General features: G+C 42.1%; 1 pseudogene; it reads right to left on the minus strand.

Moving 5' to 3' along the window:
- Positions 1–13,458: 13,458 nt before the first annotated feature.
- Positions 13,459–13,853, minus strand: LOC136875957 (histone H2A-like; annotated as a pseudogene).
- Between the last annotated feature and the right edge of the window lie 58,236 nt (positions 13,854–72,089).

Below are 72,089 nucleotides of genomic sequence, written 5' to 3' on the forward strand. Positions count from 1 at the left end.
GGTCGGTAGATGCAGAGTGGGTCTCGACCCTCAAGTGGCCACGGTTGGTTCGTGGTCCAACAGCTCTGCACTCTGACCGGCCAACCGAGCAGAGGAGGGGTGGCCACGGCTCTACCGTGGCTCTACGCCTCTGCATTCGGGAGACGGGACAGGGGTGGACCTAACGGCAGGCCCCAACCGTCGGCTGTCCTGAGAATGGTTTTCCATTCTCCTGCACTAAGGGGAATGCCGGGACAGTTCATAGTATAGGCCACAGCCTCCAACCCCCTCACCTTCTACGAACATCTCCTTCACCGAACAAATCTCCCGGCCTGAGAGGCGGTGTCACCGTCTAAGAGGCCGCCTCCCCTTTAAGGGGAGGAATGAAAACAATTTTAGTAGTGGTAGTTGCATTCTCCTCCAGATCCACATTTCAATTTCCTCCAGTATTTTCTTTTCCTGCTCTCCTAATGTCCAGCTTTCGCAACCGTACAGAAACACTCTATACAAAGGTTTATTTATATTTATGAATTTTGACTTTTCACGACCGCATTGTAATCGGAACCGACTTTCAACCTATTAGGTCGTGTTACGTACATTTAGTACGTGTTGAAGAGATGTTAAGTACAGAACAAAAATGGCCAACGAGACACCTATGGGATCCGAACCCACAACCTCCCGATTTCGCGTCGGTTGCTCTACCAGTTGAGCTATGGTGGCCTAGGCCATTTTTGTTCTGTTGGAAAGGATCTAAGCTACAGGTCTGGTACTTAACATCTCTTCAACACGTAGTAAATGTACGTAACACGACCTAATGGGTTGAAAGTCGGTTCCGATTACAATGCAGTCGTGAAAATTCAATATTCATTGACTTGGCCCTCAACGGGAAACTTAAACGAACTCTACAGTGTGATGGCAGTAGTACCAGTAAAGAATACATGCTTAAATTTTAAAAAATCATTTAAAAGTTATCCATACATTCTTCAAAATGCTTTTTTTGGGACCTAAAACCTTCTTGAAAGATGAAATAATGACAAATCATCACAAATGGACAAAAAGTGCAAAGTAATAATAATAACAATGTTATTTGTTTTACGTCCCACTAACTGCTCTTTTACGGTTTTCGGAGACGCCGAGGTGCCGGAATTTAGTCCCACAGGAGTTCTTTTACGTGCCAGTAAATCTACCGACACGAGGCTGACGTATTTGAGCACCTTCAAATACCACCGGACTGAGCCAGGATCGAACCTGCCACGTTGGGGTCAGAAGGCCAGCGCCTTAACCGTCTGAGCCACTCAGCCCGGCATAAGTGCAAAGTAATGCAAAATAAAAACGCGTTATTATCCTCCGCTATACACTAGAATGAATCCCCTTACTACTAAGCAACGTTCTAATGCAAAGTTTAAAAATATGACATTTCAACAACACCCGCCCCCTAATAATAAATTACTCCATAACTTTATTACAGGGTTTGGCTCGGGATATTGTTATTTTATTCGAGACTGCAGAAGATCTCGAGAAGCTGCTGAATGGTATAGACGGAATACAAGATGAAACAAAACAAAAGTAATGGAGTGCAGTCGAAACAAGTTAGGTGATGCAGGAAATATTAAATTAGGAAATGAAGTCTTAAAGGAAGTAGATGGATATTGTTACTTGGGTAGCAAAATTACTAACGATGGCAGAAGTAAGGAGGACATAAAATGCAGACTAGCACAAGCAAGGAAGGCTCTTTTTAAGAAATTTGCTCACTACGAACATTGATATAGGAATTAGAAAGATGTTTCGAAGACTTTTGTCTGGAACGTGGCAATGTATGGAAGTGAAACATGGACGATAACTAGTTCATAAAGAAAGAGAATAGAAGCTTTTGAAATGTGGTGTTACAGACGAATGCTGAAGGTGAGGTGGATAGATCGAATCACAAATTAAGAGATACTGAATCGAATTGGTGAGAGGGGATCGATTTGGCTAAATTTGACCAGAAGAAGAAATAGAATGTTAGGACATACCTTAAAACACTCAGGACTTGTTCAGCTGAGTTTTGAGGGAAGTGTAGGCGGTAAGAACGGTAAGGGTAGTCCAAGGGATGAATATGAGAAGCAGATTAGAGCAGATGTAGGATGCAACAGTACGTAGAAATGAAAAGGTTAGCACAGGATAGTGTGGCATGGAGGGCTGCATCAAACCAGCCTATGGACTGATGACTTCAACAACATTAGCTCGGAACTCGACATCCAACGCTGCCGCGTCCAGGGCACCATACTGAAGTTCCTTGTAGCGATCACAGAGCTGTTAACAAGTGTGTCCACAAGACTACTTGAGGCACTTGGCCTTCAAATGTTACGTTACTCCAAGCCGTGCATTGATCGCCAGGTAGCAGCCCCTTCTCCCCCCTCCACAATCGATACAGGTCGCGATTGCTCTGATCATGTGCTGTACCAGTTGACCGATGAGTCTCAGCAGTCTCTTCAAGGAGTCAAGCGCCTCATTGTTGCAGTCTGCCAGAGAACGAAGAGACAGTGAACATACTGCGTTCGACTTATATCGTCTTCTCTGTTTGCGATACCCGTATTATTACGGTAAAGTCAATAACTTAGGAAATACAGCAAAACCTCAGTTAACAAAATAATGGAGGTGGGGGTCACAGTTTCGAATAACGAAAAGTTCGAATAAAAAATAATGACATTGGTGTTAAAAGGTATAGAATGAGTCGTACAGCATTTTACATTGAAATAATTGTTTCGGTTGACTGCATTTAAATAATAAGGGTGATTCAAAAGTTGGTAACTATCAACATTTCACAAAGTGAATGAAATGTACTTTTTTGTGCTTCACAATTTTATTTAAGTCGCGCTGACAAAGGGTCTTATGGCGACGATGGGATAGGAAAGGGCTAGGAGTGGAAGCTTTCATTTTAATATTTTCCTTTACGTCACACCGATACAGATAGGTTTTATGGCGACGATGGGATAGGAAAGGGCTAGGAGTGTCGTGCTGACCACACGGTACCTCGCAATCAGGAGGCCTCCGATCTGAGCAGCGGTCGCTTTGTAGGCCATGGCCCTTCGGGGCTGTTGTGCCGTGGAGCTTGGTTTGGTCTAGCAATCATGATGTGTCGCCGTGTCGCACGCAGTAAATACAAGAACATAAGCGTTTTTAAATCATGATAATGTCTAGACAACACGTGCGCCAACAGTGTTCGGAATCTCATTTTAAGGAGGAAGGACCAATAGCAACTACTGTCACTTCGGTATGACGTTATCGAGGGATGTAATAATGCTCCCATCTTGAGGTACTAAACTCGCGGTGCCGCGCGGCTATCGATTAGTGTAGCACTGGACTCGGACTGCAAGCATGATGCGTGATTCGTCTCCATGAGTTCTACACGTAGCCTATAAAGTAAAAACCAATTCAAATAATGAGCATTTGAGCAAACTGTGGTTTGATAAAGTGCAAAAAAAGGTTTTTCTTTCATTACATGACGCAACGTATGGACAATAAATGGCTCCAAATGATTAAAAGCCCATTTTGGGATAATTTAATGGTTTATCAGAATTCCGAAATCGCCAATTGAATGCTTACAGGGAACATTTCAAAGTTGAGGCGGCCGAGATTCGTGAAGCGAATACCGGGCGAGTTGGCCGTGCTGTTAGGGGCGCGCAGCTGTGAGCTTGTATCCGGCAGATAGTGGGTTCGAATCCCACTGTCGGCAGCGCTGAAGATGGTTTTCCGTGGTTTCCCATTTTCACACCAGGCAAATGCTGGGGCTGTACCTTAATTAAGGGCACGGCCGCTTCCTTCCCACTCCTAGCCATTTCCTATCCCATCGTCGCTATAAGACCAATCTGTGTCGGTGCGACGTAAAGCCACTAGCGTGAAACGAATTCCATGCTACTGCCCCAATGGTAGAAAACGATTTGGAACTCATGGTCTAGAATATGTCTACATCTGTATACAATTAAGAAATAAAAACATGTTAGGAATAACTTTCAAATCTACATTCATTAGGACGGCATTATTTGGACAAATGCTTTCTTTCTTTCTTTCTTTCATCTAGAGCAGGGGTTTCCACTTTGTGAGGGCTCGTGTGCCACATTGGAAACCTCACACAAGATCGCGGACGACACTTTAATAATAGGCCAATTTTCGTAAAATTCTCCAAATAGTACAGATGTGCCAGTATGAAGGAATATGCTTAGTTCATTTGAAATGAAGGTTTGAGAATTTTAATTGCTTAATACTTTTTTACAGTTGCATAAAAGAGTTATAACCTATATGGATTTTATTTTTTTTAATTAGAAATTATATATTCAGATCAAGTGAATACATTAAAGAGGAAATAATATTAAAGAATGAAGTAGTTCTGTCTTGGGTCTGTAAGAGGTATAAAAATTAATACATTTTTAACGAGCTAAGAAATACTTTTTGTAAATTTTCTTCACATTCCTAATCCTCTTGCGGGCCACAAGCTATGGCTTCGCGGGCCGCATTTGGCCCACGGCCGCCATTTGGAAACCCGTGATCTAGAAGCTGCCCACTGGAGGCTGTAAAGTCGTGCTTACTTCACCCAGGAGGACGTTGGTTCTATTCCCTGTCAGGAAGTCGAAACATTTAACAAACGAGATCTCCAACCCCCCGACAGTTGCAGCGATTAGGCGGGGCGAGGGGAAGAAAACAAAGATTCCATTTTAGCCACTTGATTTTTTTAAAAGTTTCGGCAGACTGAAAAACCTAACAGTTACTTAAAAAATCGCCTGAAACTAGGACATATTCAAGAAAAAAGTAATTTTTAAGATCCCTATTGTTTCTTCTGCAGCCAGTCCCTGCTATGAATGGTGTGAAAATGTTGCTCATAGGGTCGGTTGGTACATGCATTTCAGAGGGCTTGGCAGACTGATATGTAATAGCAACTTCTGGCTCGGTGAGGAAAGCAACGGGAAACTACCTCACTCCTCGTTTCCCTAGTACGCCTCTTCAGTGATGCCTAGGCCATCTATGACAGCTGATGGCGGAGCTGTTGAGGATCCAACCAGCCTTAGGGTTGAAGACTGAACATAACATTGTTTCTTCAGCTAAGTCTTTCCTTTAATTTATTTAATTAATAAGGAAAATACACTGACTGTGCAAATGTCATGGGATAGCGGAGCATTGCTGGGCAGGTGTGTTGTCTGCGCACCACACGCCCCCTGTGCCAGCGGCAGTTGTATAGGAGACCTTGTGAGCAGTGGCTGCGCATGTGACAGGTGTAACATGGAACGTCGTCGTGAGCTGACACCGTTCGAACGGGGTATGGTGGTCGGTGCCCGACGGATGTGAAGTGCAATTTTGGAAGTGGTGCGGGAATTCGGCTTCACGCGATCAACCGTGTCCAGGGTGTATCGTGAATGGTTGAATACGGTGTGTCACCGTCCACAACAGACGAACGACCGGCCGTCCAGCCACCCACGATGACCGTGACCGGCGACATCTGAGACAGTGACAGACGGGCAACCGTGCAACAAATCACGGCTCAATTCAACACAGGCCGTGCTAGACACGTCTCCCAGTGGACAATCCGTAGGAACATGGGTTCTATGGGGTATGGGAGTCGGCGCCACATACGGGTGCCACTGTTAACCCAACGTCATCGGGCACAACGACGCGCATTTGTCGCCAGTCACCAGGGATGGATACTGGAACAATGGCGTAACGTGATATGGTCGGACGAATCACGATTTCAACTGCACCATGCCGATGGGAGGCACCGTGTATGGCGCAGACCGCATGAAGCGATGGATCCCGCCTGCCTCGAAGGTGTGGTTCAGGGCGCTGGTATCTCTGTTATGGTCTGGAGTGCATTTTCCTGGTATGGAATGAGCCCCCTAATTGTTCTGGAAGAGACTTTGAATGGTACGCGGTATGTTGAGCTGCTCGGAGACCATCTCCACCCATTTTTGGCCTTCCAGCGCCCAGACGGTTCTGCGGTGTTTCAAGATGATAACGTGCCGCCACATCGCCCGGGAATGGTTCCAGAAACATGCAGCCGAGGTCCAACGACTGCCATGGCCACCCACGAGCCCCGATATGAACCCTATCGAGCATATCTGGGATGTCCTGGAACGCAGGCTCCGTGTCATGGATCATGCACCCACGAACAGACCAGCATTGGCGGCCGCTCTCCAAACGATTTGGTGTCAGCTGCGTCCAGAGGACTACCAGGAACTTGTCGACTCACTTCCACGGCGTCTCACTGCAGTTCGCAGGGCCAGAGGAGGCGCCGGTTCCCATACCCCATAGAACCCATGTTCCTAAGGATTGTCCATTGGAAGACGTGTCTAGCACGGGCTGTGTTGAATTGAGCCGTGATTTGTTGCACGCTATTGGGTGACTATCCCATGACATTTGCTAAGTCAGTGTACTTACAGGAAATACGCGAAAAATGTCGTTCGTTGCACCTAACCGATTCGTACAGCGTCACAGTAGATAGCGGAGACTCGCGCAGCAGCTTATATCATGTGCTGTGAGGAAGGGTATCAGGGTTTTTTTTGCTAGGGGCTTTACGTCGCACCGACACAGATGGGTCTTATGGCGACGATGGGATAGGAAAGGCCTAGGAGTTGGAAGGAAGCGGCTGTGGCCTTTAATTAAGGTACAGCCCCAGCATTTGCCTGGTGTGAAAATGGGAAACCACGGAAAACCATTTTCAGGGCTGCCGTCAGTGGGATTCGAACCTACTATCTCCCGGATGCAAGCTCACAGCCGCGCGCCTCTACGCGCACGGCCAACTCGCCCGGTAGGGGTATATTTTTGCCAAGGTCATGGACACATAGGTATGATGTTGCACGCATTCGTCAGTCTGGCAGTCTCACTTAGTAAATGTGCCTGTGCAGTTCTGTGTAGTGCCTGTTACTTTGTTAGTGTGCAGTCAAATGCTAAATGACATTTTAATAGTATAATCACGCCGAACTTCTATTTAATTGTAATACATGCGTAATTACTGTTTCTTTAGTGAAAGTTTTATTGTATAGTACTATTATTACCGCACTAAAGTTGTTAGACTCGACCCTTACGTCTCCATCGAAATTCGCTCACCGGGCGAGTTGCCCGCGCGGTTAGAGGCGCGCGGCTGTGAGCTTGCATCCGAGAGATAGCGGGTTTGAATCCCACTGTCGGCAGCCCTGAAGATGGTTTTCCGTGGTTTCCCATTTTCCCACCAGGGAAATGCTGGGGCTTACCTTCATTATAAGGCCACTGCCGCTTCCTTCTCACTCCTAGGCCTTTCCTATCCCGTTGTCGCCATAAGACCTATTTGTGTCGGTGCGACGTAAAGTCACTAGCAAAAAAAAAAAAAAAAAAAAGAAATTCGCTCAGGGAGCATAAAAAATCCCACCATTTTGTAGCTATATTATTTTTCAATGTTGATGTCCTCGTCCCTAGTTCCCCCCCCCCCTCCACAGCCTTCAGACCCGGGTACTTTTTGTTATCTATAAAATTGCGTGCCCCCACCACTTCTAATTCCCAATCACCGCTACTGCCCCAGGAGGTGTACAGCGCCCTGGAGTTCACTCAGCCGACACCAGAAATGAGTAATAGGTTAATTCCTGGGGGCAAAGGCAGAACCACTCTACCCCTCCAAATGTGGAGATTATAGATAGTGAATGTCTTTACTTTCCACCCTTCCAAGGTCCTTCACGGCCTGTAAACAGATTACCGGTACTTTTATTTATTTACCTACAATACTCCCCCAAGTACTGAAACTGCCCTAAGGGACAGAGTATTCTGGTACATAAAATAAAATACTGTTTTAAAATCAATTAAACCTACAGCTTTATTAGAGGCTGCCTGGCCGAAGCGGTAATGTCGAACTCGGTCCACCCGGAAGGACGTGGTTCGAATCCCCGTCAGAAGTCGAAAAATTAAAGAAACAAGATTTGCACCCTCCCCCCCCCCCCCTCGGAGGTGCGCATGGCCCTGGGTTTCGCTCAGCCTACACCAAAAAATGAGTACCAGATTAATTCCTGCGGGCAAATTCGAAACCACTCTATTCAACCAAGAGCCGAGGATAAAGATACCGCAAACCTTTACCTTCCACCCCACCAAGAGCCTTCATGGACATGTCGCAGATTACTTTGCTACATCTTCTTCCCTGGCCGTATATGCACCATAAAACGGGCACTCCCGAGCTCACTCAAGGTGACTAGGAGAGATGTCCGACGTTCTGGTATCAGATCTAATAGCACTTCACTTCTCCTTAAAGCATCCTCAGCGATTCGTTTCCATGTTGGCTTAGGGCGCCCTGTTCCTCTCTTTGGCTCTTCGATGGCAAGAGACTTCTCTGTAATGAATGGTGTTCATTTCTTCTTCTGACGTGACCATACCAGCGAAGCTGTTTTTCCTCCATCTTGTCGCTTTGCTACATCATGCTTTTTACAAATATTTTTAAAATATGTAATAAAATGGTTACATGATAGCTGAATTATTCATGAACATTTGTCCAAACCAATACGAGAGCTAAAACGCAGTATGTATTTTACGTTTAAAACCTGCCGCCGTTACCATAGCACTTGTGTTGGTGATTATTCTTTTAAAAGGACGTACAACTGAGCAACCATCAACTGTTAACATTAATCAGAGGGAAATACGGAAGAGATCCGACACTTTGAAAAATGAAGGTATCGCGAAAGAAAGATAAGGGCCACGAAGGGCATGAAAATGGAAGACTCACTAGGTCTCGAATACCTAATATCTTTGGGGTCGGAAAAGAACAAGTGTTGACTAAGGAAGGTCGTATAGGAAAGTGGGGAGATTGGCACAAGTGGAAGCAATGTCAAGACTCAGCTAAGGGCCCCGTGGTTGTCAACCAACGATCCCAAATTAAGAGCCCTTGCGACCCCTTTTAGTCGTCTTTTACGACAGGCAGGGGATACCGTGGATGTTATTCTAAACCCCCTCCACAGAGTCCCCTTCGATTTCTTTTAAGTGTGAATGTTAAATTAAACTTTAATTTTAAGTATAAGCTGGGGATAGAGCTATGCTTTTCTAGCGGTAAGGAACGATGCGCAGAACCGGCACCTTTATTCCGCGTCATGAAGTCAAATATCAAGTTATCCAATAATAATAATAATAATAATAATAATAATAATAATAATAATAATAATAATAATAATAATATTCACGCCAGGATAAATTTGAGACGATAAATTATGTGTTCAGCAGTGATGTCAAGCGAGATTTGCGATTTATACCGAAATCCAGTGAAGTATGATAAAGTTGGCATTTATTTTGGAAAACTTAAATTTTGTGACACCGTGTATTTGTGATACAAAAAATCACGGTATGCTCTTTTGCTCTTGAGGTCAGGAAAATCTAAAAAAGTTAATTGTGAGATCCTTATAAAGTTGTTTGGTCATGGGATTGCTTGTATTTGAAAAAGTTTCAAACAAGAAGATATGGATTGTAATGGAAATGAAATATTATGAGAATAGTTAGGTAGATGTTAAAGGCACAGTAAGCCTGTTTTTATGACTGATGTATAATGAACAGGAGGCTGAGAATAACAGGCTCTGTTTTTCGACGGAGAGGAATTTTTGTGACAGGGTGTATGTTAAGACGTAATATTCCTGAGATAGGCTGTGTAAGATGACGAGGTTCTGTAAGCAATCCGGAACAGCTGACAAATTTAAAGGTGGTCAAAGCCAAGTGAGCGCGTTGTAACGCCTATTTTAAGTACGAGTTGATGTTTTCCCATAATTACTATTTTATGTGAGACCGTAGGTTTTGGTAATTAAGTCTAAGTGACGGTTATATGGGGTACTAGCAAAGTGCTTTTTGTGATAGCCGAACTCACTAACAAAGTACATTCTGACACACGGTCGAGGTAACACTTGATTATTGTAAATTGTATTCTATTCTGTATCTTTACGAGATGAAATTACCGCTGACTAGAAACACTGCGGGTGTGAAAAATTAATTTTATTGGAATGGTAATTTAGCTTGAGTATATTGACGAAAAGTTACTTCACTGGACAGTTCACGGTGATACATGTTTGGAACGCTGAGATAATAGGTCAATTGGAGCCTCACACTTGAGTTATGCCGTGGATATCGTGATGGTAGTGATTACTGTTTTCAATGATATTACGTAAAATCAAACGCGAGTTAAGTTTGTTTTTATTTAGCGAGCTTCACTATATGTGTTGAGATTATATTGATGAATAGATTCAACTATTTGGACATGTTGTTTAATTTCGATTTCACGCTTTATTTTAAGAAACGGGTGAGCCTCCGTGGCTCAGACGGCAGCGCGTCCGCAACTGCTAGTCGATTTGGTTCGATTAAGGGTCCATTCGGGGGATGTTCCAACATCCGATAGGATAGTAGACTGGTGGATAGCCTTAATTAAATCTAAATCTGGAAGTCTACTTGTTGAAGGTCAGATTTTCCACGGATCGTGTGGATAACTCTTAGTTATCGTTTGGATCAATGGTGCCCGATTCTCAGGTTTTATTCTTGTTGTCTGGATTTTTCTGTCCACGAATTTTACACTTCATTTTCATTCTTTGAAACATAATGTTAAACAATAATAAAAAAGATATAACTCACATGTATTGTGACTGCGTTAAAACGTTGTAAAAGTATAAAGTGATTTTTCTGGCTAATTTAATAAATATTTTTATCGTGATTTACTTTGAATAAATATTTTAGTAAGCATACTTTTTGCTCTTCATTTAAAGTAGTTAGGCTCTCTTCTGAACCCTATCGTTTGGTCGATGAAGTGACAGAAAAAAACTCGCAACGACCCCAAGATCTAAGAGTTCGATATTGCTCTACTGAAGCAACCGAGGCAGGCGACCAACGATGGAACGGTAAGTTGAATGGTTCAATACTACTTCCTCTAAAGCATAGTTGTTCAACCAGAAGTACGTGTACTTGGAGAGGGCAGAAGGGGAACAGTTATCCCTCTCTGCATACCCTGAAAACAACAAATGCATAGACGAGGCTGTACAAGTGTGCTCGGTTCGATTTCCCGTCAGGAAATAGGAAATTTTGACACGAAGTTTCGACTTCTGGAGAGGTATAGGGTCCTGTGGTTCACTCAGCCTACAACACAATGAGTTCCAGGTTAATTCCGGAAGAGAAAGGCGGCCAGTTATAGAGCTGACTACTCGTTCCCGTTAATACCGAGTTTAAAAATAGTAGAAGCCTTTATCTTCTACACTTCCCAGGACCTCCATGGCCTATTAGAAGAAGACTTTCCTTTATGTTGAAAATTTCCTTGCTCACGTGTGAATTAAATGCCGATTATATTCTCCGAACAACAATAGAGTGTACTTCTCAGAGCTTGGACGAACTCGGCAACTTGTACCTGCTCTGGTAAAATCAAACGCACGAATTCGGCAACTGGGTTATGTGAACGAATCTTATCCATCGAATTTTATCATTATTTTTGTCGTAAATGCAGGATAATAATTGGTTTCACGTAAATCATTAGTTAAATTAGTGCAGGATCGTCCGCCTCCGTAGCGTAACGGTCAGTGTTATTAACTGCCGTCCTCGGGGGCCCGGGTTCGATTCCCGGCACTGCCGGATATTCAAAAATTGCAGGAGGGCTGGTATGTGGTTGAAATGGTACATGCAGCTCATCTGAAATGGGGGTGTGCCTGAAAAGAGCTGCACCACCTCGTTATGAGGACACGAGTTTGCATTTGCAGTGCACCATTAATATATTCCATTACTCTTAGAGAAATATACGTACGTATGTATGTATGACGCTTATTTCGCTGTAGACAAGACTTTCTTCTGTGACACTGCACTTCATCCAGTACGTTTACATGGGGATTGAGATCGATTTGAGCACACTTACCGTATTGAATACGATCCCCGTTTACATGTAGTTGGCTATTTGCGTATTGTATTGAATCCGCCAGGCAACATCGACGTATACGAACGATCCAGAATTGTAGTAAAATTGATATCACCTCTTAGAATTTAAAAACGCCAAATGCAGTAGAAGCCCAGGAGATAACTTTCAGTTTTGAAAGCAGTGTGGTATTCCAAACGTAACAGGTCCAATAGATGGAACGCACGTTCCAATTTTACCCCGCAAAGAAGGTTATCGTGATTTTGTTAATCGCAAGGGCTGGCCGTCTTATTATATGATTGCAGTTGCTGATCATTTATACAGGTAAATATATTTACTAGCTTATTATATTTGTTATTTCGACAGAACTTTGATGATGATTTCGTCAGAACAAACATGGAGTGTGTGCGCAGTCGTTTTCAATACGATCCGCGTTTACATGGAACTCAATTTGAACTGAGTCCCCGTTTACATGGCGTTTTCAATACGGGAAGTGTACTCAGATCGATCTGAATCCTGCATGTAAACGTACTAATCGTGTCACCTATTGTTTCCTCTCTTGAGATCCGGGGATAGCACCGACGAATGGGAGTGCTATATCTGTCTTTAGCCATCATGACTAGCGCTGGTGGTTCAGGTCCGAAAATGGAGGTGAAATGTGTCGAGAATATAATAAGTAGACCCTGTATTTTTATGCAGTAATTACTAGGCTCGGAAGTTGAACACCTATAAATTCCCTAAAAAAAGACCTAAAAATATCAAAAAGAGGACCTAAAAGCTGGCAAAAAGGACATAATTTTAATTTTAATTACGTATTTGACGAAGGCTTCCTTCTTCCTTCCCTTCTGAAAATTAAAAATTAATTGCGGCCTGGAGCTGCATTACTCCTTTTCCACTTAATAAATAAATAAATAAATAAATAAATAAATAAATAAATAAATAAATAAATAAATAAATAAATAAATACTGTAAATAACTTGCTTTCTCCTCCCCTGTGGATGGGGGCGGTAGAATCACACCCACGGTATCCCCTGCCTGTCGTAAGAAGCGACTAAAAGGGGCCCCAGGGGATCTGAACTTTGGAGCGTGGGTTGGCGACCACGGGGCCCTTAGCTGAGTCCTGGCATTACTTCCACTTACTTGTGCCAGGCTCTTCACTTTCATATATAGTATTCGACCTCCCTTGGTCAACTCTTGTTCTTTTCCCATCCCGACGGTATTAGAGCACTCGAGGCCTAGGGAGTCCTTCATTTTCACGCCCTCTTGGCCCTTGTCTTTCTTTGGTCGATATCTTCATTTTTCGAAGTGTCGGATCCCTTCCATTTTTCTCTCAGATTAGTGTTATAGAGGATGGTTGCCTAGTCGTACTTCCTCTTCAAACAGTAATCACCACCACCACTATCCTGGCTAATGTTACAGAAACCCTCATATTTACAGTGTCTCTTATTATTATTATTATTATTATTATTATTATTATTATTATTATTATTATTATTATTATTATCAGAGAATTGTATGAACTGCTCTATTATTTAAAGATGTTTCCATACTTCTGCTAAGATAGCTATAGCAGCATAAAAGACAAACAGCTCTTGTCTTAAGGAGTTGGTGGCCCTGAAAAGGGCCGTTTATTTTATTTATTTTCTTTTCCAGGGAGCCAAAGCCTTCTTCTCGGTCTTCTGAGGCAGGAGCACTGCCTGGATGTTGGACAGAACACCACCCTGGGCATTGGTCATTCCGGACGGCAACTTGTTCAACTCCTCGTCGTTACGGGTGGCCAACTGCAAGTGACGAGGGATGATGTTGGTCTTGTTGTCACGGGCTGCATTGCCCGCCAACTCAAGAACTTCAGCTGCCAGGTATTCCACGACTACAGCCAGGTATACACTGGAGCCCCAGCACTCATTCGCTCAGCGTAGTTTCTCTTGCGGAGGAGACGGTGGATACGGCCAACAGGGAACTGCAGGCCTGCACGGCTGGAGCGATTCTTGGACTTGCCCTTCACTTTTCCTCCCTTTCTTCGTCCTGACATGATGCTCCGCTGGTCTAATTCGAAAATGGTTGCGGACTTTTTTTTTTAATGGCATCGAACAGATGGGAGCCCCAGGGTGAAAAATACCCTCCTATTCATCGGTGTCCTGAGAGTTACTGACAAATAAAAAAAAGCGCTTGGTGACTACACGGGTGGGGGAGAAATACAACGGTTAAAAGTGCAAAATTCTGGTGGTATGCAACATATAGCGCAAAAATGTCTGAGTCAAATGCTTCTTTCAGAGAGTATATATTTTCAGATTAACATCATCTAAAAAAAAGGAATTCCATGCTTGTTAAAAAATCACTTGAAGAATTTAGAATGAAATATTTTTTCCACCTAGAATGAATTCAGCGAACCAGCAGTGGACATCCTGGAGAAAGAAACTGACATCAGTATAACTGGTTGGAAACACACTAGCGTCACAGAAATTGGAATTTGGGAACCTTTCTTCAGCTGGCTTTGCAGGGGTTTTTTTTTTCCTAGTGGCTTTACGTCGCACCGACACAAATAAGTCTTATAGCGACGATAAGATAGCAAAGGCATAGGAGTTGGAAGGAAGCGGCCTTGGCCTTAATTAAGGTACAGCCCAGGCATTTGCCTGGTGTGAAAATGGTAAACCACGGAAAACCATCTTCAGGGCTGCCGACAGTGGGATTCGAACCCACTATCTCCCGGATGCAAGCGTGCGACTCTAACCGCACGGACAACTCACCCGGTGCTTTGCAGTATATCACAATAGTCATCTCCAGGTTCTTAGGTGTACAGATTCGTCGGTTTTCTAACAGCACGTTGCGAAATATCGAGAAACTTCTCTCCAAGTCAACCGATGTTAAAGGTTCGAGATCTTCCCCTTCAAAACCACTCACATCAAAATTATCTCTTTTCAATATTTCACTTGATACCCCTGGTTTTCTTCAAGCACTAGCTTCATTTTCATTTCTTTTTCTCTTTTTTCCGATTTGGTTCAAACATTATGTATCCAGTATTCGGGAGATAGTGGGTTCGAATCTCACTGTCGGCAGCCCTGAAGATCATTTTCTGTGGTTTCCTATTTTCACACCAGACAAAGGCTGTACCTTATTTAAGGCCACGACTGCTTCCTTCCCACTCCCAGCCCTTACTTGTCCTATCGTCGCCATTGTATCGGTGCGACGTAAAGCAACGTGTAAAAAAAAAAAGTATTTACTATAGAAAAGATGGATGACTTAATTATGATTCGAATTGAGAATGGGCAGTAAAAATGTAGTCGAAACGAGGTGAAGTTGCAACCAAAGCTGTTAACATCTTTAAAAAAGGCTAAAAAGGACCAATAAGCCAAGAAACGCCGAAAAAGGTCGACAAGGACAAATAAAACTCACCATTTTCTGGCCTACAATGACTCAGAATGAATATATATTATGTTGGGCCTCGTCTTCGGACATTCGAGAAAAAATATTTTTATGTTATTTATTTATTTATTTATTTATTTATTTATTTATTTATTTATTTATTTATTTATTTATTTATTTACTTGGCGTGACTCAGGCTATGAAGCCTGCTCTTCCGCCAGACCAACTTCCGAGCCTTAATTATTGCTAACCTTCTTTAGCGAGAGGGGCTGCCTGGCCGAGACGGTATAGGCGTGCTCGGTTCGCCCGGAAGGACGTGAGTTCGAATCCCCGTAAGGAAGTCGTAAAATTTAAGAAACGAGATTTCCACTTCCGGAGCCTACACCAAAAATGAGTACCAGGTTAATTCCTGGGGGCAAAGGCAGCCGGGCGTAGAGCTAACCACTCCATCCCATCATGTGCCGAGGTTACAAATGGTGGAACCCTTTACCTTCCACCCCTCCAAGGGCCTTCATGGCCTGTACGAAGATGACTTTGCTTAGCTTTGCTTTCTTTAGCGAGGACATTGAGCGTATTTTACGAAAACTGTATTTCACCAAAAATAGCATGACCCCTGGACCGATAATAATATTACGAAAACAGCAAGACCTAAGACTAAATCATGTATTTCCCCAAAAATAGAGTAGCATGACCCCTGGACCAATAATGTTAATTAATGAATAATACTGAAAAGTCAACAGATCGGCAAGGATTGGAAAACTTCAATAAATCATGATCAATCAAAGTAAAGAATTTCAATTGTGGAAAGACTTCACAAACAGAAGATATACTAAAGTGCAACTATTTTTGCTATTTGCTTTACGTCGCACCGGCACAGATAGGTCTTATGGCGACGATGGGATAGGAAAGGCCTTGGAAGTGGAATTTGAAAGCATTTTTAAGACTAGTAGGTTAACCGTGGATTTCAGTGTGGCATAGGAGACTTGTATACATCAGACCAAAGCAAAAGCAAACCCCATGGCGCAACACCCCCTAACGACCTTCACCTTTCAGCAACCGCTGCTCATCCCGAAGGTCTACAGGTTACGAGGTGTCGTGTGATTGGCACGACGAATGTTCTCGGCCGTTATTCTTAGCTTTCTAGACCACAGTCGCTAACTCACCGTCAGGTAGCTTCTGAACACGTAGTCTGAGTGAACCTCGGACCAACCCTCTAATCCAGGTAAAAATCCCTGACCTGGCGGGGAATCGAACCAAGGGCCTCAAGGTAAAAAGTCAGGCACGCTACTCCTACATCACGCGACCGGATTGTACAACAAACGACTGTCTAAGAATGTAATGTAGGCCTACCTTATCGTGGTTAAAGCTGCGCTGGATTAAATTTCCTCATACATACAAAATTTGATGTTAGAAAACAAGACTGGCTGCTCTTGACTATTCTCATTCTGAGCCTACCTATTAGCGTGGCGAGTTCATAAACAAGAAAGGCAATGAACGAACTTTCTTTCTGGGCCTTCATGGTCACCCGAAATGCCGGGCAGACGTTTCATTGAAATATATACCGGTATAGTTATATGTTTGATTCATTGTCATCTTCATATTATTTATCTCTTTCATTATCTTACTCGTTTCTGCCTTCTTCCTTTGCATGACTTGTAATTTGGTCTGAGTTAGGCCCATTTCCAAAGTCCCAGACATTTCTTTCCGAACCTTATTAAAGAGGACAGCTTACAAATTATGATGGCTATATAAACAAAGGAGGTTACGAAAGTATTAAAATGCTTGTTTAGTTAACGTCACACATTTGTCTTTAACTCATTTTGATATTACTTATCGTTTTTTATCGTCCATGTTTCTACATTCTTCCCGCACACGGCTTGCAGTATGGTGGTTTTTTTTTTGTCATAACGTGCTTTACGTCGCACCGACACAGATAAGTCTTATGGCGACCTAGGAGTAAGGAAAGGGCAAAGAGTGGGAAGTAAACACCCATGGCCTTTGGTTACAGCCCCAGCATTTGTCTGTTGTGAAAATGGAAAACCATCTTCAGGGCTGCCGACAGTGAATTTCGAACACACTATCTCCCGAATGCAAGCTCATAGCTGCTCGCCCCTAACCGCATGACCACTTGCTCGGTGCAATACAGTTTAAATTGATTTCAAATCTTCGGAGTATTTTTTCCGAAACTTACGAACAGAACAGATTATTCTCGTGAAATGTTTGTGAACGTTATTGACGGAATATTTGCCATTGCTACGAGCAAAACGCAACTCAATTAGCGAGCAAGCGGAACGGTAATCGGAACTCAGCAGTTGATGCCATGAACGAACAACGTCCGTGGTTGGCGGCAGAACCATTCTTCCGCGACGTCTCGGACTCACAACTGTTTGCGAGTGGCTAAAAATAAGTTTTGGAAAAAGGGTCAGTTAATCCCCTGCACGAACTGGGCAACTCTCCCCTCAGGAAACACAAGAAAGTGGGTGGAGGCATCTAAGGTCGATTCTTTGAGGCGACCTTGAGTTATCGCATTGCAGGCAGGAGACAATACCGTTCCAGAGATTACTAGAATCCTGTAGGCCGCTTCACGGCTGCCTGGGATTTAAAGGCCCCCCAGACGACATTTGTTTCCCCTCAGCCCAATGGTCTTGTCACTATCTAATACAGTCAGTGGTCTTGTCACTAGCCGGAGTAAGTTCTCAAGTTCATGTGGCACGCTGTGATGTGCGAGCCGCGCCATCTTGGATTCTAACTTGCAGAGTTCGTGAGTTTGCTCAGAAGAAGGTTTTGGGACAGTTGCCGGGTTATGTGAGCGAATCATATGCATCGAATTTCCTTCTGTCTTAAATTAAAGATAATAACTGTTTTAGGGTAAATCGGCTTTCTTTCTCCTTTCTTTCTTAATCTGTTTACCCTCCAGGGTCGGTTTTTCCCTCGGAGTCAGCGAGGGATCCCACCTCCACCGCCTCAAGGGCAGTGTCCTGGAGTTTCAGACTTTGGGTCTGCGGATACAACTGGGGAGAATGACCAGTACTCGCCCAGGCGGCCTCACCTGCTATGCTGAACAGGGGCCTTGGGGAGGGATGGGAAGATTGGAAGGGAGAGACAAGCAAGAGGGAAGGAAGCGTCCGTGGCCTTAAGTTATGTACTATCCCGGCATTTTCCTCGAGGAGAAGTGGGAAACCACGGAAAACCACTTCGAGGATGACTGAGGTGGGAATCGAACCCGCCTCTACTCAGTTGACCCCCCGAGGCTGAGTGAACCCTGTTCCAGCCCTTGTACTACCTTTCAAATTTCGTGGCAGAGCAGGGAATCGAACCCGGGCCTGTGGGATTGGCAGCTAATCGCACTACTACACCACTGAGGCGGACTTTAGGGTAAATCAAGAGTCAAATTAGCGGAGGATTAACAGTAATATAATACATACGTAAATTGCCGTGTACACTGGAAGTATCCATTGGAATTTACTACGTCACTGCACTTTTGTAGTACCGAGCTCGATAGCTGCAGTCGCTTAAGTGCGGCCAGTATCCAGTAATCGGGAGATATTGGATTCGAGCCCCACTGTCGGCAGCCCTGAAGATGGTTTTCTGTGGTTTCCCATTTTCACACCAGGCAAATGCAGGGGCTGTACCTTAATTAAGGCCACGGCCGCTTCCGTCCACTTCCTAGTACTTTCCTATCCCATCGTCGCCAAAAGACCTATCTGTGTCGGTGCGACGTAAAACAAATAGCAATAATAAATAATAATAATAATAATAATAATAATAATAATAATAATAATAATAATAATAATGTTATTGATTTTACGTCCTACTAACTACTTTTACGGGTTTCGGAGACGAGATGTCGGAATTGCATCCCGCGGGAGTTCTTTTACGTGCCGGACTGAGCCAGGATCGAACCTGCCAAGCCAGCGGCTACAACAAATGAGAAATTTACCTTGGGCGTTGGAAATGTGAGTAATACTACACCACCACTTCTATAGTATGAGTACATCGTCGTTGCGTGCCGCATCAAATTCTCACTTGTTCTACAACTAAAGCCTAGCTATACTATCAAAGACGGGTGTATCGCAAAAAACGATAACACGCTGCTTATTCAGAACCCACTAACATCTAAAAATGTATTCAAGCATAATTAGGGCCAAATATACGGCATCAGTACTTGCATCCTCAAAAGCAATATCCGGCATGTTTAGTACTTGGATGGGCAACCATCCAGGCCTGAGCACATGCCGTTTACCAAATAATTTCTGCGTCAGCCTGGTAAACTTAAGGCGACACTCCGGAGATATTTTGCTCATCTTGGTGAAAAAAAATTATGACTGAAATTGAAAGGATTGAGTTTCTTATCACGAAGTTATTCCGCTGAATTCAAACAATTTATCACAGTAATAATGCTTTCTTTACCAATTGCAATGTTACATTTAAATCCCATTTTTCTCTCATGTTATTCTGCCAAATGTAACAAAATTTTATGGTATATGTATCATAGCTATATTAAGAAACTTGCGTAAGGAAATTTTTATTGCAGAATTTTTTCAAGTAGTAGGGATTTTTAAGTCCAAAATTTTAGAACGTAAAAATTACACAAACTTTAGTAGGCCTACGCTGTATCTCCTTATATAAATTATGTACAGAAAAATCGAAACGTAGTGCTTTTAAAAGACTGAGCTCGATAGCTGCAGTCGCTTAAGTGCGGCCAGTATCCAGTAATCAGGAGATAGTGGGTTCGAGCCCCACTGTCGGCAGGCCTGAAAATGGCTTTCCGTGGTTTCTCATTTTCACACCAGACAAATGCCGGGGCTGTACCTTAATTAACGCCACGGCCGCTTTCTACCACTTCCTAGACCTTTCCTGTCCCATCGTCGCCATAAGACATATCTGTGTCGGTGCGACATTAAGCAAAATAGCTTTTAAAAGAAGTGTTATTTACCTAATTACGAATTTATATTAACATGTTAATTAAATTGCATTAAAAATGGAATTAAAAATTTCAAAAAATATTTTGGGAAAACTACTAATTCTATATGAAAGTAATGTTCGTGATATATTTACTTTTATGTAGGTGACATTCCCACAAAGTTTCGTGAAAATGCATGCATTAGGTAAAAATATATTTTTATCTCCAGAGTGTCGCCTTATCACTGTGTCAGCCATGTGACGTGCGAAACAAATTGTGACCTCCTCCTATTTCCAATAACATCTAAATATTCGCAAACTAAAATTTGTAGCATAAATGACCATTACCCATCAAATACCCTAAAAATTAAATCAAGCCTATACAGAAGCTAAAATATTAGAACGACAGAAGAGCGTAAGAACGCACCGGTATCGGTACACCTCAAACCATCTATCTCTTCGGAGATACACGGCTTACACGGATGATGGAGCGCCTCGAAATACTGTTATGTGAGGGGAGAAATACTGGTCCGCAGCGCATGTATCACTTACAAGGAAAATTCCTTGAGCTATAACGGTGAAATCTAACGGTCCTGTCTAAAACCTATATAAACACTGTATTTTAAAAAATCGCTTTTACCGAGCTCGATAGCTGCAGTCGCTTAAGTGCGGCCAGTACCCAGTATTCGGGAGATAGTAGGTTCGAACCCCACTGTCGGCAGCCTGAAAATGGTTTTCAGTGGTTTCCCATTTTCACACCAAGCAAATGCTGGGGCTGTACCTTAATTAAGGCCATGGTTTCTTCCTTCCCACTCCTAGCCCTTCCCTGTTCCATCGTCGCCATAAAACCTATCTGTGTCGGTGCGACGTAAAGCAACTAGCAAAAACAAAAAAAAAAAACAAAAAAAATCGCTTAGTACGACGTCGCTTATTACGAGATATCGTGTAAAACGGCGTATTTTGGTCACATTTTCGGATAAATGTATCGGTATTAACGTCCAATATTGATTTTGTTTGTTATATACTTGGGGATTGCTCACAACAATGTAACACTTATTATTGTAAACTTAAAATCAGTCTGTCAAATAGTCAAGGTGAACATCGCTGTGAAGACTTTGCAAAGTAAAAGGAAAGTGTTTAATATTGAAAAGTCACACATAATAGGAAAACAAACGTCAGCATAGCGAAGGAACGATTTCTAAAATTTGGAAGGGCAGTTTCTTTTCGTCGACAGTTCTTTAAAAATAATGCGGGCGAGATCATCTGAGCAGAAAGATATTGAAGAATCTTTACTTGGATGGTTTAAGCAACACAGAATAAATAATGTGCCGATCAGTGGACCTACTCTTCAAGCGAAAGCCAATTAAATTCTTCGCAGTCCCACTGCACAAATATTGTAGGCTACTGTAAATAGGCCTATAGTAGGCCTACGTATTTCAGTTACGTTTTTTTTTTGTTTTAACTTAATCCTCTTAATTAACCATGTACGTGTGCCGCCTAAAACTTACAGGTATGATATTTTTAACAAACAAACAGAGCCGGTTTGTGCGCCTATCGCCGATAACGGCTGTTGATTGGCGGTTCTTTCGGAGTCGTTGTAACAGATTTGGAATTTAAATGAAAAATATACAACGCATGTGCGCCATGTTTTCAACGGAGTAAAGTCATCGAGCAACAGGTACCAGTAGGAATGGCTGTAAATAACGTAGCAGTTATTTTTTCATGGTTACGTAATCGTAAGTGTTACAATTTGTAACGGATATACAAATAAGATGTTACTTTTACTTTTCGTAACGAAAAATAAAATTGTAACTGCCTCTCCACGTCGTGACTTCTAACTGTGAAATCATGAACAGTATATTTTTTCTCCCGCCTCACCGTCCATTGCCAGCTACATTCTAGGAGTAAAAACCCCCTTCTCATTCATAACCGTAATGTAACTTTAAAGCTTTTCAATCTGTCGAACACTAAATATAACACCTATAATACTATAACATACCTGTAACAAAATCACAAACTGATAATTTACATTAACTTAGTTGATGATGATAAGTAGGGTTCGGAAGTTTATGACCTAAAGACGCAGAAAATATGCAAGAAAATATGCCCTAAAACCTTTCAAAAAGGGGGTAAAATATGACTTAAAACATTTTAGGTATAGGTGGCAATTATTAGAGTATTACTTGCAGTTCTCATTCTGTTTTCCTAAAATGTAACCAAACATGACGTATTAGCATGCTTTTTCGCATCTATCGGCGTACGTATGTACATCATCTCTTTCTCGGAATCATATCTTCTAAACCTGCTGCCTATTTCTTTCAGTAAAAAAAAAAAAATCTACTAAAGTATTCTGAAATCCTGTGTTTGAAAGTCGACGCAGATAACATGTACCTCGTAAAAGAAACGGCGCCACAATTTGAACAAAAATTCTCAAAATATAACCTTATAACTTATCACTAAAATGAGCGAAATAAAAGAGGATGGAATATGCATTTACAGTGGAACCTTGTTATCTCGAATCACCTCGGGAACTACATTTTATATCGAGTTATCGAAATTTCGAGATATAGAGAATATCGTTTTTGAGCATGTGTAACACATAATTGAATCATGTGTATCCACAGGCTTATACTGACTACACTATTTTCAACAATATTTAAAAATATACAAACTCTATTTTACGGCATCTCTTTAATCATAACCCTTATTATAGTAAATTTTCAGAAGACAGGTTACATTGCATTCAGCAGTGAAACAAGAAACATACCTCCGTTAACACCTTTGGAAAAAAAATCCCTTAGTCTCTTCTCTTTGTTACTGTTAACCTTTCCTTCCGTCATGTTGAAACTTCTCGTCAATACCACGCAGCTGAGATTCGTAAATAGAGCTAGTCATCTGCGACTCCGGGGGTTGCTTTCGTTCGTGACCGTTAATGAATTCACACCCGAGAATCGGTGAGGCTTCGCCGATTTTCCGATCACTAGAAGTTTTAGTTTTTCGGTTCCCGAGACTTCGCCGATTTTCCGATCATTATTGTAATGGTGTTGCTTGCGTGATTGTAGTTAAATGTATGCATATATACGTGTGTGTAGATTAACACTAAAAACATGTACAGTAAGAGTTGCTGTATATCAGATGTGGATATGACATTGCTACATTGTGCAATACTGCTGGCGTTACTACCAAGTCATCGCTACGTCGTCGTGCTTATTTAGCGGTGAGCTCACGTTTTTGGAGATATCTACTAGGGTGCCGCGGGCGATTTCGTCACAGTGTGAAACATTTGACGCGAGGGGGGAGTAGAACATAGTTATTTCTGGAGATTGCGTAGGTGTGTCAACGAATGTCTATAAAAGGTGGCTGTATATTGTAGCGTCAGTCATTATTCAATTCGAAGCAGACGCCACAGTTGGTCGGAGAGTGAACGAGATTGAGAGGCCTCAGTCGGTCATTAAGTCAAAGGGAGTCTACGGGAAGGAGAGGACTCAGTGAATCATTAGTCATTGGTCATTGAGAGAGTGAGGCTACAGTTGGTCGTTCACTTAGTTGAAGATATACGGACGGGAAGGCTTACCACGAAGTCATAGAAGGATAGATTTTCCGAGAAGTCATCACATGGATACTTAGTCGTCAGTGAAACAAAAATGATACAACACCAAATTAGGCTTGATACATCTACAACAAATACCAATTCAAAGGAATACGTCGTAATTACACTCAAAGTGTTGAAGTTAAGTGAACCAGTGAGGGATAAATTTCGTGTATAATTGTTTAATGTCCGGTCAAGAAGAATTCAAATTCATGCCTAGTTTCTTTCAGTTGCAATGTCATAATTTTATATTCTCATCTGTTTTAATCGCAGCAGTTCTCACTATTTTTTATTGAAATTATTTCAAGAATATATTTTGTTCTATCGAATTAATTAATCGTTTTATTTAAACAGTAAAATTTCTTAACCTCAAATTTAATGGGGAAACCGAACGCCAATCTCCTTTTCCCAGAACTTATACGGTATGTTGTCACAAGTAAGCTTATTACCCCACACCCTAGAGACATTCAAGAATCTCATTCTCTTATTGCTGCACTGAGTTGTAGCTGGCGCTCTTCAAATAACGTATGTGTAAGTAAGCAGGTAAGATCTAAGTGTGAGTACAAGGTCCGACGATTGTGTATTTTATTCAATGAATATTAATTTTCATGGTTTTCAATTTAAATTCAGGTTAATATGTTTTCAAGTAAGCGAGTGCTATGTCTGTGGATTCTCATTATCTCTGTCCATTCGCTGCTGGTGTCGTCATTTGTTACTTTCTTCAGGTCCAGGGCTAACACCGTGGAAGGGGCGTGCTATGTCTGTGGATTCTCATTATCATTGTCCATATGACTCGAGCGGCCAGTTCAAACAGCAAAATGGAAGTCAACAGAAAAATAGCATGATCCATGGACCAATAAATATTTTTATTTCTGTTCGAACGAAAGTAGCTCGATCCCTGGACCAATAAATCACTAGTCCACTGATTTTTTCTCATGTACATTGGCCATACCATTTTGTCGCCTATTAAATATTGCATATCGCGATACAATTCAGGAAATGATGTCATTGACAAGTGAAGCAATGAAACGAAAGGACGAAATTGTTGAAAGTGTAAGATAAAAGATATACGTGTGTCACTGTGAGCGCAACACTAAATGTACTTGTAAAGTGGCAAAGTACGTATACATAATATTCTCCAAAAATCAAATATTTCTTAATTTGCCGCAGATTTTTCACTTGATATGTGTGAAAGCAATTATTATCTTCCATCGGTGACAAATTTTAGAGTGATATTTGGGTGATAACAATGCGCACTATAACCGTTTGTCAGATTTCGGCTAAAATGACCTGAGGAATGAATGACTTTTCCTTAACATCCCAACCTTACTGATAACGTTCATAAGTGATCATTTCTTTCTTTTCAACACTTCACATAATAACTCACATGCATAGGATTTGAAGTGGAGCTAGTAAGTATGAAACACTTGTACTTGTTTTGTGTTCTTGGCCGTACGGCGAATACCTGCGTAATTTGAGGCACCATGAAATGAGATCTACACCATTGCTGTCGCTGTCAAGAGGTAAAGGTTTTCTTGTTCACGAAGAAGTCCATGGAATCTCGGAAACAGGCAGCACAAGGCGTATCATAGTCATCAACCCTGAGATAAGAATAGCCACTAACTGTAAAAAAGTTATACCTCGAACAACCATCTGATGTGCACACCGAAAAATGTTCCATCTAACGATCATTTGCTACAAAATGTCTTAAGTATCAATTTGACAACTAACCTAACCCCATGGCACTACAGCCCTTGAAGGGCCTTGGCCTGCCAAGCGATCGCTGCTCAGTCCGAAGGCCTGCAGGTAACGAGGTATCGTGTAGTCAGCACGACGAATCCACTCGGCCGTTATTCTAGGCTTTCTAGATCGGGGCCTCCAGCTCACCGTCAGATAGCTCCTCAATTCTAATCACGTAAGCTGAGTGGACCTCGAATCAGCCATCAGATCCAGGTAAAAATCCCTGACCTGGGAGAAAATCGAACCCGGGGCCTCAGGGTAAGAGGCAGGCACGCTACATCTACACCACGGGGCCGATTCAACTTGACAACATCAAAGTCAATCAGTTCGTTGCGAAAGGTACGATCAGAGGCTTCTTCGCAAAGTTCTGCAAGCACTTCCATCTGGACAATGCCTTTGTTCTAATCCCTGTTGCCGAGCTCGATAGCTGCAGTCGCTTAAGTGCGGACAGTATCCAGTATTCAGGAGATAGTGTGTTCGAACCCCACTGTCAGCAGTCTTGAAGATGGTTTTCGTTGGTTTTCCATTTTCACACCAGGCAAATGCTGGGGTTGTACCTTAATTAACGCCACGGTCGCTTCCTTCCCACTCTTAGGCATTTCCTGTCCCATCGTCGCCATAAGACCTATCTGCTTCGGTGCGACGTAAAGCAACTTATAAAAATTTTTAAAAAAGCCTGTTGTACACCATCAAAGTTTTGTTTCATTTCAATACTTCACAAGAAAAATTGCCAAATCTTGTCGAAGACTGTACAACACTGCTGAAAGTTTGACAAGATTTCAAAAGATTTGGCAAGTTGTCGTAGCATTTTGTTTCAACATGGAGGAAAGGCAAGTGGTAGTGGTGGTGATTATTGTTTTAAGAGGAAGTGCAACTAGGCAGCCATCCTCTATATAAAAGAAAAATATCCTGAAGTTATCGGCCAAAGAAAGAAAGTGCCACGAAGGACGTGAAAATGCTCTAATAGCGTCGGGGTCGGAAAAAAACAAGTTGACCAAGGGAGGTCATATAGGAGAGATGCAAGTGAGGAGCCTGGCACATGTAAGTGGAAGAAATGCCAGGATTCAGCTAAGGGTCCCGTGGTCGTCCGCCCATGCTCCATGTTAAGATGGAACTACGAAGAAATGCAAACAGCAGTTGTGTTTCTTGGACTAGCAGTGGGATATATTCTTAAACAAGCGAAACGTGCAATAAACAATACTTTACAAGGGAAAAATATTAATGTGGCTCAGGTGGCAGCGCGTCGGCCTCTCACCGCTGGATACCACGGTTCAAATCCTGGTCACTCCATGTGAAATTTGTGCTAGACAAACAGGAGGCAAGACAGTTTTTTCTCCGGGTACTCCGGTTTTCCCTGTCATCCTTCATTCAAGCAACACTCTCCATTAACATTTCATCAGTCAGTCATTTATCACTGCTCCAGAGGAGTGCGACAGGCTTCGGCAGCCGGCACATTTCCTATCCTCGCCGCTAGATGGGTGCTTCATTCATTCCATTCCTGACCCGGTCGAATGACTGGAAACAGGCTGTGGATTTTCATTTAATCTTCAACAAAAATAATTTCAGTGTATTTACTGCCATAACATCATTTGCAGAGGTTGTGTTATTTTGCATTTACTAACATGAACTGAATAAAAATGACAACAAAGCAACGGGAATTCATATCCAATTATCTGAAAACATCTTAGGAATTCAATAATAATAATAATAATAATAATAATAATAATAATAATAATAATAATAATATACGAAGATCGTCATAAATTAAACATTGCTGATAGCGTTGTAGGTTACCATAATGTAATAAACACAAATACTGTCCACTTTTTTTTTTTAGATATCTCTTTTGCAATCTCCTCGTACGCTACCGTTTTATTCATTTGATTGTGGTTATCTACGTATTCCACTGAATATAGACAGGGATGTCCCCCGTGTTTAGCAGTTAATACTCACATAACATCCGTCGTTCATGAAGACGAAGCCATTTTTGTTGTTTTGATTCCCGCCCCAGCAATCCCAGCATGCCTAGCGGCATAGCGCGCACCGTTAATACTTGAATTACATTAATGAATTCTTTCAAAGACTTGGCAATTCTTTGATCGATTAGAACATGTTCAAATTCACTTACAAGACTTGTCAAGACTTGTCAAGTATTGCAAGTGATTTGACATGTAAACTTGTAAAGTACCGGTACTGAAAATTCTTGTGAAGTCTTGAATTTGACAAATATTTGATCATGTACAACAGGATTAACCTCCCGAAGGTATCACCACCTTGACGAAGGCAAAATACATTTTACCGGGTGTTTGGAGGCTTAACGTTCCTCTTCACCGCCACTAACTTTTTAGAAGCATATTTTTTCCAAATTATTGTAGCGAAGAGGGGGTTTTCTCCTCTGACTTGTAGGTACTCCACCTACAAGACAGATCGCTTTTACCCCCGCCAGTGCAATGATTGAGATCTTCCGGCTCATCGGCTATTCCTAGGAAAGAGATGAGTAAAAGGGCATAGTTCGCCCTGGGACTCTCCATTCTTCGCCCACAAAAAAAAAAAAAAAAAAAAAAAAGTTCAGCAGCAGCGTGTTCAAATGATCCTTAGAGCTATCCCGGCGGGAGCACATGCTCTTGGTAGAGCCACCCAAGCAGGATAGGTCTAAGGTCTAAGGTGATGGTCCAGACTAAGAGTGATACCCTGGTCCTCCAGGTTAGGGGCTGGGCGTAGGGTTAACTCCCCTACCTTGTAAAAAGACAAATGCTACGGATACCTTAAGACATTCTACAGGAAAAGCGGATAACTTGGTGACGACCCGGCGAGAAAAACGGCTTAAGAGAAGGAAAAATGATATAGTAGCAACGTGGAATATAAGATGGATTGATGATGTTGAGGATGACCTTAGAAAGATGGGAGTTAAATGCTGGAGAAGGAAAGCCGAGGACCGGGACGAATGAAGGCAGGTGATTAAGGAGGCCAAGGACCTACATGGACTGTAGCGCCGACCAGTAAGTACAACAAGATTAAGAATTGCAATTACTGCTCTCAAAGACTCTATTGCAATATTACGCAATCATTTCAATGGACCCTAAACGATAAAGTTTTTCCAAAGTCCCTCACTTTAAATTACGAAATCATAGTGTTCAGTGGCCTTGGCTGGCGAGACCAAGTGTTTACACCGCACTATGTCTTCTGGTATGGGCTAGAGTAATGTTGTTACTTTCATTGATCTGTCTCTGTCTTACCTTGGCTTTAACAGTATCAAAGTGACTGAGGTATGAGCGATGCTAGTAATGCCATTCCTTATGTAGCCAGTCCCTGTTACGATTGGTGTGAAAATGTTGCTCACAGGGTCGGTTGTTGCATGTATTTCAGTGGTTGGCAGACTGATATGTAATAGCAACGTCTGGCTCGGTGAGGAAAGCAACGGGAAACTACCTCACTCCTCATTTCCCTAGTACTCCTCTTCTGTGATGCCTAGACCATCTATGACAGCTTATGGCGGAGCTGTTGAGGATCCAACCAGCCTTCGGGCTGAGGAATGAACACACACACACACGCGCGCGCATTGTTCAGTAGGCTTTGTCTTATGGCAACCGCTGAATGGGGAAAACTTATTGTTTCTTCTCAACCAATAACAATAAAATACGTGAAAATTACGTAATGGACTTCTACATTTTAACAATCCTGATCAAGTCCCTGGTGAAAGGAATAATACATGATTAATTCATTACTCCAGACAGACTGCGCGCCAAAAGCCTGGATTCAATAACAAATCTCTACGCGGTGTTCGTATAGAATGAAGGCATATGTCATGTTGATGGTGATTCGTCCGTCGGATGGAAACATCAAGCCTTGAACAAACCCTTTGGTGATATTCGACAGGATTAGGCTATGTACCGACTTCGGGTTTCACCCTCTCCCTTTCTACATCATATACCACGTCATTCATTTTATTTCATTAATTCCTCTGATGAGGCTGATGTCAGGAAGAGCATCCGGTCATGAAAACAGAGAAACAGGACAAAGGATGAACACACATACTTGAATACTCCAGACCAAGAAAAGAGAAGAAAAAACCACGCATCCAATTTCGTGTAAGAAAATTTGTATATCTTCAAATGTAGATTTGTTTAGTAATTAAATATATGAAGGTAGTATTCCATAAATAATAATAATAATAATAATAATAATAATAATAATAATAATAATAATAATAATAATAATAATAATACATTTGGCCATGTCGTTAGGGGCGCGCAACTGTGAACTTGCATCCGAGGAATAGTGGTTTCCAGCCGGCAGCCCTGAAGACGTGTTTTTCCATTTTCACACCGGGCAAATGCTGGGGCTGTGCCTTAATTAACGCCATGGCCGCTTCCTTCGCACTCCTAGCCCTTTCCCATCCCATCGTCGCCATAACACCTACCTGCATCGGTGCTACGTAAACCAACTTGTAAAAATTATAATAATACTAACAGAAAGCAATTCGGTATTGATAATTTTACCAAAAGGCATTTACAACAGTAGGCCTACTCCTAACATTGTAAGATGTGTAATTAATTGTGGAACGTTATTTGTAACTGTTATTTATAATCGTTCATTTTTGTACCAGTGACACAGGTAACGGTTACATGAAAATAACGTTGTCGGCCATCACTAAAGAACAGGCGTTGTGATTCTTGCGATCCACCAGTGGCTAACGGGGGAGCTTCACTAGAGAAACATTTCTCCCTCCCGCCAGTGGCCGCCAATGGGGCGCTCAGAGCTCCCCTCATAACACAGCGTTTCTTCTTTACCGGGGAGAGGAGCAACCCAATGTACGGCTGTATTTTTTGTCGCACACAAGTGTAGTGCTAGCCTTCTCATAGACTCACACACTCAAACAGTGTCTCTCTTCCTTAAATTCCCCGTAGACTTTCGGAAAATGTGTCACGAGCATGGGACTACTACTGAACTACTTTCCTCTTGGGCGGATTTATTGTCTAGCGAGCCCATCCGACTGAATCTTTTGGTGGTCCCTTGTAAGATTCTAGCGGCGCATTTTCCTCCGAAGTGCACGGATGCTGGGATTATTGCTAAATGACCTCCACACACGTTTCTGTATAAATCTTATTTTCTCACAATGCATAAGTCTTATCGTTCTTTTGTAGATACAGTCATTTTTCTCTCAATTTATCGGATCTCTTTATCCGCCCTGTGAATGGAGACAAAGGTGCGGCAATTAAATAACGAGACTGATGTGAAAAATGTGATTTATTGCAAACAAAGTTACAATACACTTTTATCCCCTTCAACATACTCCCCTCCCCTATCGATACACCGGTGCATACGTGCCTTCCACTGTTCGAAGCAATGCCGTAGGTCATCCTTTGTCATCCTGCCCAACACCTCTGCCGTTTTTACCCTTACGTGTACTACAGAATGAAAATGTGTTCCCTTCAATACACTTTTCACTTTTGGGAAGAGATAAAAGTCACACGGACCAAGATCAGGCGAATACGGAAGATGTTCTAGCACAGGAATGCGCTTGTCAGCTAAAAAATGCGTCACAGACAGGGCGTTGTGCGCTGGTGCGTTGTCGTGGTGAAGATTATGTATTATCTGTATCCCTGCAGTTCGTAAGAGGCTACTAAGAGAAGAATAGTCAAAGAATCTGTACCCGCTCTCACGTCTTCTTAGCCCAAAAACATATCAATGATTCCACGCTTCTCCGTATAGCGGAGAAAATATACACCCCCACTCCCGCCAATGGCGCAACAGCCCCGAAGGGCCATGGTCTACCAAGCGACCGCTGTTCAGCCCGAAGGCCTGCAGATTACGAGATGTCGTGTGATCAGCACGACGAATCCTCTCGGCCTTTATTCTTGGCTTTCTAGACCGGGGCCGCCATCACACAGTCAGATAGCCCCTCAATTGTAATCATGTAGGTAGGCTGAGTAGATCTCGGACTAGCCCTTAGATTCGGGTAAAAATCCCTGACCTGGCCTGGAATCGAACCCGAGGCCTCCAGGTAAGAGGCAGGCACTCTACCTCTACATCACGGGGCCGGCGGAGAAAATATACAGATGCGAAGATATTTTCTACTTTTGCTTGCTGACTAATAATTTTCTTACACTGACTTCATCTTTAGGCATAATAGTAAGAACGAAAAAGCCGGGCTGAGTGGCTCAGACGGTTGAGGCGCTGGCCTTCTGACCCCAACTTGGCAGGTCCGATCCTGGCTCAGTCCAACGGTATTTGAAGGTGCTCAAATACGTCAGCCTCGTGTCAGTAGATTTACTGGCACGTAAAAGAACTCCTGCGGGACTAAATTTCGGCACCTCAGTATCTCCGAAAACCGAAGGAGTATTTAGTGGGACATAAACGAAAGAAATAATCAGTAGCCTAATTGTACTAGACTGTAATACTACTATTAACATAGTAAAGACAGTAATGTACAGTACCACAACATTAAGATCAAACACAAAAATGTAGCTGATGTTTAAGGTAGGGCTACCAGATCTCAGCTAGGAAATAAGAGGACACGTAGTAATTTATAAGGGAAAACTTTCCGTATTGAAACAAAGTGGTAAAACATAATGCATAAATACATACGCTATCTAATCAAAGGTATCCGGACATGGCATGACCTAGTGTTCGCTCTTCACTGTCTTCTAGTGTGGGCTAGAACAAATCTGTTACTTTCATTGATGTCTGTCTTATCCTTGGCTTTGACAATGTGAACATGACCGAGGTATGAGCGATGCAGTAATGCCATTCCTTTTGCAGCCCATCCCTGTTATGAATGTCGTGAAAATGTTGCTCTTAGGGTCGGTTGATGTGAGCATTTCAGTGGGCTTGGTAGACTGATTTGTAATAGCAACTTCTGGTTGAGCGAGGAAAGCAACGGGAAAACTACCTCCCTCTTGATTTCCCTAGTACGCCTCTTCAGTGACGCCTGGGCCACTTGTGACAGCTTATGACAGAGCTGTTGAGGTCCAAACCAGCCCCCAGGCTGAGCACTCAACATACATATAGACCTATATGTCACAAGAGTTGGACCCGCCAGTATAAAAGGAGACGAGTAGTATTTTGCTGTCAGTAGAAAAGCAGTAACAGCAGAGTGGATCGGTCAGGAGAGCTCAGTGATTTCGTACGTGGGGTAGTCATTGGATGTCACCTGAGTAACAAATCCATCAGGGACATTTCAACTCTTCTAAAGCTTCCCAAGTCGACTGTAGGTGATGTGATTGTGAAGCAGAAATGTGAAAGAATAACCGCAGGTAAACCAAGACCAGGCAGATCTCATTTAATGACGGACAGGGACCGTCGAGAATTGAGGAGGGTGGTTGGACCAGCAGTCCAGGAGTTCAAAAAGAATTGGGCGCAAGCCGAACATTTCTGTAGTCGACGCTAAGCGACACTTGAGGTGGTGTAAAGAGCGTCGCCACTGGGCAATGGATGCCTGGAAGCGAGTGATCTGGAGTGATGAATCACATCCGATGGAAGGGTTTGGGTATGGTGAATGCCTGGAGAACGTTACCTGCAATCATGTATAGTGCCAAGAGTGAAGTACGGAGGAGAGGTGTAAAGATATGGGGGTGTTTTTCGTGGTTAGGATGTGGTGCCCTTATTGCGCTTAAGAAAACTCTAAATGCGGAAGGATATGAACACATTTTAAACCATTCTGCACTGCGGCACTGCGTACGGTAGAGGAGCAGTTCGGAGACGATGAGTATTTGTGTCAGCACCCAGTCATAAAGGGTTCCGTCTCACGAGTTCCATTCCCGTGAGTTCCGAAAACAAATTGGTTAGGAAAAACGTCCCATGAGTTCCTACCGCGTATTCACGCCTGAGTAAATAAGCTAATGAGTCCCACTAGTTCCGAATGTCTGTGGAAAACCCAGCTGTCAGTTCTGAGTTTTGACCGGCTAATAACAATACGACGCGACTTTGAAAAGTTAATGGCCTTACCACCAGGTACCTAAGGGCTATTTTCAAGTAATTTGTGTTTGTGTCTTTGAGCGGAGCAGATAAACACGGAGTTCAAAATAGCATTAAAGGAAACCAAATTTTGATATTTAATGGTTACCGTTTTTATAAGAAACGCGATAACAAATCAAGCGAAGTGCGGATTTGTGCTGCAAAACCATGTGCCGGAAAAGTGATTTTAAAAAATTGGGAAATGACTAAAGAAGTGGACCATGATGTTCCTGATATGGCCAGCGTTGAAGTGTTCAAAGCAGCTTCCATGAGCAGGAAAAGAGCTTGCGAGGAGAATAACACTTCAATCTCACAGGTAAGGATGATTCATATTACTTTCTTATTGCTTCTCTTTATTTATTTTTATAAGATATTTTATTAATCAAATACAGAAAATGAATGTAATTTAATGTAATTTAACAATATTGTAATCATGAATTACATAATTACAAGCGGTAAAGTGAACCATTCTAACGTCATGTATTTTTTTCAGATATACGACGAAGAAAACGGACACTTGCATCAGACAGGATACGAGTTAGTGACTCGAATACCTCAGTTCCTAAGTTTAAAGAGTTAATTGTACAGACAGCGGAGTAAAGCACAAGGAGTGCTGAAAGAACTAATGCATCGAAATGAAGTAAATTTAGCTGAAGAAACTCTATGTAGGCTATGCCGGATGGCACAAACTTATTATTGGCTGACGTCTGTGAAGGCGACAGATTATTGATATTTGCGAGCACTAGAGGCAAAGAAATATTAAAAGAAAACAAAAACACTTCTTAACGGACGGGATATTTAAGAGTGTCAGTAGCAAAGTGTACACCATTCATGAAGACTTGGGAAGCAACAAGGACGAGATAAATGTAACGCCTGCTGTTTACGCACTGCTTCCAAACAAGTGCAAAGCCACTTATGTTCGCCTCTTCGCTTTCGAATATGTATAAAACTAGCCAGGAAATCAGAAACACCATCAAGCAGTGTGCTGCACTTGTATTCCTCAAACCAGAAAAAGTAGAACATGGTTGGCTACACATTCATAGCACGCTCCCGGACAATGAAAAGTTAATCGAGTTTTTTGATTACTTTGTCGAGCAATGGCTTAAAAACGTGCATATTCCGATTGAAATGTGGAATTGCCATGGGAAGAGGCATAGAACGAATAACTCTGTACAGTGTTGGAACTATAAGCTGAATTTGAAATTCGGAAAACCACATCCCCGTGTAAGAGACTTGGTGTTGTGTTTGAAGGAGTCTCACATTTCAGACGAAGAAATTATGCGGGCAGAGTTGAATTTGCAAACCACAAAATGGAAAAGAAAATGTGTTGCAATGGATGGCAGAATCCAAAGAGCAACTCAACAGTTTGAAGAGACCGGTGATTTAGCGGTATTTTTAAGAAATGTTTCTTTTGCTGTACATATTGATTAGAGTATAAAGAGAAGAATAATTCAGTTAAAAGATCAATTTGACGAAGCTACGTGCTGATTACTAAGTGACTTGTAAATAAGATAAACACTCAAACAGTGTCTCTCTTCCTTAAATTCCCCGTAGACTTGCGGAAAATGTGTCACGAGCATGGGACTACTACTGAACTACTTTCCTCTTGTCATCATGGGCGGATTTATTGTCTAGCGGGCCCATCGGACTGAATATTTTGGTGGTCCCTTGTAAGGTTCTAGCGGCGCATTTTCCTCCGAAGTGCACGGATGCTGGGATTATTGCTAAATGACCTCCACACACGTTTGACGAAGTTACTTGCTGATTACTAAGTGACTTGTAAATAAGATAAAAAAAAACAGTTCAAAGACGAAGCGACATGCTGATACTATTTTAAGAACTTCGTAAATATAACTCAAAACTGATTATTTTGACGAAGCCACATGCTGATACAGATACTGACAAGGGGAAAGCTGCTTATGGGAGCTACCGGTCCAGGGCGTTCGCGCCCCTCTGTTCGAAGAGCCAATTCATTAAAGAGGGCACGCACTCCCGGCTGGCGCTAACAATGGACCGTATTTGTTTCAGTTATAAACAAATTAATACAACTTTGCTGTAGAAAACAAAGCTGAAACTCGCTCAGGTAGTGTTCGGAACTGACGGGACTCGCTCAAGTAGTGTAATTGGCAGATAGCCCATTCGCGGAAGAATTCGGAACTGGTGGGAATCGGAACTCATGGGAATCAGAACTAATGGGAGGACACGGTCATAAAGCTGCATCTGTGAAGTAATAGTTTGTGGACAATAAAATTCCCGAAATGAACTGGCCTGCCCAGAGTCCCTACCTGAACCCAGTGGAACATGTTTGGGATGAGTTAGAACATCGGCTTCGCTCCAGACCCCAGCGTCCAATATCACTACCTTCTAAGGTTTCGACTCTTGAGGAAGAATGGGCTATCATTCCTCCACAGATATTCAGACACCTCATTGAACGTGACCCCAGCACAGTTAAAGCCATCATAAAGGTGAAGGGTGGACCCACCTCATACTAAGGTCCAGTAATAGGAAACGTGACACGGGTAAAATCTGAGTGCAGTTTCAGATAGGTGTGCGGATACTTTTGATCAGGTACAGTACTGTAGGCTAATATCGTAACTGCTGTGAGCTATTCATTCTTCATGTCCGCACAAATAGTGACTATCATTACAACTGTCTTTCAATAGCATACATACATACATTATCATTATAGACTGTTATGCCTTTCAGCGTTCAGTCCGCAAGCCTCTGTGAATTTACTAAACGTCGCCACAATCCTCGATTTGCAACTAGTGTTGTGGCCTCATTTAGTTCTATACCTCTTATCTTTAAATCGTTAGAAACCGAGTCTAACCATCGTCGTCTTGGTCTACCTCTACTTCTTTTACCCTCCATAGCAGAGTCCATTATTCTCCTAGGTAACCTATCCTCCTCCATTCGCCTCACATGACCCCACCACCGAAGCCGGTTTATGCGTACAGCTTCATCCATCGAGTTCATTCCTAAATTAGCCTTGGGTTACAGTAGTCACGTCCTAGTTCGTGGACCATGGGCAACGGCTGAGTGGCCTAGTAAGTGGTCCTGAGAGTCGGGATACCAGTTGCTATGGAATGGGAGTGGGCATCTCGGACATATTCTGAGTCATGGCCCTCCTTGTGCTCAGGCGGCTAGGACTATACAATCCACCGGTGGTCCATAACCCGTTAGAGGAGAGATCCTCACTTGGACTATGTGTAAGTAGGGTAGCATCCTGCTTCATGAATCTACCGAGCTCAGAACATTTTAATCTTTCAGTAGAATGCATTCAATTTACACTTTCATTTTGGCCTATCTACCACAAAGTTAAAAGCAATCATTGAGCACAAACACAACTTAATGAGCTTAGAATCATGGAAAGACACGTGCATGAAGTAATTTCTGCAATGGAGAGGTTATTCCAGAAAATAAAGAATATCAATAGGCCTATATGCGTAATATGATCTCTGTTTCAGTGCTGCCACCTTTTAAACGCTCGGAAATATTACCACCAACATTCCATTGTCTTTAAACTGATTTTTTTTACAAGTTGCTTTACGTCGCTACGTCGCACCGACACAGGCAGGTGTTATGGCGACGATGGGATAGGAAAGGGCTAGGAGTGAGAACGTAGCGGCCGTGGCGTAAATGAAGGTACAGCCCCAGCGTGTGCCTGGCTTGAAATTGGGAAACAATGGAAAACCATCGTCAGAGCAGCCAACAGTGGTGTTCGAACCCACTATCACCAGAATGCAATCTCACAGCTGCGCGCCCCTTACCGCACGGCCAACTCGCTCGGTCTCTTAGGCCCGTATACACCAACGTCAGTTATTTTTCCTGTTATCTTAGATTTCCAAAACTCGGATAATGTCATTATCACGGACAATCCCCACATCTGTATTCCCCACAGAATGTATTATGTCGGTTTACCAAATTTTTTTTTCGTTTTAATCTGAACTTGAACCTTAAATTTTTCATACACATGGAAAACAAATGACTTCGCGCTGCCGCCACTATTGAAATGTAAACAAGTTTGTGAATCCATTCAGGGTTTGCAAATAATGCATCAATAATTTTGGCCGCTATTGACCACAGACGAAAAAAGACGGCTAATATGGCATTCGAAGAGCAGGAATTGTTTTTGAATTTGGTGGCACAAAGCATTAACATAATAGAGAACAAGAAAACATATTATAGTCTACACATTATGCATTTCACTCAAAAGTTAAGGCAATATTCCTTGGTTCTTCATTAAAAACCGTATCCAACCGTGTACCATACACGACATAAGCTATAATCGAGAATTCATCTTACGCCTACCTATGTGTTGGAAATTTCAGGTTATGTTCGATCATGGATAAGACTGCATTGTCGAAGCTGTACATAACCTAATCAAATTTACAGTCACAGTGGTCCTCAAAATATGTAGCGCGATCCTTTTATTCAGCTAGGATGTTTTATTGCATAATCTTGGTCATATTCCTCGTCGCTGTGATTTTCTTTCAGTTAAAATGTTCCAGTCGTCCACGAACTGCCATCTTGGAACGCTATTATCTTACATTTCCTATTTTAACGGCCAACCTTTCTTCGGTACAATTTTAAACCGAGATAATGTTGTTGATTAATACAAAAGAGGACTAATGACACTGTTTTTGAAACACATTTTTGGTTATCTAAAGCTTCGCCACTGTCAATGATCAAACATAACCTGGAATTCCCAACACATACAGTAGGTAGGCCTAACAAGAATTCTGATTATAGCTTATATCTTGTACGGTACATGACTCGATGGTTTTTTTTAAAGAATAGGGAAAATGCCTTATACAGCGTGTAGGCTATAATTTGTTTTCGTATTCTCTACGATGTTAATGCTTTCTGCTACCAAATTCAATAACAATTTCTCCACTTGGAACGTCACATTAGGCTTCTTTCTTTGTTTCTGGTCAACAGTGGACATGATTTATCATAAATTATTCACAAACATTGAAGGTAATTAATACTGTTTGCATTTCGATAAGGGTGGCAACACGTAGTCATTTCGTTTCCTTGTGTCAGTATGAAACGTTTAAGGTTTGAAGTGATTGAAGTGAAAACCTAGTTTTGGTAAAAGGAAATAATAAGCACTGTGGTAAATACAGAAGTGAGCGTTATCCGGGATAATGACATCCGAGGTTTGGAAATCTAAGATAACATAAAATATCACTGATGGTGGTGAATACGGGTGTGAGAGAGTCAAACTAAACCCCATGGCCCAACAGCCCCGAAGAGCCATGGCCTACCAAGCGACCGCTGCTCAACCCAAAGGCCTGCAGTTTACGAGGTGTCGTGTTGTCAGCACGACGGATCCTCTGCCCGTTATTCTTGGCTTTCTAGGCCGGGTCTGAGAGAGCTCTTTTTTTCTTTTCTTTTTTTTTTTTTTTGCTAGTTGTTTTACGTCGCACCGACACAGATAGGTCTTACCGCGACGATGGGACAGGAAAGGGCTAGGAGTGGGAAGGAAGCGGCCGTGGCCTTAATTAAGGTACAGCCCCAGCATTTGCCTGGTGTGAAAATGGGAAACCACAGAAAACCATTTTCAGGGCTGCCGACAGTGGGGTTCGAACCTACTAGGCTATCTCCCGAATACTGGATACTGGCAGAGAACTCTTTAAAAATGCAGGGAGGAATGGTAACTATGAATAGAAGCCCAGGTAAAGTGAAAGTAAAGAAGATTAGCCTCCCTGGTCTCTATACATAGCTGACTCGGAGTACACTCAGAGTGGCGTGCACCATCTTAGGCCGGCCATACACGTTGCGGCGTACCGGTGAGGTTTACCTGTACAGTTGACCTGCGCAGTAAACCTGTACAAGCGACGACCTCATACACGGTACGGTTTACCCATCAGTTGACCTTATGGCATTGACACGACAATTCCTCGGATTCCTTCAACTTTGTCAATAATTCTGTATAAGCGACATCTCTCAGTGCACGATTATGATACTCCTTGCTCTTCGCACGCCACAGACAAGGTTCAGATTTGTACAACTCGATAAACTCGTCTAAACCTTGAGTTCGCTTACGGTCTGATATGTTTCGTACAGTATTCCATCAAAACAAAACAAAAACTCACCGGTAACCAGAAAGAAATTACAAAACAAAACAAACCGAGTGGTTTTGTTAAAACAAACAAACAGAACGCAAGACCCTCTTCCTACGCTTGTCCTGTTTCAACTGAGCTGAAACCTGTGCAGGTCTTGGGTGAATCACACAGACGTGCAGTTATGTTCAACTGCGCAGGTAACGGAATTGTTTTTCGATTCTTCCTGGCTCGCCTGTACAGGTCTGGCCACCTGTGCAGGTTCAACGAACGTAGGTGCCATCCACGCTCCGGTTTACCTGGGCAGGTCAACTGTACAGGTAAACCTCTCCGGTACGCCGCAACGTGTATGGCCGGCCTTAGAGTAAATTACTCCGGAAGTAGCGTCTACTAAAGAAGTCCATACTACAGAAGTAAACTACTATAGTAGTTATTTACTCCGGAAGTAACGTCGGAGAGCTGAAGTACAATTTACTCTTCTATTTACTACTATAATGCCTCCGTGGCTCAGACGGCAGCGCGTCGGCCTCTCACCGCTGGATACCGTGGTCACTCCATGTGAGATTTGTGCTGGACAAAGCGGAGGCGGGACAGGTTTTTCTCCGGGTACTCCGGTTTTCCCTGTCATCTTTCATTCCAGCAACACTCTCCATTCTCATTTCATAGCATCTATCAGTCATTAATAAATCACTTTGGGAGTGGCGACCCCATCGTACTAATAGCCTATATCTGGTTCATTCATTACATCCCTGACCCGGTCAATGAATGGAAAACAGGTTGTAGGTTTTCATTTTCAGTTACTACTATAGAAGTAGCGCTCGTTACTCGCGGAGTAGTGTTGTGTTCGTGTCTCTTCTTTAAAGAAATCTAAATGGATAAGGTTATGTGCGATAGGAAACGGGGGAAAAACGTAAGCGAAAAAGATAAATGCTTGTTAGTAGAGATAACGAAGAAGTATGCGAAGGATATAGAGCGAAGGCTAAGAATCAGAAAGCCACGGACACGCGGGAAAAAATTAAAACTGGTGGTGGTCCACAGACAACGCACGTTGATGATCTATCAAAAATAATTATTGAAATAATGCCCTCGGTTTTCGATGGTATTAATTCAGTTGATGACGATGATGCGATAGCAGCTAATCACATGGAAGACGACAACAACAATAAGAAGCCTATACACGGAGCTGATGACACTTACGCTGATGATCAGTATAGTGTTAATGAAGTAGGCCCAAGTCCAGACATTCCGGTGTATCATAACGTTGACATTTCTATCACTGATACTGCTGGGAGTCCGAAAGTTGGTAAGTGTAAAATTAACTCTTATTCGATAAGAAAATATTGTTGAAATTGTTTATAAACCTCTTAAGTGTATCTGCTGACATTCTTATGGCAATGCCGTGGTAAAGACAAATATTTTGTTGTATTTCAGATCTTGGAAGTACTGAGAGAATTAGAAGACGCCCTAGCAGACAGGACAATGAAATATATAAGCGGCATGAAGAGCTACATAAGATGCGTTTGGACTTCCTTCGCATAGAACACGAAGAGAAGATGTCGATAATGAACAGAGAGAGAGAGAGAAATGCAAGAGGAAGTACACAAAATGAAAATAAACGTTTTAGAACTATTAAAGAACAAAATATGTTCAATGGCCGCAGAAAACTCGGTCAACTTTGTGACTTATTTAGATCACGCGAGTGAAGAATGTGAAACTGTATCGGAAACGGTGGATTGAAATTTCGAACAATGTGTAAATATTTTCACCCTATATTGTTTACCAGTTTTATCAGAAATTTAATGTAAAGTATGTTTATTTACAGTTTAAATATTATCCTTTTATTCAGTTCACATTTTATTTAGCTTAATTTGGAACAACATTTTCTCATAAAACTGTATTTACAAGGGAACATGGAAAAACGCACTAGGCCTAACTGGTTTTCACGTTCAAGGAAATAATCATTTATAATAGCTCACCGAATGGCATTTCCTGCTATATTTTCTTCGCGATTCACAAATTGAATGTTTTCGTTGTTATTGAACAAGTCTCTTTCTTCATACATATCGCCTACATCGAGAGCGAAATTGTGAAGAACTGCCGTAGCTACTATTGCGTTGCCGCACGCTGTAGGCGTGAAGCGCAGTTCCTTTTCAAGGATTTGGAATCTTTTTTTTTCCACGCTCCACACGTGCGTTGCACAACATTGCGGGTTGTTTCATGAGCAGTGTTGTACCGGTGTTCAACGGATGCATTTGGTTGTAGGAGTGATGTCATGCGGAATTTTGTACAGGCATAACCCTTATCTCCCACCAACATTCCACTATATAAACCATGCTCAAAGTTCGCTGCAACAGCACTATTGTCCCCTATTCGTGCATCGTGCGTAGAACCAGGCCATCGGCGAACAATATTCATCTTCGTACTTGCATCACAAGTAACTTGTGTGTTTATAGAAAAATACCCCTTCCGATTTCTGAAAAGTTCGCCGTTGTCACCGGGAGGACACAAAATGGGAAAATGCGTACAGTCAGTTGCACCCACGATGTGTGGGAAACCTGCCAACGTGAAGAATTTCCTTTTATTTTCAGAACATTCATCATCATTTGCAGGCATATTTATGTACCTCCCTCTTAACCTCACTATTGCTCTAACAACGCAGCAGTCGTGCGGTGAACGTTTATTAGATCACCGGCAACCAACTGAAAAGTTCCAGTACGAAACACTCGCAGGGCACACAACAACTGTAATTTGGGAGATACAGCTGAATTTCTGTCTGAATTTTGTTGTAAATGATCTACAAGTAGATTTAGAAGGAAAGTAAAGGATTCCTTACTAAGGCCAAAACGTTCGTTAAACTCTCTCTCCGTGTACATATCATAAGGATCTCGCCTTTCACGCACTGTACGCACTATTACATTCCCGTCGTATTCCTCGTCGAGATCGTCAGTATAATCCAAGTAATCCATAACCACGTGTTAAACGTCTTCCTCTCGTATACGATACAGTATTCAATTAATCAACAAGTCTGATCCTAGCTTACTCCACGCACGACGTGAGAGTAAATTCCAACCTATATTCGAGCGTTATTTACTTCTTTAGTAATATACTACAAGATGGTGCTCTTCAACATTTTACTCTTGCAGTAATTTAGTCCAGGAGTATCTCAAAGGACTAAAATACTTCGGAAGTAATTTACTCTCGTATGGAAGTCGCCGAATGCTGAATTCAAGAATACTTACTACGGAAGTAGAACTTACTCTTAGTTGGTGCACGCCACCCTCACTTTCCTAATACTACAGACAGTACAAAGGATATTAATCATAAAATAAGTCAAAGTTTGCATTTCTAATTCAATTTATTTAAGTCTTCATTTCCATTAATTACCCAAATCTTCGAGCCTACACTCTTTTTCAGTCGTATGAGACCATAGTTTACCCACAAATACCTGTAGTTGTGCTCCGTCCTGAAACTGCAAGCGAGTGAGAACTGCTGGGCGGGTGAGCGTTAAGCCTGCTGTGCACTATCAAATTTTTCTTTCAGTTCAATTCTTCACAATAAAAAATCTCAAATCTTATCAAGGGTTGTTCACCATTGCTGAAGGTTTGACAAGATTTGAAAAGATTTGGCAAGGTTTGATAGTATTTTGTTTTTACATGGAGGAAAGGCAAACAGACAGCAGTTGTGGTTCGTGGACTAGCAGTGGGATACATTCTTAAAAAGAAGAGAAATGCGCAATTAACTATATTTTACACAGGGGGTATATTAATGAGGTTATCTTCAACATAATTTTTCCAATATATTTACTGCCATAAAGTCATTAGCAGAGGTTATGTTATATTGGAATTACTCACATTAATTAAATAACCGAAGGCAACGGAAATTAATATATTATTACATGAACACAAAATAATAATATGCGAAGATCGTCATAAACGCATCACTGCTGACAGTGTTCTGTACGGTGATAAACATAAAAGCTATCCACGTCCGTGAGATATTTCTCTTGCAGTCTCCTCGTACGCTGTCGTTTTATTGATTTTATTGTGTTACTCTACGGAGTCCGCTGAATATAGGCAGGAATGTGCCTCATGTTTAGCAGTTAGTACTCACACAACATCCTTCGGTCATGGAGACAGCCATTTTTGTTGTTTTGATTCCCGTCCCGGCAATCCCAGCATGCCTAGCGACATAGCGCGCACCGTTAATCCTCGAATTCCATTGGTCAATCAATTCTGTCAAAGACTTGACAATTCTCTGATCGATGAGAACATGTTCTTATTCTTTCAAGACTTTTGAAGGTTTCTCAAGACTTTTCAAGTATTGAGAGTTATTTGACAAGCAATCTTGTAAAGTCTTTAGAAGTCTTGAATTTGACAAAAGTTTGATCGTGTACAATAGGCTTTAGGTTTCCTATTTACCGGCCAACCTTTCTCCGGTAAAATTTTAAACTGAAATAATGCCAATTATCCGAGATAATGTTGTTGGTGAATACAAATTCAACCGTTGTCTCGGTTTTCTTAGCTTTAAATCAAGATAAAAGCTTTTACTCGCTTTAGTGAATACGGGCTTTACTGAGGGAAAACTCATTAAATAGAGCAGGGAGGAATGCTGGGGAAACTATGAAAAGAAGCCCAGGTAAAGTGAAAGTGAAGAAGATAACCTCGCTGATCTCTGAACATACCTGACTCGGAGTACACCCACTTTCCTAATACTACAGACAGTACAAAGAATATGAAACATAAAAGACGCCAAAGTAGGCATTTCTAATTCAAATTATTTAAGTCTTCAGTTTCATTTATTATCAGTGGCGGCTTGTAACGTTTCATATAGTAGTGATAAGTTATAGTTTAAATGCAGACACGAATAACATAAATCTAAAATACACACCCATATTTACAAATGCAACTATGAACATTAAAAGACAATATGTCAGAAGAGACATAGCTTACTTTATCATTAATACTTATGTCAGATCCAACCTTCTTTCTTTAAAAAACCAAATCAAACCTCATGGCGCAACAGCCCCGAAGGACCATGGCCTACCCAGCGACCGCTGCTCAGCCCAAAGGCCTGCAGAGTATGAGGTGTCGTGTGGTCAACACAACGGATCCTCTCGGCCGTTATTCTTGGCTTTCTGGACCGGGCCTGCTATCTCACCGTCAGATAGCTCCTCAATAGTAATCACGTAGGCCGAGTGGACCTCGAACCAACCCTCACATGCAGGTAAAAATCCCTGACGTGGCCGGGAATCGAACACGGGGCCTCCGAGTAAGAGACAGGCACGCTACACCTACACCGCGGAGCCGGCTTACCCTTCTTTCTTTTAGCAGTTGCAAATCTCTTGATCACATCCAGTGCTTTTTTTTACCTTTCAGCTGCCATTGAATTTCTCACGAATGTGTCGATTCTATTTAATTAGACAAACAAACACCTTTCTCTTTCCACAGCAGTCCTATGGTTACAGTGTTACTTCCAATAAGAGCACTTTCGGAAATACTAGTCGGTGAACTGTGTAGCTCTCTTTCTTCCAGACAATTACCTGCTGCCCTTCTCGGTCACAGTTTGCTTGTGACCGATGCTGTTTCAATACCGCACGCTTCTTACGCAAGGAACATAGCCAACGCCAACGGTAATGTTTGGAGACTATGTACTTTAAACGTCTGCTCTACGGTCACATGGTGGTTGTGACCGGGTGTTGATATAAACGATTTTACTCGCTATCCTGAAGCGAGATTTCACAGTTTAAAAGTAATAGTCACCTTCTTCATGAGCTTAAAACCTTAAAACCTGTATCCGCCTATGTATAATGTACTGAGAAGTAAAAATTAAAACAATGTTTATTGGGAGGGCACGAGACCCTGTGACATTACGTGTCGGCCGTCACTGTTAATTACCCACATCTTTGATCCTTCACCCATTCTCAGTCGTGTGATTCCATTTCTTACTCACAAATACCTGTAGTCTTGAAACTGCAAACGAGTGTGAAGAGCTGGGCGGGTGAACGTTACAACAATAATGAAGTTTAAAAATCGAATAATTTCTAGACAAGACGTGCGGCGACACTGTTGGAGATCTCATTGTAAAGAGGCCGTAACGTCCATACAGACCCGCCCGACTTTTTCTCTTCAACTGGCACATATATGTGGTCAGAAATGGTCATCTGTCGTTCTCTCAAAATTGGTCTTACGAGGGGGGATATTACAGAAGTATATAATAATAATAATAATAATAATAATAATAATAATAATAATAATAATAATAATAATAATAATAATAATAATAGGGGAGACCGGGGTATTGCCGAACACCTAAGTTTTGAAGCGAGATTTTACAAAAGTATAAAGACTGGTGAAAAAACAAAGTGGATTAGTAAAATCCATCGTATTTACCCCGTAAGCACTCACAATTATAACATTCATATGTAGATAGAAATATTTTAAAAATCAGTTCCAAAAAATTACTGCAACGTTCGGCATTACCCCACATTATGCTCGCCATTACCCCTCATGCAAATAATATGTTCAAAATGATGTGAAAGCTATATTTAGGCTACTAAAGCATAATTTACAATATTTTGAACAGTATAATTTAGGTTAAACTCTTATTGACACTTTCTGATGGAAAAATCACATAAGTAACGTTCAAATTTATTTTCCCAAGAAGTGCAGTCTTTGAGAGTCCAATGCTTGCAAGATGCATTTGAACATTTATACCATAACTCATTGCCACGTCCAAATTCCGCACAAACACAACATAACTCATCAGAATCCGTTTTGGATTCACCATCCATGTCCAACATATCGACAAGATCAAAATCTTCATCAGAGTCGTTACAAATATTTTTCCTTAGATCTTCTTCTTCTTCTGATGATCCAAAATTAATTGACTTACTGCATGAAGGCTTGTCAATGATATTCTTATTTTTCCTTCCAGCATCCTTTTTAGATACTGTGGGCACCACCGACTGTTTCTTCAGTGCATTCAACTTTCTTCTCTTCTCCTTTTCTTGAAGTCTTTCTTTCATTGGAGTTGCTGTTAGATGTTCTGAATGTTGTTTCTTTCGTCCACCTGCACCACGATATTTTTGTCCAGAATTTGATGTAGGGCCTGCGATTGGTGAAATATCTGCAAGAGAAATGTACCTTTTCCCACATGATCCGCTGAAATTGTATTTGGCCTGCTTTCAACTCCTTCACGAATTCTTCCTCTGGTTGTTCTCCTTTTTCAGGTGTCTCACTGTCATGAACAGTTCTCACTGTAGCACCAAGCAAGTCCGCCTCACTGAAAACACCTGGGTTCCTGTCGTTCTAAAGCCGGACACCCCTTTCTCAATGTTCGCTACTTTGATAAAGGCTCTCTTGAAAATGACCGCACATCTGACATGATGATCTTTGGGTTTTCTCTCTCATGTGCATATCACACTGTTTATTGACGCGGCTTTTAGAGGCCCATAGAAAGTAATGTCAAGGGGTTGCATGCGATGAGAAGGATGTGGGGTAATGATAGCATGCATATACCATTGTCCTTGCAGAAATTATATGAAGACAAAGAAATGTAGCTGGAGTGATTGTTTGATCTTGAGGCACCAACAAAAGAAGCAAAATGTAGCAACAAGGTGTTAAACAAATCTGTGATCCAACCCGATTTGGAGCAAGCATAGATTGTTCCTTCCGGTCCACCGCGACGAAATTCGGCTTTAAGGCGCAGTGCAGGAAAAATCATCATTGGGGGAACGTTTGGTGACTCCGTGTTACCAGATTTAAGTCTGTCATATAGAGTAGTAACAGGAATATTGAATAATCTAGCTACTTCTCATATAGGTCTGCTTTCTGCTCTAACTTTCTTGGCTCTTTCGAGGTCCTCCTCTGTCCAGCTCGCTTTTGCTGTCTTCCGCTTCGGATTCCTCATCTGAAACGTTTTTAAGATGTGTTAAGTAATAAACTGAATGAATAAACGAACAGATAAATAAATAAATACATGTCTGTAATACATAAAACGAGACATATTAGCCTAAATTGAATGTTTACACATTATTAAAATGAGTTTTATCAATCGTAAAATACATGGGGCAATGCCGAACAAGTTGTTCGCGATAGCCCCGTTGTACTCCATGATATTGCTTTGTCGTTAACTTACCAAATAAACGGTTTAAGAGAGTTATGTAGGGTTGAGGTATTGTATAAATGAAGGTAAATTTTACAGGTACTATCCATATAAATACAAAGTAACGAAATATATACTTACTTTTGCAATTAACAGCTGCAAAGTGTTACAAACAATCGCATAGTAAACACGTTTGAGCTTCTCACACTGGCGCCTTGCGGCCAACTGGAGTTTAGGCTGATGCGGAAGTCAGAGGAGCACTCGCACTAGGTAGCAGCACCAATCAAGACACAGGCATGCCAACCGTTGCCCGCAAAATACCCTGTTCGCCATTACCTCAGTGTTCGCCAATACCCCGGTCTCCCCTAATAATAATAATAATAATAATAATAATAATAATAATAATAATAATAATAATAATAATAATAATAATAATAATAATAATAATAATAATAATAATAATAATAATAATAATACCGAGCTCGATAGCTGCAGTCGCTTAAGTGCGGCCAGTATCCAGTATTCGGGAGATAGTAGGTTCGAACCCCACTGTCGGCAGCCCTGAAAATGGTTTTCCGTGGTTTCCCATTTTCACACCAGGCAAATGCTGGGGCTGTAACTTAATTGAGGCCACGGCCGCTTCCTTCCCACTCCCAGCCCTTCCCTGTCCCATCGTCCCCATAAGACCTATCTGTGTCGGTGCGACGTAAAGCAACTAGCAATAATAATAATAATAATAATAATAATAATAATAATAATAATAATAATAATAATAATAATAATAATAATAATAATAATTTGTATGTATATGAGATTCGCCCATTTCACTAGACCTTCCATGTTTCTGTACAGAATTGTTGTAAATAAATAAATAATAACCGATGTAGAAAGCTAGATTACTGAGAGCTTCCTCGAAGACCTAGAATTAATTCACAAAACGAAAGACATTAGAGCAGAGAGCAACAAATCAGTCCTTGGACGGAATATTTCATTATGATATATAAAGATGAAGCACGAACATGAGCTGTGCACCATATAGTTTCAGGTCAAAGAAATGTACCAAAAGGTACAAAATTTCCAGATAACCATGAATATATTTTTATGCATTTTTGTTTATTATTTGGAAAAATATGAGATATTTGTATAAACTTGTAACCATGTCATGCTCCAAGTACAGGTGTAAAGTAACAACATATATTAATAGATTGAATAGTTCTTAAGAAATGGACGGGTTGTACTGTAGTGTGACAAGTGACGCGCACATTCCCTGTTACCAGAATCCCTTCTATGTCACAACTGACCATTCTTCTGTTATGTCTATACTTCCTTGAACATAACATTCTTTCATCACTGATGTGCATTTCCCTTCGTCCTTCACGCTCTGAACTTATCGATTGAAGTTAGCCTCTGCTGATACCGGTCTGTTATCGTACAACTAGCAGCATACCCAATACACATTTTGAGCTGCACGTCAGACGAAAATCTTGCGCGCACACGTAAGAACTCCAATACACGTGATCTCATGATCGGTCAGTGCTGGTTACCGTGAGCATGACGTGCTCTGTTACGTGTAGGCAACCCACCACGCACGGAAGTTCGCCATTTTGCAGGAACACGCGGAGCACTACCCTGCAGGGGTGTCAAAAGAAGCAAGTACAATGGAAACGCGTGGGGTACATTGGATTGTACAAATTTACTGTACAATGCACTAATTTACAGATTCAAAGAGGTGATTGCGTTATGAAAATATACTTGGGTTGATTGTTTTTTATATAGGTTTAAAGATTTATTATGAACGTAGATTCTGTAGATAATCGGGCTAAGTGGCTTAGACCAGTAGTACAGTTTTCAAAGTGTGGTATGCGTACCACTAGGGGCACGCGGAGTCGTTTCATGGGGTACGAAAATTCACCGTAGCTTCTAACATGTTTCAGTGAGTAGCTCAAAAGAGAGAAACTCTGGTTTTGATTTAGGGATTTTTCTACCATTACACGGATTTCCCTTTCCGAACTATTCATTCTAAAATGTGTGTCAGTTTGTACCTCCCATTGACTAGGTATGTAAAATGCGTACTTATGCTGCAGTGCCCTTTTTTAATTTTTTGTTTCGAAATCCACTCATTTACTTAATTTTATTTCAGTAGCATTGTATATAGTATAATAGCAATTGCTGCATTAATAATTATGCTCGATTATATATATTGTGCCCTTCTGGCTTGCATTATGGGTGCAATATGAAATATATGAATATGAAATATTTAAAAAGAAAGCTATTTGTAACATAAATTCAATATTATCCAACATAATATATATATATATATATATATATATATATATATATATATATATATATAATTTTTTTTTTGCTATTTGCTTTACGTCACACCGACGCAGATAGGTCTCATGGCGACGATGGGACAGGAAAGGCCTAGGAATGGGAAGGAAGCGTCCGTGGCCTTAATTAAGGTACAACCCCAGCATTTGCCTGGTGTGAAAATGGGAAACCACGGAGAAACATCTCCAGGGCTGCCGACAGTGGGGTTCGAACCCACCATCTCCCGAATACTGGATACTAGGCTCACTTAAGCGACTGCAGCTATCGAGCTCGGTACATAATAATTATAACATACCAATATGTACATATCATTAGTCAAACTACTAAATGGAAATTAATAAAAATTTAAGTTAAGGTAATGAAAATGAACTACATTACACACACACACACACATACGATTCTCATCATTAGTTTAAATATTTAAGATTACTTTCTGTACGAAGATTTGAATGATTCTAAAGAGTTACTGCTTTTTTTTTTTTTTTTTTTTTGCGTCGCACCGCCACAGAGAGGTCTTATAGAGACGATGGGACAGGAAAGGGCTAGAAGTGGGAAGGAAGCGGCCGTAGCCTTAATTAAGGTACAGCCCACCGGGCGAGTTGGCCGTGCGCGTAGAGGCGTGCGGCTGTGAGCTTGCATCCGGGAGATAGTAGGTTCGAATCCCACTATCGGCAGCCCTGAAGATGGTTTTCCGTGGTTTCCCATTTTCACACCAGGCAAATGCTGGGGCTGTACCTTAATTAAGGCCACGGCCGATTCCTTCCAACTCCTCGGCCTTTCCTATCCCATCGTCGCCATAAGACCTATCTGTGTCGGTGCGACGTAAAGCCCCTAGCAAAAAAAAAAGGTACAGCCCCAGCATTTGCTTGGTGTGAAAATGGAAAATAACGGAAAACCATCTTTAGGGTTGCCGACAGTGGGGTTCGAACCCACTATCTCCAGGATGCGAGCTCATAGCTGCGCACCCTAACCGCACGGCCAACTCGCTTGGCACTGGTAACATCAACTGCTTCGTGAGTACTTTCTAAGACATCATGATGGCTACGATTAAATACCACGTACCTTTCACCAAACAAATCGCTTCCCGTCTTGAATTTAAAACTCTACTAAACGAATTCTCCAGCATAAGGAGCGCTTGGACTCTTTGGAAAACCAACCGAAATCCTCACACCCGTAATGTGTTTCGTCACCTTCGCAGTCTCTCAAAACAACATCTCAAACAGGATTACATTAGTTATGTACTGACAATGACAGGAAATTTAAGAACGAACCATAAACGATATCTTCACGGAAAAGAACTCCTAGAATTCCAGATAATATGAACGAAAATAATATACCAATTCCATACAAAATGTGGTCACACAACCTCAGTACAACCAGGGGCGGTGTGTGATATTGTTGAAGTGTTGCACAACTCCCAATAAGTTTAGACTTAATTTCTCGTCTTTTCTTCTAATTTTTTACTTTAATAAACCTAACTTACGAGTATATTCTAAACTATATTAACATCTTCGGTAACCATGTACTAATGCTTCTTAATGGACCAATAAACGCTGCCGGCTTCGAATCAAATTCAGGAGGTTTGCTTCCCTACGGCAACTCCCAAGTGGTAAGCCTAAGCCTGTGCCTAGCATCAGGTAGCACGCGCACCAGTATCGGTCCTTGGGGGTTGCACTGGACCAGCAAACCCCCTATCGAGTAACAACTCCGAATGTCCCCGTTAGACTGCTCTATTCTGCGGAGATTACTTCATGCCTACTTTCTCTCATCTCGCAATGGTAATTTCTCTTCCACACCACTAGGGTACGGCATACCGGTCCACCCACAATATCACCAACATTTTGCATCAATGAAAAACAGGAGGGCAAATTTTCAATTCAAGAGAGGTAAGAATAGCTGTAGTAATACTGTATAATTAGCCTCTCATTTCCTGTGTTTCAATTGCCGGATATAAGCCTATTTCAGCTTTAATATGAATGAAGTTCATTACTTAACGATAATAGTTTTTTGTTATTTCTGTAAGCTTCGCATATAAAAATGTGATACTAAAAAATTCGGTGCGACACCCAGCTTCAGAATCCACCAACCCTCACTGATACATAATTTCATTCTGTATTCTCCAAAATTCTGGCCAATTCTGAACTTGCGTTTCCACGTGTAGCAGGAGCATGTTATCACACCTTAGCAAGTATGAGAACATCGTCTGACGAAGTTAACATTCTTCTTGGTCTTCCAACTGTTAGAGCCACTGGGCCTGATGAATGAAGTCCAATCTTTGTTAAGAATACTGCATCTTCTCTATGCTTCTCTCTCTTGTTCTCAATCAGTGCTTTAATTCTGGATCTTTTCCTGCCACTTGGTAACAGGCTAATGCAATATCCAGTCATAAATCCGGTGACAGATAATCCCTCCTCATACAGGCTCATTTCGATCACATCTATCCTCTCAACAGCCACTGAAAGAATTTACACTTCCGCCTGATGTATTTCACAGCCCCTTTCTTGTCAGACGAACAGCAAGATTTTATGGAAGATAAATCATGCCTAACAAAACCTGTCTGTCTTGAACCAACATGTTACCTCCGCCATCGCTAACAAGACGCAATTGGATGTCATTTACATTGGCCTGGCTAAAGCATTTAACTCCATAAACCATAATCTGCTCATATACAAACTGTCCCACAGATATAATATCCATGGCAATCTTTTAACTCTCATTAAAAAAAACCACACCTATCTTCTCAATCGTCAACAGCGAGTCGTACTTTATAGCTCTATCTCCTCATTGCTGAATGTCTCTTCGGTGGCGTGCCAGATGCGACCGTGCCGCATGCGACCCGTGCCACTAGCGACCGCATAATCTGTAACCGTGCCGGATGCGACCGGCGTTGACAAGCAAATTGTCATTTGATAAGTTGTGTCATCACCCAAGATAAGGTAAGCTAAACGAAGTGCAATGCCATTTCTATAAGTCCTAAAAGCAGCTACTGCCCCTACTTTACATAACACTTCTGGGGGAAACTCGTTTTACAATACGAAACATGGTGATGCGTTTACGTCTTTTCCCACCGGGCGAGTTGGCCATGCGGTTAGAGGCGCGCGGCCCTGAGCTTGCATCCGGGAGATAGTGGGTTCGAATCCCACTGTCGGCAGCCCTGAAGATGGTTTTCCGTGTTTTTCCATTTTCACACCAGGCAAATGCTGGGGCTGTACTTTAATTAAGACCAGGGCCGCTTCCTTCCCATTCCTAGCCCTTTCCTATCCCATCGTCGCCTTAAGACCTGTCTGTGTCGGTGTGACGTAATACCGCTAGCAATAAAAAAAGATCCCAATTCTCTGAAATCATTTACGACTTAGGCTTACTTATTTATCGTGTCCCATTAATACCAGGAGTGTCCCAGGACGTGTTCGGCTTGCCTGGTGCAGGTCTTTCTACCTAACTCCCTTGGGCGGCCTGCGCGTCTGGATGTGGGATTATGATGAAGTAGGGAGATATGGTTTCGGCACGTAACCTACTCCTCTCGAATAACACCAAGGGGTCTGCTCAATGCTTTACGTCACCATCCGACGGCCGAATCACCATAAACAGCATCATATCGCCTCACTCCATTTGAACACTGCGAAAATGTTTGGATTTGAATCCCGGCTTTTGGCATGCAATCTAGTGATTAGAAACTGTCTACCACCAACTTTCCTACCCTGCCGGCCAACATTCTGATGGTGACTTTTTTTTCATCCAGGCTAAGTGGCTCAGACGGTTGAGATGCTGGTCTTCCGACTCCAACTTGGCAGGTTCGATCCTGGCTCAGTCCGGTGGTATTTGAACGTGCTCAAATACGTCAGCTTTGTGTCGGTGGATTTACTGGCACGTAAAATAAGCCCTGCGGGACTAAATTCCGGTACCTCGGCGTCTCCTTTAACCATAAAAGTAGTTACTGGGACGTAAAGCCAGCAACATTATTATATTTTTCTTTCGACCAATGGCACTCGAACCTGCTAACAACGGTGTGAGACCTTTATTTTAGAAAAGACCAAGTTAGCTACTTATAAGCAATCTGCTACTTGATGACAGCCCTTAATGCAGATCAATTGTAAGTGATTGATGGGTCGCATGCGGCACGGTGCTTATCCGCTCGGTCGCTATTGGGCACGATAATGGCCGGGTCGCATCCGGCACGGTCGCATCTGGCACGTAACCGTCTCGTCTGGCGTCCCATCGCTACTGTTTTCTCTCCTCGTAGATGACCTCACAGAAGAAACACAGAGCACCCCATGTTCCGTATTACTATACGCAGATCACCTAAACTTGTTCAAAAACATAGTGAACTCCAGTGATTGTGATAGCATTCAATAATTTAGACTTGTGCTACGACTGGGTAACTAGATTAAAATTGAAAATTAATGCTGGAAAATGTGTTAAAATATTGCAACAACTGCAGGTTGCCCAAAGACAAAGAGTACCTTAACAACAATAATGGATATGGATACAGTAGATAATGTGATCGTATGATGTTAAGTGTAGGCAATTGAGTGAGGCATGTAAAACATTTATTTGAGGTCCGCAAGCATGGTTCTTGAAGATCATGATGGACTTCTTGAGTGTGGTAATCGCGATGTTATAGATGAAATCTCTATTCAGCCCAAAGGTATTGCAGAAGTATGAAATAAACGGCACTCCACTGTAGGCTGTTATTCGCATCAAAGATCTTCTAGTCATTCACGATAGTAAACTAAATGTCTCTTTTGACGTAGACCAAGTGCCGGCCCCGCGGTGTAGGGGTATCGTGCCTGTTTCTTACTTGGAGGTCCCGGGTTCGATTCCGAACCAGGTCAGGCATTATTACCTGAGGTCCACTCAGCCTACGTGATTAAAATTGAGGAGCCATCTGACGGTGATATGGCGGCCCTGGTCTAGAAAGCCAAGAATAACGGCCGAGAGAATTGGTCGTTCTGACCACACGATACCTCATAATCTGCAGGCCTTCGGGCTGAGCAGCGGTCGCTTGGTAGGCCAAGGCCCTTCGGGTCTGTTGCGCCATGGGGTTTGGTATGTAGACCAAGTTAAATCCTGTGCCGTGAGGACTCTCACACTTTTGTTCAGATTTATTGAAATTCATGAATTAAACGCCCTTAAATTAGGTTACAGGCCTACTTTTGTAGTCTACTAATGTTTTTCCTGTCATTTATTTCTGCTCTCACCGAGCTCGATAGCTGCAGTCGCTTAAGTGCGGCCAGTATCCAGTATTCGGGAGATAGTAAGTTTGAACCCCACTGTCGGCAGCCCTGAAGATGGTTTTCCGTGGTTTCCCATTTTCACACCAGGCAAATGCTGGGGCTGTACCTTAATTAAGGCCACGGTTGCTTCCTTCTCACTCCTAGCCCTTCCCTGTCCCATCGTCGCCATAAGACCTATCTGTGTCGGTGCGACGTAAAGCAACTAACAAAAAAATATATATTTCTGCTCTCTTAATAGAACATCTTTGTTATCTCACTTCTCACTACTCCATTTTCCTCGTGTGCGCCTTCCTCCAGCAACGCCCCATATTCTATTGCCTTCCCACAACAGCAAGTGCCCTGCATGAAATCTTCGTTCGCTATCATCTCTTCAAAACCAAACTGAAATGTATATTAGTAAACGCCTGATCCTTTGTTGACAACATGGCCAGAACCTTCTTAGCGAGACGGCCATTTTTATATGTACTTTTCTCCTTGTTATTTATTTTATTTGTTATTTGATTTCTAATGAATTCGTTAATATTAAGTGCCTTCTTTTTTAAATGTTATTGTTTTCTTACTGTTAATATTTTATGTTGTTATACAGTCAGTGTAAAATGAAGTACTTTGTACCCGTATCTGACTATTACTAAAATAAATAAATAAATAAATAAATAAATAAATAAATAAATAAATAAATAAATAAATAAATAAATAAATAAATAAATAAATAAATAAATTCCTAATCTAATATGTCGTATCCTAAGGATGAGACAGGCTGGGGACTCTGGAGAGCATAAAATCAGATTGGCAAAGATTAAATTTCACTTATATTCTAAGACCCTTGATTCACACAAGTATATAGAATTACATATAAATTTCTGACACCATCTGGGCCGATAACCTCGATGTTAGGCCCCTTTAAACAACAATCATCATCATCATCATCATCATCTGACACCATTTAATCCTTAACTCTGGAGTGGTCGCATGGGTTTTGTCAATATTAATGGTCGCACCAGGTCTCTCAGACCCATTTTTTCGCAGTCATTTACTATTAGATTTTTATACTTTATTTCCAATTACAGAATTATTGGACATTATTTAGTTTATCTTAATGCAGTTTACATGACTACAGTATTTAACTATCCTGTTTCTTAACCAAAAAGTGTATTTTTATCATTACACTCAAAAACTGATTATTTTCTGTTAACTTGTGAAAGGTAAAGTATGGTAAGAGTAAAATGTAATTTAATTTTTTTTTCACTTTTTCCTGCCTCTACATGCACAAAGCAACAGTTTCATCTATTTTCTACACAGTCTTAATAAAACATATTTTTCAGAATTTCACACTTGAACTATTGGTACAAAAATATGGATTTTTTTAGGTATGTGTGAATTATGTATCATAATTCATAAAATCAAAATCAAATTAGTTTTAGAAACACATCCAAGTACAGGGAAACATTACTTTAACCAATTTTTATGCACATTCTGTAGCCAAGTTGTCCATGTTCTCCGCAAATGAAATTTTGGCACTTGGGACAGATGAAGGATGTCTTCCTGTCTTTGTTTGTTGTGCATAAATGACATCTCTTTCTTTTCCTGGGAATTTCTGTGTCTAGTGCTTGTACAGGGTAGTTAGGCCTATACCCAGAATTAGCTTCATCGATTATTACACAGAACAAAAATTGTACTAAAACTAACAATGCAAAGTTTGACAACAAAGACTAGCGTTAACAGTCGCACCGGGTCTGTGAGACCCTGAATAGCCTGTACGCTCAAATGTTTCCAAGGCAACTGAGAGAGGGCTACTGTGTTCGGTTGACGGTCGGGAGCCAAGAAGCTACCAGAGAGGTGGAAGCGTTTGGTGCATTCCAACAACAGGAACATCAATAAGTACGGCCGCCCGGGTCTCGTAGACCAATCGCGACCACTCCAGGGTTAAATCTCTCTTCAATCTTCAGATCTTTCTGTAAGTCTTTCAAGTCCCTATATTGCAAGACAGGAATACAATCATATGTTCACTGGATGAATACTTAACTACAGGATGTAGCCGATCTCCGTACAGCGGAGGTCTTCTATCTTCTGCGCTGGCGTCCCTGGAACCCCTTTACTTCGGCGGTGAGGCGGCTCTTCCCCAATTAAGAACAATTGCTGGTTTCTATTGATTAGATTCCAACACCCAATTGACTACTGGTGTGGAAAACCCCTGTGACTGTCCACTGACGAGTCACGTTTAGTCTGAGAGCCTAATATTACTCTGACTTCCAAACACTTTTAGCTAACACACTCGCGGCTCTACCAGCACCCTTAATAGGCCTCCCTGGCCGTCTATCAGTTCTGGCCCGCACAGTGGGGTTCAAACTTACTATCTCCCGAATACTGGATACTGGCCGCACTTAAGCGACTGCAGCTATCGAGCTCGGTGAGAGCAGAAATAAATGACAGGAAAAACATTAGTAGACTACAAAAGTAGGCCTGTAGCCTAATTTAAGGGCGTTTAATTCATGAATTTCAATAAGTCTGAACAAAAGTCTGAGAGTCCTCACGGCACAGGATTTAACTTGGTCTGCATACCAAACCCCATGGCGCAACAGACCCGAAGGGCCTTGGCCTACCAAGCGACCGCTGCTCAGCCCGAAGGCCTGCAGATTATGAGGTATCGTGTGGTCAGAACGACCAATTCTCTCGGCCGTTATTCTTGGCTTTCTAGACCAGGGCCGCCATATCACCGTCAGATGGCTCCTCAATTTTAATCACGTAGGCTGAGTGGACCTCAGGTAATAATGCCTGACCTGGTTCGGAATCGAACCCGGGACCTCCAAGTAAGAAACAGGCACGATACCCCTACACCGCGGGGCCGGCACTTGGTCTACGTCAAAAGAGACATTTAGTTTACTGTCGTGAATGACTAGAAGATCTTTGATGCGAATAACAGCCTACAGTGGAGTGCCGTTTATTTCATACTTCTGCAATACCTTTGGGCTGAATAGAGATTTCATCTATAACATCGCGATTACCACACTCAAGAAGTCCATCATGATCTTCAAGAACCATGCTTGCGGACCTCAAATAAATGTTTTACATGCCTCACTCAATTGCCTACACTTAACATCATACGATCACATTATCTACTGTATCCATATCCATTATTGTTGTTAAGGTACTCTTTGTCTTTGGGCAACCTGCAGTCGCTGTTAGTACGATGGGGTCGCCACTCCCAAAGTGATTTATTAATGAAGGATAAATGCTATGAAATGAGAATGGAGAGTGTTGCTGGAATGAAAGATGACAGGGAAAACCGGAGTACCCGGAGAAAAACCTGTCCCGCCTCCGCTTTGTCCAGCACAAATCTCACATGGAGTGACCGGGATTTGAACCACGATATCCAGCGGTGAGAGGCCGACGCGCTGCCGTCTGAGCCACGGAGGCTCCTAAATAAAATAACAATATCATCGGCAAATCCCAGAGTTTTGATTTCCTCTCCTTGGATTGTGATTCCTTTTTGATTTCCTTAATAGTCTGTGCTATATAAACATTGAAAAGGAGAGGGGGATAAACTGCAGCCTTGTCTCGCTCCTTTCCGGATTGCTGCTTCTTTTTTATAGCCTTCGAGTCTTATCACTGTATGTACAGATTGTAGATAATTCTTCTTTCCCCGATCACCTTCCGAATCTCTGGCATATTTTGTCTTTAGGTTATTCTAATACACATTCAGTCGCATTTAATTCAGAGAGTATAAATGGACTCTCATTAAATAATTATCTTCGCTGTTATACTATAAAGAGAATAATGCATAGTTTCGTGGTCGCCTTTAACGTAATGAATTGAATTGTTTTCGACTCTCTAAGATCACGGAATGGCCCGGTGGAGTTCCATTCGCAATAATCATGACTGTATCAATTTTACTGAAACACTTCCCTCAACAAGAAGACAAGAATGAAAGCACTAACCACATTGTGTGTAGTTAACCAGATTTGGCGCGAAGAAGATAAAACACTACTACTACTACTACAAAGGTTTTTCTTCCGTCCTCGAAGGGGACGGCGGGCCTCCTAGACGATAACACCGTGTTTCGGGCCAGGGAGAATTGGTTCGGTGAAGGATATGTTCGGAGAGGGTGAGGGGTTTGGTGGCCGTGGCCTATACTAGGAATTGCCCCGGCATTCGTTTTTGTGCGGGAGAATGGAAAACCACGGAAAAATGTTCTCATTACAGCCGGCGGTGAGAACCAGTTCTTCTCCGTCTCCCGAATGCACAGCTGTAAAGCTACCAGTATGGCCGAAGCCGACCATACACGCGTGAACCCAGTACAACTGCAAAAAGGAGAGATTAGATCACCGATGGGGTAACATCCGAAATGGACGGGGCACCAAATAAGTGGAGTCCACTGTCGACTTTTTCTTTCTTATTATTGACGAGTCACTTCCGTTTTGGAAACGATATTGCAAGCGCTGAACATTGACTTACATCGCGGCTGTCTGTAGTCGTACGTCTGTCGCCACCTTTCGACACAAGTCACTTCCTCTCTCATCAGCTAGAATATTGCAGAATGGCGTCTGGAACGGATTTTGAACTACCGTCACAGGAAATGTTCTTTCTGCATTCTCACGCTTCGACTGTGTGTGTTTTTTTGTCTAATGTCCAGGCACTTGAATACGAATCCATTGGTCTTCATGATCGGCGATCTGCGATCTTGATTTATCTGTATCCTCCTTGACTCCGAAGCGAAGATCATATCGCGAGTGTGCGTGTTTCTGTGTCGTATGTGATGTCCGCATCTTACGCGTTGTGTACTGAGTGTTCGGATTTCTGTGACGTAATAACTCTGGGTGCACTTATCCCCCATACTATACCGATATATGACATTAAAACTTGGAAATATGAGGCAAATAAATTAAATATTGTCTAAAGGTCCCTTAGAAGATAGCTTTTTGTTATCCTACAAGGGTTTATTAACTTCTATTGGCCACAGCAGACTGTTTGTTCACCCTATATAAAAAAAAAAATAGAATAAATAATTTTTCTCCGCCAAAACAAGAAAATGCAGAGAATACGAAAGGATACTGAGGAAAACGGAGTAAAATGTCCTACCTTTATATTCTGAATCTCGGACAGTCCTCTGTGGTGTAGTGGTTAGTGTGATTAGCTGCCACCCTCGGAGGCTCGGGTTCGATTCCCGGCTCTGCCACGAAATTTGAAAAGTGGTACGAGGGCTGGAACGGGGTCCACTCAGCCTCGGGAGGTCAACTGAGTAGAGATGGGTTCGATTCCCACCTCAGCCATCCTGGAAGTGGTTTTCCGTGGTTTCCCACTTCTCCGTTAGGCAAATGCCGGGATGGTACCTAACTTAAGGCCACGGTCGCTTCCTTCCCTCTTCCTTGTCTCTCCCATCCAAACATCCCATCCCCCACCAAGGCCCCTGTTCAGTATAGCAGGTGAGGCCGTCTGGGCGAGGTACTGGTCATCCCCCCAGTTGTATCCCCGACCTAGAGTCTGAAGCTCCAGGACACTGTCCTTGAGGCGGTAGAGGTGGGATCCCTCGCTGAGTCCGAGGGAAAAGCCAACCCTGAAGGGTAAGCAGATTAAGAAGAAGAAGAAGAAGAAGATCTCGGACAGCTCAGAATTTCTGGTGGAATCATTTAACAGACAATGTATGAGAGGGGTAAAGCGGGTGTAGGCGAGGCCAGCCATCAGCAAACTGACATATTCCTAATACTATTCTGTCCTTTCTGACAGCTCGCGAATCCCGTTAACTTCAAACTTCATTTAACTACGAAATATTTCTAAAGAAAATCACATGACACTATCAGCACAACACGTGTAAATAATGCTTGCAGAACGGCTTAAACTTAGTGCGCCGGGCTGAGTGGCTCAGACGGTTGAGGCACTGGCCTTCTGACTCCAACTTGGCAGGTTCAATTCTGGCTCAGTGGGGTGGTATTTGAAGGTACTCAAATACGTCAGCCTTGTGTTGGAAGAACTCCTGCAGGACTAAATTTCGGCACCTCGGCGTCTCCGAAAACCGAAAAAGTAGTTAGTGGGACGTAAAGCCAATAACATTATTCTTAAAAAACTTAGTACGTCCATGACCGCTTTCATCAACGTGAGTGAAACTTTAACCTAGTGTTACAAAATCTTAACTCTGAATTTGACTATAGTTTTAACTATAGATTAAGTTTGGGGCAAGTTAACACCTGCGTTAAACTGTTAGTTCGAGGCAACATGGTTGCTTTAAATCATGCGTTGGATGAAGAGTGGCTTTATTCAGATATGTTAATTGGTGTTCCTAACAGAAGTAGGCCTCTGTGTAGGAACGATTTTCAAAATATATCTGAGGAACAATTTCTATCAAAAAGCGTTTTTAGTAAGGCCATCGAAATTGCAAGAGGTTGGATTACACAACAGACAGAAACAAGTCCCTCTCTTCTATACTGCAGGTATTGATTTCATTAAGATTTTACGGCACAGGATCGTTTCATACAGTATAAAGGTCGGAGACAAGGCTAAGGTATCAAAAGTTACTGTCAGCAGAAAGGTCGCAAGTGTCTGTGTTAATATTCTTGTAGAACTGTTTAAATCGCTTGCTAGTTCGCACTATCGCATGGGCAATAGTATTAAATTCCACTGTATTTTTTTTTTTCGTATACCTGTGCTTGGCCGTCACTTTCATCATTCCTATCTGACCTCGATTGAGCAAGTCTTGTTATCTTCCAACGCGGACGAATCCTAGGATGTCTCGTTTTCCCGCCGTTCTTGACCCTTTCTTTTCATTTCTTGAAGAGTAGGACCTCTGCCCAGCTGTGCTTCCCTTAAAGGACCTGGACGAGAAAAGTCACACTGATTTACAAGGAGCAGATATCTGACACGATGTTTACTGTTTCCGGTGCAGTTTTTCATGCTGATTTCTAATCTGAAAACTGTTTTGCTCTATAACGTCAGATTTTGAAGATACTGACAAAGTTTTATATTTCATGGAACAGCATTCATCGAGAACTGTTTTTTATAATTCTTCATTATTTTTCACACAAAGCCGAATATTTTTATTTTCTTTATTTTCAGTGACAGTGGACATTGTGGGGTCCAGAGGTTGCATCACTTCACCAGATCTGTTTTGCTACATAACAAACAAATCCAATATGTGCCATGTGGTGCATTTTCACTAATCTTAGCCGAAGCCATGTGCATTAGTATTCCGTGTAGCAATCAGAGCTCTAGTGAAACTTCTGTCTGCGAGTTGTTTTCCTTGATACAATGTTAACATACAGTATGTAAATGATTGATGCCGTATATCTCAAGAGCGGTGGGTGAAAGGGAAAAATGGTTTGCATATTTTGAATCAACATGTTTCAGTTGTCTTAGAACGGAAATTGGATACTAAGATATTCACCGAAAGTCATTTTTTTCTTGATCATTGTTATCAAAGATTCAAATTTTGATTTTATATTTCTTCGAATTCAGTATCCTCTCCAGAAATTCCTCCATATACCACCTCTATGCCCGATCACTTTTATCTGGCACGGAGTAATATTCTCATGAGACCACCCTTTCTAGGATGACCACACCTTTCTCCGACCAAAGACCATGATCCCAGGCACTTTCTCGTCATTAAAACCAAGGATGAGACTGAAATAGGTCAACTGACCATCCGCTTTCCTGTGTTTTTCTGTCCACTCGCCTTACGGATACTACGAGCTATTATAGACTGTGCTTACATCACTTGTTGATATAGTTGCTACCGAATGAATCGGTTGAGCGTTAAGGGCTGCTTAGCTGTAAGCTTGCATTTGGGAGACGGTAGACAAGGGCTGCCATGGAGATGAATTTCATACTAAACAAATGCTGGAGTGGCACCTTGTAAAGACCACAACCACTTCGTTCTTGACCTGACCCTTCCCTGGACCATCGTCGCCACAGCCAGTTCCTGACTACACCTGACCCTTTCCCAAACCATCGTCGCCACAGCCAGTTCCTAACTACACCTGACCCTTTCCCAAACCATCGTCGCCACAGCCAGTTCCTAACTACACCTGACCCTTTCCTAAACCATAGTCGCCACAGCCCGTTCCTGACTACACCTGACCCTTTCCCAAACCATCGTCGCCCCAGCCGCTTCCTTCCCAGACCTAGCCCTTTTCTAAACCATCGTCGCCACAGCCACTTCCTTCCCAGATCTAGCCCTTTTCTAAACCATCGTCGCCGAAAACCTACTTGAGTTATTGTGACGCTAAACCAGTGGGAAAATACATACCGGTACATATATTTTAATACGTCGCACCGAAACGGATAGGTCTTACGCCGACGATGGTTTGGGAACGGGCGAGATCTACGAAGGCAGTGACCGTGGCCTTAATTAAGGTACAGGTGTGAAAATAGGAAACAACGGAAAACCATATTCAGGGCTCAAGACAATGGTATTCGAACCCACTGTTTCCCGAAGCTCACAGCTGCGTGCCCCTAACTGCACCATAAATTCGCTCGGTACGGAGAAAATCTCTGAGTTGACTTGATCATAAGAGAACGATCTGGAGAAATTTAACCAGAAGAAGAGATGGAGTGATAGCACACATCTTAAGACATGCAGGACTTGTTCATATAGCTTTGAGGGAAGTGTAGGCGGTAAGAGCCGGCCCCGCGTTGTAGAGGTAACGTGCTTGCTCCTTTACCCGGAGGCCCCGATTTCGATTCCCAGCCAGGTAGGGATTTTTACCTGAATCTGGCGGCTGGTTGGATATCCATTCAGTCTACGTGAATACAGTTGAGGAGCTATCTGACGGTGAGATATTGACTCCAGTCTAGAAAGGCAAGAATAATGACCGAGAGGATTCTTCGTGCTGACCACATGACACCTCGTAATCCGTAGGCCTTCGAGTTGAGCTGCGGTCAATTGGTAGGCCATGGCCCTTCAGGGTTTGGTTTGGGCAACTGATAAGAAAGTGAACTGAATGACATAAATAGGCCCAGATGTGAGAGATTAAGTAAATGACACAGAATTACAGCTGTCTGGATGGGAAAGGTATACTGGACAATTTGGTATAATAATAATAATAATAATAATAATAATAATAATAATAATAATAATAATAATAATAATAATAATAATATCCACCGGGCATGTTAATGTTTTCCGTATGGTTAGGGACTCGCAGCTGTGAGCTCGCATCCGGGAGATAGTGGGTTCGAACCCCACTGTCGGCAGCCCTGAAGATGGTTTTCCGTGGTTTCTCATTTTCACACCAGGAAAATGCTGGGACTGTACCTTAATTAAGGCTACGGCCGCTTCCTTCCCACTTTTAGCCCTTTCCTACCCCATCATTTCTATAAGACCTATCTGTGTCGGTGCGACGTACAGCAAATTCTAAAAATAAAAAGTAAAAATTACCAGAGGTTTAACAAAGTGGTCTAAGGTACTGAATTACATTCCAGGTGGACTTATCCCAAAGTGAAACTTGTCGACAAGTTGATGGGGAAGGCCTACTGTGTCGCACTGTAGGTTGCGGCCAACCGTTACACTGATGTCACTGAAGCTGGAGAAAATTAGGCTCCAAAGTAGCGTTCTCTGTGGTGGGTTTCATGTTATGCTCACAGAGATGGAGAACATTTCTTTTAAATTGCAATTTGTTCGGGGCGTCGAGTCGACCTATGAAGATCTCTTGCGCTTACTTCCACCATATGTGAGGAACCTGCGTGTAATATGTAAACGGGCGGAAGTATAAAGTGTTGAATGTAAGGAAAGGAACGATAGGGACGACACAAACTCCCAGTCCCCGGGCTAGGGATATTTATCATTTACAATTAAAAACCCCTGACCCGGCCGAGAATCGAACCCGGGGCCACCGGGCAACAGGTGGACACGTTGCCCCCTACACCGCCGGACCGGACTGGGGGACATTTACAAAGTTTGATAAAATGTAAGTGTCCAGAGGAGAGTTTGTAGTACCTGTAGTGTTTGATGACCATCTGATAGAGGTGTTGAAATCATCAAGAAAAATTATTTCATTATGGTTGATAAAGGCTGAGATAGTGGAACAGAAGCATGCTTCTACTATATACATTAAGATTGCTTCAAGGAGGTTCGTAAAAACAGCCGAAACGGGAACTAGATTATGGCACTCTGTTCCAGACAACAACCGCAGCAGTAACTCTTTAGAATCATTCAAATCTTCGTACAGAAAGTAATCTTAAATGTTTAAATTAACGATGAAAATGATGATGTGTGTGTGTGTGTGATTTAGTTCATTATCATTAACTTAATTTAAATTTGTATTAATTTTCATTTAGTAGTTTGACTAATGATATGTACATATAAAACCAAACCCCATGGCACTACAGCCCTTGAAGGGCCTTGGCCTACCAAGCGACCGCTGCTCAGCCCGAAGGCCTGCAGATTACGAGGTGTCGTGTGGTCAGCACGACGAATCCTCTCGGCCATTATTCTTGGCTTTCTAGACCGGGGTCGCTATCTCACCGTCAGTTAGCTCCTCAATTCTAATCACGTAGGCTGAGTGGACCTTCGTGTGGTCAGCACGACGAATCCTCTCGGCCGTTATTCTTGGCTTTCTAGACCGGGGTCGCTATCTCACCGTCAGTTAGCTCCTCAATTCTAATCACATAGGCTGAGTGGACCTCGAACCAGCCCTCAGGTCCAGATAAAAATCCCTGACCTGGCCTGAAATCGAACCCGGGGCCTCCGCTAAAGAGGCATGCACGCTACCACTACACCACGGGGGCCGGCGATATGTACATATGGTAAGTTATAATTATTATATTGGATTTATTTTGAATTTATGTTACAAATGACTTTCTTTTTAAATATTTCATATTCTCCATTTTTTTCTGTACAATGTTGTGGTTAAGGTAAATCCGGGACAGATGCCGCCCCGGTAGAGATGCCGCATACACTGTAGCTAAAGGTTCCCATCGTTACAGCTAGATGGCAATATGTGTGGTTTTTCAGTTTCTAAGGAAGAACCAAGGTTAATAGAGAACAGTAAGGTTAGTCATTCCGCGTTACGGGCTGCCATTGGCTGTCGCTGTGACGTCACCATGGAACATCGCTGGTAGCCGCTGACGACAGACTGTATTAGCGCGCGGGTAATGTTTCACATTTTAATAATATACCGAAGTGATATTTTAGAATTTTTGAACGTCATACAATGTATTCTATAGAAACATACATTCTGTACAAGATAAAGTACGTATAACACCGTAGCGCTACAAAATAAGAGGTACTTAGAAGTGCGCTATATGTTAGGTTTAAATCAACAGATTCGGGACAAATAAGACTATTTTTATTTACTGTTATTCACTCTTACCTCAGTGAAGATGATGTTGGCGAAATGCATGGAATCTGTACCTCACTCTGACTGACAGATGGGTTTTGTTTTATATCACAACACTGTTAATTTGTTCAACACTTCACGGTGAAAACTTACAGGATACATTGCGATATGTAATAACTTCGAGTCTTGGAACACTAGCACCAAATAAACGGTTTGTCTTTCTTTCCGTTAACATAAGTCTAGAAGAGTATCACAGTCTAGTATATTCACTATCTATCCGATTTTCATCAAAAGGGCTACAGTTCGAATCGTAGTCAATGAAAGCGAGACAGGGTATGAACTAAGTTCTTTTCCGAGTTCTGCGCATAAGGCAAAGGTCCCGTGGCTTTGCACACGAAGTTTAAAACAACAAATACAACGGTAACGAACATTTCTTGACATTTACTTTGTTGATAAATGCCACATTCTCGTTTTTCGCTTACGGACAGCCTCTTTGCCGACTGAGTGGCCCAGACGGTTGAGGCGCTGGCCTTCTGACCCCAACTTGGCAGGTTCAATCCTGGCTCAGTCCGGTGGTATTTGAAGGTGTTCAAATACGTCAGCCTCGTGTCGGCAGATTTACTGGCGCGTAAAAGAACTCCTGCGGGACAAAATTCCGGCACCTCGGCGTCTCCGAAAACCATAAAAGTAGTTAGTGGGACGTAAAGCAAATAGCATTAATTAATTAATTATTACGGGAAGCCTCTATTGTTTTATTTCTGTTTTGCAGCCAACCAACGCAAACGGAGTAAGGTTCGGATCTTAGCACATAATTTCAAGACTTGTGGATGGACGTCAGGAAAACGGCTTTTAACTTCACAAACATATTGTTCACAACTTCTGGTTCCCGGTTCAAATATGTTCGTCCGTGAACTTCAGCAAATATCAGTTCGAATTTAGTGATAATTTCCATAAAACTATCGGAAGGGACGAGCAAACCTCCCCGAAACAGCACGTGTACCCACCCCAGACTTGGGTCATCAGGTGGTATCAACAAATCTCCTGTAGGCATGCCCAGGGACCTGTCAAATTTTTGGCAGCGATATGCGATGAACCCTGCAACGTATTTGAATCCCTCCAGACTACAGTCAGCATTTTCCTGTACAGATAGATCATCACTATCAACAGCTGGCAATTCAATGTCATTAATATCCTTGTCACCCTCAGTCATCGCCAGAGCTTGTCATATCCGGGAGGATGTTGCCAAACATAGCCGATGTAACAAATTCTCCTCCTTCGGCAGGAGCTACAGGTGACTCAATGGAATGAGGAATATCGCTGGAATTGGCTCCTAACAACAACAGGCTGATGCTATTTTTCACATCAGGTGGAGATGGATGATCGTAAAAATGCCCAAGACCTCTTAGGCGCGAAAAGAAATTTTCCAGGCAATCTTGATTCAAACTTGCTGTGAGAATGTATTTAATAATAATTAATGTTATTTCTTTTACGTCCCACTAACTACTCTTTTACGGTTTTCGGAGACGCCGAGGTGCCGGAATTTAGCGCAGGAGTTCTTTTACGTGCCAGTAAATCTACCGACACGAGGCTGACGTATTTGAGCACCTTCAAATACCACCGGACTGAGCCAGGATCGAACCTGCCAAGTTGGGGAGAATGTATTTAACGCCGAAAGATTCCATGTATTTGAACAGGACAAACGAAAAAAGAAACTAGGTCCTCTGACACTCTTTTAAACACCCACGTACTTTAAAGGTAAACAAATACATCCGATACATGTGATAACTGAAGAATTTGCCTCTGTCTACCCTGGTCCCGCGTGGTTAGCTGTTCCACCGTGACGTCATGCGCTAAGCGAGGAAAATGCAACACCTTCTGCGCACGGCTGAGTGCACCCCCCTGGGAAGAACTACTGTCTGCGAGTGTGACGAAATTTGCTCGTATATTACGCCAATTATAGCCGATATCATGAGGCGAGTACATGTTTTTGCGTGTGTTAATTTACTGTATATTAAGTTGGCTTCACATGCTTAAATCAGAAGTTTTTAGTACAGTAGACGTCAGAAACATAACTGTAGTTGAGAGTAAGCTAATTTTGGGCCATGATAGCCTTGAGGTATGAAAACAGGAGGGTGCGGCGTCTCTCCCTGATAGTTGGCCTTCGGGCTGAGCAGCGGTCGCTGTGCAGGCCAGAGCCATTTCAAGGGTGTTAAGTGCCGTGGGGTTTTATATAACACAGTGAAGAATCCATTGCACATGCACATTTATAGTAAATCGAAATTAAAATATGATTTTAATGTTGTAAATTATCAGATAGATTTTTTCCATTGAATGATTATATTATGTGGATATAATTTACGCTCTAGTGTTCGGTTATATTAAAGTTGAAGAAATTGGCTTAAATTTGATTTTGTCTTTAATCATTTTACTCGCGGCATCTCTCCCGAGCAAAGTCGGCATCTATACCGGGATCCAGGGAGAGACGCCGCAGATGCAACAATTCCTTTGTTCACTCCTTTCTCCCATTTACTTTCAATTGCCAATATTTTGTTCATCCCTGATCAAATGTACATGTTTTCAAATAATGCTCGATGAATTTGCAACAATTTTTAAAGTAAATATACCGAGATATAACAAAAGACATAAAAAGTGCGGCAACTCTCCCGGAATTACCCTAAGTGTAAGAGAAGACCATGAGCCCTAACTTCGCCATTACTAAGGACAAATAAATCAATCTTTCTTTTCGTTTTAGGGCTAGTGGCTACTTCTATCCATATGATCTCGCAGTTACTTACGAGATCTGCCGTATGTTTTGCCTTTAACCTTTTTCTTAGCGGCGATTAAAAAACACCCCCCACCACCACCACCACCAACTGTTTGGTCTGCCATGTTGTGGTCTGTCTTGACGAAATATTTGAAAGTCTTCACCGAAACATATTTCTGGGATCAATATTGTGTTGTTCAACCATATTTCAGTGAACATCCACAAATCGAAGTTATTCAGCTCAGGTGCAAGCGTATGAATGTCAGATACCTTGTTTTTAAAACTTTGTACTTTCCGGTTATTGATGATAGTTTTAAGGTACGGTCGAACAGAAAGCGAACTGTCCACGCAGTCAGATCGAGCTACGTGCAGCCGGCACTGTCTCCTGCAATATTGCATCATTCTGGTCAAACAGAACGCTAGCTGCCTTGGTGACGCAATCGAGACCGCAGCGAAGCGGGCACGGGCAGTATTCCGCCAACAGTGAATAAATGTCTCCAGAAGACAGAGAAATTAACCCTCCATCGGTAAGATGACCGCCCAGAATGTAAATGGTAAGGTCGGGTCGTATCCGACCCATCTTAGATTTCGTCAATTTGAAGTTCTAAAAATGAAATGGCGCATGGCTTTTAGTGCCGGGAGTGTCCGAGGACAAGTTCGGTTCGCCAGGTGCAGGTCTTTCGATTTGACTCCCGTAGGCGACCTGCGCGTCATGATGAAGGCGACAAATACACCCAGCCCCAGTGCCAGCGAAATTAACCAATGATGGTTAAAATTCCCGACCCTGCCGGGAATCGAACCCGGGACCCCTCTGACCAAGGCCAGCACGCTAACCATTTAGCCATGGAGCCGGACTGAAGTTCTAAAAAAGAGGACAAAGCATGATATCGTATTCAGTTTTATAATTACTTTATTCATAAGACCTTTAAGACCGATTACATTATTTTACTAAAAAAAGAAAAGTAATAGACATTCCATGTCCACTAAGTCCCATATTTACAGCTTAATTTAGAATTGCAAAACTAACTACTATTTATTTAATTAAAAATGGTTGGAATCAAAACAACTGTAAAGTGAAACGATATTGTCTAAAAAGTAGATTAAAAAGGCATACAAGAAATCTTGAAAAAAACTAAATACAAAATTATTGGGTATGATGCGCAAAGGAATCACCGAGATATCACTATAAAATTTGTCACAAATGGAACATAACAATTGCTTTTACACATATCAAGTGAAAAATTCCTGGCACATTAAGAAATACCGTCGTTATTTGAGAAATATGAAAACATACTTAAGGCTTGTAGACAGGACTGGTTTATGTCGTATTCCGCTGCTGATGCCGTCTTTTGTTCTTTTCTTGAGGTCCAGGGCTAGCACCGAGGAATGCGAGTGCTATGTCTGTGGATTCTCATTATCTTTGTCCATTATGAGTAGAGCGGCTAGTTCAAAAAGCAAAATGGAGGTGAACAGTATTCATTTTTCGATGAGGCAAATGAACAGGTTATTGTTAAATTACAAGACCTTAAGCTATTGCCGAAGTAGCATGATCCCTGGACCAATAAATAACTTAATGAATCAGTTAGGGCACAAGTCCACAACTCGTCGTGATCAAAGAACTTCAGCGAACAAAGACATTACACACGAAATTGTTCAACGTGTGAGACAAAAGACATACGTGTGTCACTGTGAGCGTAACACCAAATGTACTTGTAAAGTGGTAAAGTACGCATACATAATATACTCCAAAAATGAAATATTTCTTAATGTGCCAGGAATTTTTCACTTGATATGTGTAAAAGCAATTGCTATGTTCCATTTGTGACAAATTTTATAGTGATATCTCGGTGATACCTTTGCGCATCGTACCCAAATTATTGACTGATCTGGTGCAAGGTCCGATTCAATCATGAAATCATCCATGCACCAATTCATTCAACTCATTCAATTCAATCAGGAAAATCTCTCCCAAGTTAGTGGTTATCCGTGACTGGGAAAGAAGAATTGTCAGTCCTTTCATCCTTCCATTCATTCATTCATACATTCAGTCATTCATTCATTCATACAAATGGAATGTTCTCCACCTATCAGCCGCGTTCCACAGCACTAGGCTGAGGGCATGTATTCAATTCATTTCATCCATTCGATCATTCATCCAAACAATCACTCGCTCATTAATGAATGATCTCTCCTCAGTTGGTGGCTATCCGTAACTGGTGATAAGAGCGTTTATTCATTCATTCACGCATGCACGAACACAATCATGAAATCATGCATCCACCAATTCATGTAGGAATTCATTCGGTCATTCATTAATTAATTCTTCTTCTGTATCAGTTTACCCTCCAGGGTCGGGTTTTTTCCTCGGACTCGGCGAGGGATCCCACCTCTACCGCTTCAAGGACAGTGTCCTGGAGCTTCAGACTCTGGATCGGGGGATACAACTGGGGAGGATGACCAGTACCTCGCCCAGGCGGCCTCACGTGCTATGCTGAACAGGGACTTTGCGGGTGGGATGGCTGAGGTGGGAATCGAACCGACCCCTACTCAGTTGACCTCCCGAGGCTGACTGGACCCCGTTCCAACCCTAGTTCCACTTTTCAAATTTCGTGGCAGAGCCGGGAATCGAACCCGGAGGATGACCAGTACCTCGCCCAGGCGGCCTCACGTGCTATGCTGAACAGGGGCCTTGCGAGGGGATGGCTGAGGTGGGAATCGAACCCACCTCTACTCAGTTGACCTCCCGAGGCTGAGTGGACCCCGTTCCAGCCCTCGTTCCATTTTTCAAATTTCGTGGCAGAGCCGGGAATCGAACCCGGGCCTCCGGGGGTGGCAGCTAATCACACTAACCACTACACCACAGAAGCGGACTCATTCATTCAATTCATTCAAATCTATGTTGTAATTGTAGGATTCCGTTAAAGTATGTGTAACAATACATGCAACAAATT

Source organism: Anabrus simplex, chromosome 6 (assembly GCF_040414725.1).
Source record: "Anabrus simplex isolate iqAnaSimp1 chromosome 6, ASM4041472v1, whole genome shotgun sequence".
NCBI lineage: Eukaryota > Metazoa > Arthropoda > Insecta > Orthoptera > Tettigoniidae > Anabrus > Anabrus simplex.